The 72,089-nt window shown below is 39.0% G+C and overlaps 3 protein-coding genes and 1 pseudogene across 5 annotated transcripts; all 4 read left to right on the top strand.

Annotated features, from left to right (window-relative positions):
- The first annotated feature begins 5,420 nt into the window (after nucleotides 1-5,420).
- Nucleotides 5,421-7,191, top strand: LOC148714862 (heavy metal-associated isoprenylated plant protein 16-like). Its single transcript, XM_088717238.2, has 3 exons — nucleotides 5,421-5,571; nucleotides 5,674-5,752; nucleotides 6,852-7,191. The coding sequence occupies exons 1-3, from the start codon at nucleotides 5,515-5,517 to the stop codon at nucleotides 7,109-7,111; spliced, it is 396 nt and encodes a 131-aa protein (XP_088573364.1). The 5' UTR covers nucleotides 5,421-5,514; the 3' UTR covers nucleotides 7,112-7,191.
- A 10,286-nt stretch (nucleotides 7,192-17,477) lies between these two features.
- On the top strand, nucleotides 17,478-24,873 carry LOC103707801 (glutamate receptor 2.8-like). The gene is made up of 5 exons (XM_088716672.2): nucleotides 17,478-17,865; nucleotides 17,968-19,316; nucleotides 22,793-23,105; nucleotides 23,640-24,046; nucleotides 24,172-24,873. The coding sequence occupies exons 1-5, from the start codon at nucleotides 17,565-17,567 to the stop codon at nucleotides 24,727-24,729; spliced, it is 2,928 nt and encodes a 975-aa protein (XP_088572798.2). The 5' UTR covers nucleotides 17,478-17,564; the 3' UTR covers nucleotides 24,730-24,873.
- Nucleotides 24,874-42,814: 17,941 nt separating this feature from the next.
- Nucleotides 42,815-71,175, top strand: LOC103696922 (glutamate receptor 2.7-like). Of its 3 annotated transcripts, none has more exons than XM_089929103.1 (4): nucleotides 42,815-43,149; nucleotides 64,229-65,535; nucleotides 68,443-69,150; nucleotides 70,405-71,175. In XM_089929103.1, the coding sequence occupies exons 1-4, from the start codon at nucleotides 42,840-42,842 to the stop codon at nucleotides 70,975-70,977; spliced, it is 2,898 nt and encodes a 965-aa protein (XP_089785229.1). In that variant the 5' UTR covers nucleotides 42,815-42,839; the 3' UTR covers nucleotides 70,978-71,175. The 3 variants fall into 3 exon arrangements, with proteins under 3 accessions (XP_089785229.1, XP_089785230.1, XP_089785231.1); XM_089929104.1 differs by lacking the exon at nucleotides 42,815-43,149 and adding an exon at nucleotides 60,422-60,584; XM_089929105.1 differs by lacking the exon at nucleotides 42,815-43,149 and adding an exon at nucleotides 60,470-60,654.
- Nucleotides 44,702-45,089, top strand: LOC149768366 (histone H3.2-like; annotated as a pseudogene).
- Nucleotides 71,176-72,089: the final 914 nt, after the last annotated feature.

The raw sequence follows: 72,089 nt of genomic DNA, 5'->3' as shown, positions 1-72,089 counted from the left end.
CTGGCAAGGCTGGCTCAGTTGCATTCGATCAGTAGCTCTTAAGAGTCCGTAAACAATACTTCTTGTAGGTAGTACCCCATGGATGCTATGGCGAATTCATTATCGGTCACTGGCGGGGCCTGCTCAGTTATTAATCAGCCACTGGCGGGGCCGGCTCAGTCATTATCGGCCACTGGCAAGGCCGGCTCAGCTGCATTCGGCCCGTAGCAATAAGAACCCTTAGGTACCCCTTGCAAACAGTATGCATAGCTAGATGCAATTCATTATCTTATTTCATATTGATATCACAATTATATTAACTATGATCATAGCAATGTAACCCAATTCATCTTGCATGCATAATAAAATCTGCATAAGCTTAATTCATGCATAATCATACATTATATGGCTAAAACATGCCACTCATATACATGATGCATAATTCATAACTCAAGAGACATAATTCACAATAAAATTGTGACAGGTTAATTACATGCATGATCCATAGAAGATTAGGACAGATTACTTACCGTGATTCGTTTTTTCCTAGGTCTCTCACGTCCTGGTGACGAATCCTAAGTCACCTAAAATCATATCATAACAAGCATGTTATTTCTTTTTACTTGTTTGGATCCTACCCGAAATTTAGCCCAAGTCTAATGCATTCATATTGGAGCCTTGATTGGGTCCATATGGGTTAATTGGCTTTCTAATTGGTCAATAGGCTTAATCCCAAGTTTAATTGGGTTAAATTTTGGGTTTAGGGTCAATGTGGCCCATTTGGGCCTGAACCAGGGTCAGCCCGAGATCAATTTGGCCTCTGGTCTATTGAATTGGGCTTGGATTGGGTCTCATTTTAATTAATTTGGTCTGTTAGGACTAACCCAGCTTAATTGGGTCGGACCCAATTCAAATTGGGCTTAATTTGGTTTAATTTATAATTTGGGCTCGTTCAGGTTCAGCCCAATTTGATTGGGCTCGGGTTTAGTCAAATTTGGCTAAACCCGTTTCCTTTTTCTTTTTCTTTTTCTTTTTCCTTTTTCTTTGGGCTTAACGGGTTGCGGGTTCGGATTCGGATCCGACCCATGAACCTGTTATTAGGTTTTTCTTCCCCCTTCCAGAGGCTTCCGCCTCTTCATCTTCCTTGCCTCCCTCTCTCCTCCGGCTCTTCCTCTCCCTCATTCTCTCCTTCACTCCCACCGAAGCCCACGCCTCCGGCCGGTCCTCCGGCCCTCTTCTTCTCCTCCTGCCAGATCTATGGCCTCCCCTCTCTCGGTCACTCCCTCTCCTTTTCTCTCTCTCTCTCTTTCTTTCTTTCTTCGTTGTCTCCGCCGAAACCCTAATCGCCTTCTCCCCCTCCTTTTTGCCGGCGACCGGGGTGAGATTTCCCCAGCCCTCCGGCCGAGTCGGGGTTCCCACCTCGGAGCAGTAGCAGTGGAAGGCTAGCCCTTCCTCTTCTCCGAAGTGATGCCGGTGAGGGGAAGGGGGCTCGGAGACGGGTCGGGATCCGGGCTATACCCGAGAGCCTCCTTCTGCTTCGTCCACGGCGAGGTATGGCCGGAGAGGATGAAACCTCAGGGTCCGGTGAGTTCATTTCATCATCATTTTTTTCTTTCTTCTTTCCTTCTTCCTTTTCTTTTCTTTGGTCCTTCCTTCCGGCACCACCTCCTTCGGCCAGAGAAGAGGCGGTGGTCCGGCCGGGGCTGGCGGCCTTGTGGCCGCGTCTATTGCTGGCTCGGCCAGATCCGGCGGCCCGGGGCTGCTCCCCGAGCCCTAGGGTAGCCGCAGCCGATGCTGCGGTACCCTGTTCATCCGCAGGCTGAGCCCGGTTGGGCTCGGCCCGGGTGATCGTCGGGCCCGGGCCTGGGCTGCGGCCGTTCTCAGGCCGGCCCGCGGCCTGTGAGTCCGGCCCGGCCCGGCCTGCGGCCTGTGGGCCCGGCCCATGGCCTTCTCCCTTCTGCCGGTCTCCTCCTCTCTGTTTCATTGTTGAAACAGAGGGGAGAATCCTCCACAGAGGGTTTCTCCACTCTTTAAAATTTTATTAACAGGGGTCCATATCTGGTTTTGGCTGGCTGCAGTCGGGTAGTACCACCCCTTGGTAGTCCATCCTTCCTCTCCTAGAGCTTCAAGGCTTCTTCCACCTCTAGCTCCAGGGTTCCGGCTCTCTGTTTTTTTTTTTTTTTTTTTGTGTTCTAAGGGGTCAGGAGATAGAGGGTACAGTACTGGACTTAAATAATTTTGTTTAAGGGATGAGACCCCTTCTGAGAGGTCCCATCCCCCCTTCCCCTTTGCTCCGGGGGCTTCCAGCTGCCCCCCTTGTCTCAGGCCCGCCGGAATCGGCTGCCAGCAAGGGGTGTGAGGTGGCAGCCCCCGGTTTTGCATGGCTGAGGGTCCCCCAGTGAGGTCCCATCTTCCCCTGTTCTCTGGTTCTAGGAGCTTCCAGCTGCCCCCTTCCTCTGCCACTGCGCGTGGTTTGCCCCGGGGCGCGCGGTGGCCCTCCCTCTGCCGGCCAGCTATGGCCCTATCACTTCCCTTCTCAGCATGAGGTGGCAATCCCTTCATGGTTGCCACCCTATCAGTATTGCCCATACAGTAAAATCGGGCCCACCCCCCCTAACTGGGCCTTAAAATATTGGGCCCAATTGGTAGTGGGCCCGGACGTTACAGCCAGGGGAGGACTAGCTGAAGACTTTCTATTGGCTTCCCAACAGGTGATTGGTTGAAGCTTGTGCGTTTTTCTCTCCCTCTAGTTCTAGCTTCGTGCCATTTTTCGCCGCCTTATAATGAGGACTGGATCGTTTGGTAGTCATTAAATACCAAGCAACTGATTTTCTGTAGCTACAAACTATACTAAAGAATATTTACAACTCTGTAATCACCTAACTTGACCGGTCTTCGATAATATCTAAAAAAAGCTTACATAATATAAGACGAGGTATCAAGCAAACGATCATCATTAGATGATGTTTAACGCTGGGTTAGGCCTTGCTCAAGGCGTTCCATTGGAATTCATTTTCTTTTGGAGATTTGGGATAAATCTGCAACCAGATGAGTGGTGCTGGAAGCACCTTCTTCATGGCTTCTTCAATGCCTTTTAATTTCCCTCTCTTTACTTTCCCTCTGCGGCGCAAAACACGAGCCACGGAGGATCCGAATTCATTTCTATAGTATATGCAGCTTTACTATAAGAAGTGCAAGTGGGTTAGGTTAGGTAGCTTAAATTTTTTAGATCAGCTAGTTTAATATAGCATCAAAGTTTAGATTTGTGGGAGGTCATAAGTCTAAATCTCTTCATAGCAATTATTTTTTTAATTAACTTATTATTTTTTTGACTCATTTCAAACATTGTGCCCTTATCTTGACTCATCTTAGTCATTGTAATCCCTTCACAAGCACGAACAAGGACAGGCAAAAGTCAAGTCTCTGTATATGATTGACCCTTCTCTATCAGTGTAAGCTTTTAAATTAAATTGGTTGATTAGCATTAGATATCACCACTCTTGCTAGACCTAAGCACATATCATATGCATGTCAGGAAGCAAGATGGAATGTTTCAATTTATTCAATGTCAAGAAATACGATCCTCTTCTATTCTTGAGGGGGGAGAGAGAGATGAACCAAGGTAGAAAAGTAGGGTAGATTTAGCTTATGAGATCTCGCTTTACAGTGCTGTGTAAATCTATTTTGAATCTTAAGTCGAACTTGTTGTTCTTTTCAAATTTAGCTCAATTTTTACTGGTGTTTAAAGCAAGCATGAATGATGAAGATCCCTTATGTGATTTATATCTTGTTAAATACTCTTCCACTTTTGGGCTAGTGTGGTTTTCTTTATAATAAGAACTGAATCAAGAGAGACCATCTCTAGATGTAAATGTAGAAAATCTGCATGGGTGGGATTCAAGTCACAATATGTAAATGTAGAGCCTAAACAAAAAATAAATATAAAAATATTAGAAAAATATCCTTGCATGAGTGGGATTCAAGTCTTTCACATTCATGCTAATTATCCTTGGAAAATGATTAACAAAATTCAATTTGGACCAATTCAAACTTGACCTTTTGCCATCTCTGGATGTTTGTATCTTATATATTCTATTAATTAATCCACCACAATAACATTAATAATCAAGAAGTAATAAATTAAGGCCTACCATCATCAATTTATCAGATGGTTATGATAACCCAATTTCTTTAACAACCACTTTGTATATCGCACCCTCTTAAAACCAGGCTAATGGCATCATCATAACTTTTTTTTCTTTTTTCCTCAGTGCAAGAGTCCACAACATATATTAAACAAAAGTGTCATTTAAAGGGTTTCAGTGATTTTTTTTTCTTCTAATGCTCTCAACCTCTGACCGACTTCCAAGTCTGGCTCAGCAAAAAATATACTGGTGTTGACTCAAAAGGACATAGCTTAGCTCTGATACGCGTGACACTATACGCATTAAGGGAGCGGGGGGGTCATAATTCAAATCCATCTGCGCCCATTTGGCCGGCAATGTGGAATTCGATTCACGACCTCAGCCCTAATAACCTCATTGTTTTCAAAGCTAGACCTCGGTACTCATTCATAGTCTTTTTTTTTTTTTTTTGATCAATCGGACGGATCAAACCACATGTATGGAAATCAAAAACTAACATATTTAACAATTGAACAAAAATATTTGTCAAAGAAATTCATAATATAGAGTCAGTATGGTTGACTACATAAGATGCCATCCGATTGACTCGGCTATTAGCTTATATGCTATCTAATAGAGACTAACATGCTCATCATCCGCTAACAATCTCATAGAAAAAGATGGAGTTTGGATCTATAGCCTGTTTTGAGAACAAAATTCTGAGTAGGGTCCAGTATGCCCTTGTTCATAGTAGGTACATGCAATTCAATATTAATCTCAAAGCGTGAATTGGCATTATTCACCTACTAATATGGTGTAGGACATACTGTATGCTCTGCATGGGCCACCAAACTGGATGATTCATTTCCTCATGTTGATATAGATTGATACAGTGCATGGTATGAGATCAATGTGGTCGACCATAACCAAGATTTGGAACCAGTTACGTGTTTAAAAATGGACAATTCAAATCAGATGACTTTGACGACTGGCCAAGTAGAGTCATGTCGATGGAAGCTGACTATCGTGGAGTAGAGAGGAGAAAGAGTTCATACATCAATTTTCCACCATGCACTATAATTAGACCACGTCCAAGCCATACCCACCATTAGTCGTTTCTTTCACCACACAGCGGAGTCCAAGCTTATGGAAGACCCAAGCCATCTAAGATCACAAGCAAGCAGAACTAATAAAAGAAGACCAATGACCTTCTACGGCCGACCGAAGTCTTTGGTCTAATTAGCTAAAAAAACCAGCTCCAGTTTCTTCCCGTGTTCCTAGTTCTCCCTCTCTCTCTCTCTCTATATATATGTGTGTGTTTGTGTGTGTGTGTGTGTGTGTGTGTAGAAGACATTACAGGTCTTTACAACCCAAGTCATTGCCTCAACAGAACACAGCACGAAACAATATAATGTTTCTCATGTGTTTTAAGTCCAGGGAGATTAATTACTCCACTTTGATGGGAAAGGTGGGAAATTGGTGCAAGGATTAGTTCTCTCAACTGCAATAGACTTGGGCAAGTGCCATGGGAATTCTGATGATTTGATTTCATAAATTGTTTTCCTTGCAGCAAAAGGTGGTGATTAGGGTCTACATGGCTGATGCAAAGAAGCGCTCCCAAGCCCTCGAAACTGCTGTTAAATTGCATGGTAGACCACGTACACTTACACCTTATGTTCAAAAAGATTTATCTTTGTTCTTCCTTTTATCTTAGGATAATATATGGTGCCTTAGGGGGGCACCCCCAGTTATTTGAAAGAATGATGAAAGATCTATCCAGCTCGGACTTGGAACCTCAGTTGATGTTTGCTGGCCTATAGACATATTCGCTAGATGAACCATTGATAAGGCACATGATTTTATGATGTTCCACTTCATACGTTTTCAACTACAACTTTTATAGCACAATTCACGTTTCATGATCATTTTATATTCTTTGTACTCCTCAGTCCTCACTGACCTATTGTTTTTGGTCATGAAAATCTGATAATTTTTTTCTGGATAGCCTTTTTGAATAAGAGTTCTGCGCATAACAAACCACACTTGGGTGAGATAAGGTATGGAGGATGAAAACTTCTCTCTCAGTACTTCAACGCCTTACTTTCTCAGGCTACTCATTTTCTCTCATCTTTAAAATTTTCCATCTAACTTGCTATTTGATTTGGTTTCTTATCTAACTTTGGTAGATCTTGCCAAGTTGCTAGCATTGTTTCTTATACAATATTAGTAAATCTTAATATATAGGATTTTTTACATGAATATCCTTCTAAAAATTTAAATTTGCATAAATATTCTCTTAAATTTATATTTATTTTTGTATCATCATAAAATACTGTTTTTGCACAAATGCCCATAATAAAACGATTTTTTCTAACATCGTTAAAAAAAACTATATTTATTTTAATTAAAAATAAAATAAAATTTTGAAGTTACTTTTTTTTTCTTCATTGTGATCATCTTATAGTTTTTTTTGCACATCTACCCATTAAGAGTATTTTAGTCATTTTAATTTGAAACTGTTAATTTTTTAACGATATTAGATAGTGTGGATACGTATGCAAAAATAAGGATAAAAAAAGAGTAGAATAGCAAAACAAGTGTTTTACGAGGGTGTATATGCAAATATCAATTTAGGAGGGTATTCATACAAAATTCAATATTTAGGAGGATATTCATGAAAAAATCGTAATATATATAATTGTTGTTATCCTTTTAAAGTTGCGACTTTTAAGCTTGGCTTACTGGTAGGTGTCATATCTGCATCCCTAGAAGGAGATGAGAATGATCGGATCGTCGTTGTCGGTGATGGAATTGATGCGGTTATGCTAATGATGAAAGTTAAGAAGAAAATGAAATTTGCAGAGCTGATTAGTGTGTCACCCTTTGAAGAGAAAGAGGAGGAGGAAACAAATATAACCAAGCCTGCAGTCATTTGCGACCATGGAGTTAGCATGATGCAACCATACATATATGTTCGTGAGCGTGACCCTTTCTGTGGCATCTTTTAGCAACTCTCTCGGCATTTATGTTGGTGGCATTTGGATTCTTTGAATGAATAACAGACTGGTTTGCAGTACCAGTGATTAAAGTTCTTTTTGGCCTTCCTTGTTAATTTATGCTTACAATATAACTTATATGATGCAATGGTTAAGGTGATTGCTTGCGTTCTTCCAAAGTCAGGCCACCTCGTCTGCTTCCGAGTAGCCCATGATCCATGTTGCTTAAAATGAGAAAAAAATAAGGGTGCTAGACAAGATAAATGATGTAGAAATAGCTTTGTAGTGGGTTGGTCCAAATCTTATAAAAAGAAAAAAAAACTTATTGAGATTTTTTTTCCTCCGAAGTAATTCGGGCTGGTTCCACGCTAAAGCTATTTTTTTGATATTTTAAGAATTCAGGTCGAGCCAAACATGTAGTCTGTTATATGTCTTGCTGGTTGCACTGGACCAATCCAAGAATCCTATATATTCAAATAGGCTCTGATATCTTTCTTTAAAAAGAGACATCAGTTAGGCTTCAAGGTGGATGCCTAGTTTAGTAAAGGGAGTATGTCACCAATATTTATATCAAGTGGTAGCAGAGGATTGACTGATGTTTCCAACCTACGCAGCTTGACTTTGGTTTGAAGTTAAGTTTGGAAAGAAAAAAAGACCCTTGCAACCCAATTTATTTAGTCAAACAACCCCTGTGCTCAAGCAATGACACTTCTCTCAAGAGCAAAACGTGTATCATGAAAAAATCATTATGAGATAAACTTCCCACCTTTTCTAAAGAAAGGTAAAAGGAAGAAAAAGATTTGTAGTTGGCAGCATGGAATAAAAAGGAAGAATCTAAAATCATATAAAAAAGATTTAAGTCAAGGGAACAAGACCAAAATGATAAGTAATCACATAAATGCGTGGATTACCTTTATAGAAAAGGTCCTTGAAGCATCTTATTAGTCAAAAGCTCCCCGAAATTCTCCACAACCTTGACCTTGTTTCCTAGGACATCAAGGAAGGTAAGAAAGTAATCCATTTCCGAAGGAAAGCCTGGTCTTAACCATGATACCACCTTCAAATCTTGTGAAATAGTTAAAAGCTTCTAAAATCTTTTATGGAAACATTTTCACCTGGCAGTAAGATGCATGGAAGCTTGCAGAGCCTGAATGGAAGGAAGATAGAAGGTAGAGCATGCAATGCAAGAAGAAAACAGAGATTTGTGGTCTGATTTATTTCATGTATAGAGTTTTAGACAGCATCACAAAAACAGAAATAAAGTACAAGAGTTTTAAAAACAATTTTTCCATGAATTTTTTAGAGGAGATTTTTCTATGATTTTGCTGAATTTTGGAGGGACACTATCACGCCCATCCCGACGGCCGAGCTGAGTACGTGACTGTCGGCCGCACATCTCTAGGGTTAACCTCGTAGGACATGCAAGGCCTGTCTTTTTTATTCATACACATGTTATTCCAAACTCAAGCAATGACAGAAATAAATAATCTAATATATTTATTTAAGAGAAATAATTCCTAGTAATAAAGGCAGGTACAAATAAAATTTATTCAAAGGAAAGCTAATCAGAAATCTTCTAAACCTTAAACTTCTCAAAGCTCGACCCCATGCTCCATCTACTCTACTACATTTGTAAAAAAAATAGAAAAGGGGCAATGAGCTTACAGCTTAGTAGTGGGATCAAGCATAAAATAATTTTTTTTTCAAAATATAAACAATTTAACAATTCTAAGATCAGTAAGATGCATTTACCAACATAATTTTTTTTTCAAAATATGCTATGCATAACTATAAATCAAAAACTTTCTCTCAATTTTTGATGACTATGTCCACGATCAGCCCCATGACAAGGACCGAAAGAGACTAGCCCCGGAATATATAACATGCGATCCATCAATATTTGTCAATAATCAACCCCAACTGGCTAGGCCCGAAAGAAAAAGCTACCTCTAAATCACACAGCCACGTTTAACCTTGTGACAAGGCAAAGAGACTAGTTCTAAAAATAAAACATGCGATCCATCATCATTTGCCAATAATCAGCCCTAACTAGTTAGGCCCGAAAGAAAAAACTAGCTCTAAATCACACAGCTAATGTTTAACCTCGTGACAAGACAAAAAGACTAATTTTGAAAATAAAACAAGAGATCCATCAGCGTGTGCCAGCGATCAGCCTCGCATGGCTAGGCTCGAAAGGACTAGCTCTGCCAGCGATCAGCCCCGATTGGCTAAGCCCCGTTGGCTAGACCCGAATCATAGTCGAACCAGAGAGATTTTCATAATGCTCATAACAACCAATTTTTCATATATAACATAAATGTACTTATTTCAACAACATAAGCTGTACCAACCAGAATTTTCACATATTATTTTCAAAAATAGAAAATTTATTTTCTTTTAGAAATTCATGCAAAGTTAAAACACGAGTAATCATCCCTTTCCAAACATTATGCAGTATCAAAATAGGGATATCATCTCATTTCAAGTTTTGCAATTATGCAAATAATTCATTATTTTCATAGTCATCCATAATTTATGCTTGATCCATAATTTTGAATCATCCTTTTAATGTACACATAATACTCATAATGATGCATAATTTCCAAAATTTTCAATTTTCAATTATTTAAACATTTTTTTCATTCAAAATTATTAAATATGAATTTCAAATAAATACGTAGCACGAATTAGAAAATCACCAGAGGTGGAGGAAATTTACCATCCTAAGTAGATCAAATCCAAAATTCTTTATAGCAAGACTAACCACAACCTTTGGCATGAGGCCAGACCTCCTCTAAAATTGATGGCTTGATCAAAATAAATAACCATGTTAGCCTTCAATTAGGAAAGAGTAAGAGTGAGAAGAGAGAGATACTCGGTCTAAGACTCGGTTTGAGTCTGGTTTCCTAGGCCCGGTTTGTGTGGTCCGAGTCGACCATCAGGAAGAGGTTGAAATCTAGGCAGATTACGGAGCCAATCAAAAAATGGGTGCCTTCCTTTTTTTTGAAAAATAATAAATAAGAAGAATATGGGAAGAAAAGGGAAGAATTTAAAAGAAGAAGAAAACGAAGAAGGAAGAAGAAGAGAGGAAAGAACGAAAAGAGAAAGGAGGGACCATAAGGTGGGTGCTAGGGATCCGGAGGTTAAGCATGGTGGAGCCGATGGTGGAGGCGGCCTCGGCAACAACGGTGACAACTAGGGATGAAAGTAGCAGCCCGGGACGACCACGGTCTGAAAATAGGCCGATTGAAGATCCAATTGAGTCAAAACTAGACGGATAGGAGCTCGGTTGAGGGAAAATGGAGGAGGAGGAAAGGGGAGCTCATCGGTGAGCGGCGATGATGATGAACCTCTGCCAACGGTGGCGATATCCGGTGAAGCACGAGCAGCAACGCTCAGTCCATGAAAATAGGGGAACAAAGTTTGAAGAAGAGGAAGAGATGATTTCGGACGGCGGCGCTCAGCTAATGTGGCACGCTGGCCACCAGAGAAGAAGGAAGAAGGAAGAGAAAGCTTGGTGGTGGATCGAGTGGAAGGGAATCGAGATATTTATAGAGAGTTATGAGGAGAGGAGATAACCTCAGATCAGGACGGCCGTTCATCGGTTGCATTTGCCCCCAATGGCCATCAGCCATTCGTACCGACCTCGGGAAGCTTCCGCCGACATCCTTATCCCCCAATGATGGACACTCGAGTGGAGGATTGTGATCCCTTATTCCAGCAATTTATTTTTTAAATTTTATTGAAATTTGGTCGGGTCTGCTGATTTTGATCGACAACAGGCTCAATCTATACCGATTTTTACAGACTGAGCTTTCTCTCTCTTATCCATTTAATAAATATAGCGATACTAGTCCATTAATCATCATATACCCATGTACTTTGTTCCGATATCAAGAGTATTCCACGTGTATGAGACCTCTCTTTCCTTGGTCACTACTACTCTTCTGCCTTCCCTGTTTCAAGTGGTCGCGCCATCCTCCCTCATCCCAAAAAGTGACCACGCCATTGAGGTGCATACTCTCCTCCTCTTCCTTCACTCTTCCTATCATTCTCTCTCGTCCCTAACCCATTTGAGGTCCCTCTATTTCTTATTTCTTTTGTTTAATTGCTTTCACAAAAATACTGAAAAATATATCAGGGAAGCTTTGGGAAAAGCTAGATATATTTTTTAATGTTACACCTTCATGAGATGAGCCCCATCTCTTGATCTCACCCTGGTTGCATCTCATGTCCATCTACCTTTCGACATGGGTTCGTGTGAAAGAAGGGCTCTCTTCATACATGCAAATCCACCATTGGATTGTGCAATAATAACTTTGAGATCTGCGCAGGCGGCTGAATGATGGAGTTCGGAGTGCTTTGAATTTGTGTAAGGTGCAATCTAACGGTCATTCTTTCACGCGAAAGATATCCCTGCTTTTTCAACTAGTTGGAGGTTGCTTGAAATTGGTGGCAATGTCAGGTATGACTAGGGCTGGAAATGGGCTCGGGCCAACTTGAAGCCCATCTGGTCGAGCTGACTTTGGGTTGAGCTACGGATTAGGCCCGAAAGATTTCAGGCCTAGTTTGGGCTTAAATATAGAACCTATTTATTTTTCGGGTTGGGTTCGGGCATATCATTAACCCGACTCAAGACTCGAGCCCAAATAAGGTTTGACATGAAGCCCAAATTTAGGCCCAAACCTAGCCTAATTTAGTTCCAAAATGGCTCAGTCCAACCTATTAGGCATTTTAGGCTTAATCCGAATTCCAAAATGGGTCCGTCAAAGTTCCAAAATTAGTTCGCTAGGCTTTTCTTATCTTGAAGAGCTCCAATCAATCCCAAATCAAAACTCCATCAGGACCTAGGGCTCTCCACTTCTCGACTTCTCATCTCTCCACCTCCACCCCCACTCCAAAGTCCAATCTGGCAGTCCCTCATCACTATTCGCCAATCATCGGTCTTCCTTAAACCTCATCCCTCATCCTAGTATTCGTCGGTCGCCATTCGCCGGTCGCTCATCCCCGTATTCGCCGATCTTTCATCTTCGTTTTCATCATGATTGACCCAGCCTAGCTACCGCCCCATTAAGCCCCTCGCTGCTGGCGTTGAAGCCCACCTCCACCGTCAGCATTGCCTTTGTGACTACCTCCTTGAGCAGTGTTGCCGTGCGAACTTCCTAGCCTACCATTGCTTCGCCTTTATCTCAATGCCGCTTAGGTACTTGAGCTGGAGCCGGGCCAGCCGGTTCTTGAGGCTGGGGTCAACGATGGCAGATGCCGGAGGTTCATCCAAGGTGGTGGAGGAGGAGTGCTCAGGTTTAGGCCAGCCCAGTTTTTGGCCCAAACGTATAATTCGGGCTAAGCTCAATCGGGTTCGAACTAGGCCTGGACTTGGGTTTTCCAAAAATTTTCGGGCCTAAGCTCGGCTAGAAGCCTCCAAAAAATTTCAAGCTAGGCTCAAGTAGGGGTGTGGCCCGGCCTAGCTTGGCCTATTCAAGCCTTAGGTGTGATGCTTAGAATTTGCGGCTTAGGTTTGACAAATGGGACCCTCTCTTACCAAAATGGGGTCCATTTCCTTCCTGTGGAAGTTGCATGTTAGCAATAAGGAATAAAACAAGACCGACCGGTTGGTTTTGTGGTAATATTTTAAGACCACTCAGCTGATGTTAGTTTCCGGTCCAAGGGAGATGGGGTTCGCACGTGACGCACTAGAAGAAATTAATTAAGACTGCGTCCCTTTCATACGATTTCGACTGCTCAAATTGGATTCATGTATGCGTTTGACCGTGGACCCGGTCAGTCTGCTGAAGTCAAGTGATGGTTCATACCCCTTTTTATTCAATTTCTCCTCTCGTTCAAGGGCTTAGCAGTGAAGCATACGATGCTGGTTGGCTCTCTCGGGAAGACACTTAAGTCCACCCTGGGCCTATAAATTTCATTGGTAAGTCTTTTCAAATGCGAGGCCCACTTTTGACCCATGTTAAATCTAGATCTCTTTACATTCCAACCATGGTGTAATTTCAGCGAAATTCATGAAGGAGTTCAAAGGTTGCTTTCTGCATGAAAAGGAATTTATGTGTTTGCTTTCAACAGACACTGGAGTCAGTGCCAAGGTATAATTTCAGTGAAATTATGATCAATCCTCTTCAAAGGTTGCTTTCTGCATAAATAAAAACCAAAGTTATAGAGAAACACACTTTCAACTTTGGGCCTGTTCCCAGGACACTCCCTCGATTTTAAAATTGTATTACGATCGAAATACCCTTCATATCAGTTTGTTTGTGAGATAAAGTCTTAGCATATATCTGAAAGACCTCTTAGTATATGGCCCATACTTAAGGACCACTCAACGTACAAATCTCAAAGCACTCCAAATAGCTTTATTCATCTATCTGCACGGATATTAAAGTATCCTTAATATATGACCTATAGTTAAGGATCACCTACCGTATAGATTTTAGAGTACTCTGAACACCTTTATTCATCCGACTGCACAAATCTGAAAACATCCATAATATATGGTCCATAGTTAAGGATCACCCACCATGTAGATCTCAAAATACTCCGAACCCTTTCACTCATGTACCTGTATAGACCTTAAAGCATTATGGCATATAGTGAACAATGACACACTGTCTATATCACAAGCACTTCGAACCTCTTCATTCATCCTTCTGCATATATCTTAAAGCATCATTAGTATATGACTCATTAGTTAAGAATTACCTGCTACACATATCTCAAAGCACACCGAACATTTTTATTCACCTGTCTAAACATCTCACAAAGCATCCTAAGTATATGATCCACAGTGAAGGATCACCCACCACACAAATCTCAAAGCATCCTTAGTATATGGCTCATTGTTAAGGATCACCCACAGTACTAATCTCAAAGCACTCCGAACACCTTCATCTATCTATCTACTCAGATCTCAAAGCACCTTTTGTATATGGTATATAGCATAGGATCACCCACCATACAAATCTCAAAGCACTCCAAATCTCATCATTTATCCGCCTACACATATCTCGAAGCAACCTTAACATATGACCTTTAGTTAAGAATCACTTACCACACAAATCTCAAAGCACACAAAAGCCCTTCATTTATCTGCCTCCATAGAACTCAAAGCATCCTTACTAGATGGCCTATAGTAAGGATCACTCCTCACACATATTTCAAAGCATTCTGAGCTCTTTTATTCATCCACCTGCACTGATCTCAAACCATCATTAATATATAACTTATAATTAAGAATTACATATCTCGAAGTACTCCAAATTTTTTCATACACCCCATTTGGAATAGGACGATGGAATTTGGTCATATTCAACAGCAAGCCAATTCCGTCTGTCCCTCCAGGATAGTTTGGAACAGTTTATAAATTTGAAGAATCGGCGGAACTTTTCAAAATGGATAAGGCATGTTTGGAACATATCCTAAGTCTGTTTGTTTTCAATTTCAAAGTTGCAGGATTCGTCGAAATGGAGAGGCTGACTAAAGGAAGCAAATATGGAGTAGATTACCGCTCCTTTCTTTCTAATCATCTACTGAAAATATTGCCGTATTGACGCCGTTTATGGGGAAAGAATTCGCAGCCCTTGGCTAATCTAAAATTTCCTCCATCTGTCTCTCTCGATTTGGACTTTTACTTTAATTTCATAACATTTTTTATTCAATCATCCCGCGTAATCTTGTAACAACACCTGTAATATTTATAAAATAATTTCCGTGTTCTTTCCGGAATCTTATTTGTTCCTATAGAATAGGAAGAAGATTTTAGATGAACATCTATTATATGCAACTTGAAATCCCAACGTCTCCGAAACGTCTGTGTGTGCTGACTAGTTTTATAACAACTGGTCTAGCATTATGACGATATTTAACTAGCTTTATTCTTGAGATGAAAATACCCCTTCATCTTCTGTTCTTCTGCTCTTCCCTTATTTCCAACCCTAAGTCCGGTTGTGTGCTGATTGGTTTTATAACAACTGGTCTAGCATTATGCCGGTATTTAACTAGCTTTATTCTTGAGACGAAAATACCCCTTCATCTTCGGTTCTTCCGCTCTTCTCCTATTTCCAACCCTATGTCCGGCTGTGTGCTGACTGGCTTTATAATAACTGATCTAGCATTATGCCGATATTTAACCATCTTTATTCTTGAGATGAAAATACCCCTTCATCTTCTGTTCTTCTGCTTTTCTCCTATTTCCAACCCTAAGTCTGGCTCTCTAACACACCGATAATCCGTTCTCTATTTTCCCGCCATTAATCCATTCCCCTCATCGGAAGAGATAACCCTTCCGCTCTTTCGCTCATCCGCTCTTTCGGTAATCCCTAGTTTTCCTAGTTTACCTGAGGTACTTGAAGCGTCGATACTAGAAAACTTTTTTTCTTGACTCTGGTTTCGCATACAGAGATTATTTTTTTACTACAAAATTGTCACCCATATTGTAGCTTCTCGTCATAGATGATGGTTAATATTTTAGTATCACATCAGGTTATTTCATCAAGGGTGATTTAATTTCTTATATGGGCAAGCAGGGCTAAGATATCTTCATAGGAAACGCTTTAGTTAGCTTCACTATCCGGGATTTGAAACTAATCAGCCATGAGCTCTACAGGCTCTTTGATCGCCCATCACCCATAGGCGCTTTTCAAAATTTTTCCCGTTCTCAATCTAATCCTACCTGATGCCATTTCTTAGGATAAATACTGCTCCCTGAAAAAGGCCAAGTAAATCATTATAATCGCCATCAAATTTAGAAGCCTCCAATGGCCAAATAGCTATAGCAAGTTTCTTTTGACATTTTGGCAGTCCACCTACTAGATTATAAATATTTTTAAATTTAAATTTCTGTCAAATTAATAAAAATATTCTATGAAGGGGGATATGGTCAAACGATGCTACTATTAACCCTTCCAAACAAAATTAAAGAACCATAGCCGATGCCATGGTTAACTAATTAGTGTTAGGACAAAACCTAATTGTTGCCATAAAAAGTTTCAAAGCTCTTTAAAGAAGTGGAAAAGAAAGCTGATTGCCTGATGAGCACCATAATAGGATGAGGTAACCGTATTTGGAAGGTTTCTCCATTTTATTGTATACTAAAATAGGGCCTCAGCTTATAGAATTCTTCATTCATAATACGGACGCCAGTACTAATAATGTTATTATTAATTTGCTCAACCATTATTTAAGAAACGATAGATATTAATAATATTAGTACTAGCATGCTCGACCATCCTTAAACCTTATTACTTAATATGTATTGAAGCCTTGTATTTAGTATAATGAGCTACAATTTTATTAAATTGTCATATTATATTTTAAAAATAGTTTAAAAAATATACCCCGTGCATGTATGAGACCATATTAATGATGTTGGTATTAATAATAAAAATTTTTATTAGAGATTTTGGTGTAGAATCCTTCATTTGCTACATGAATACTAGTTTAATGATAAAAGTTTCTGCTTAATTAGTACTAAAATTCATTGCTCAATAGGCAATATAAATTTGGCTACGAAAATATTTTATTTATTATATTTATTGTATTATTATATTATATTTAAAAAATAAAAAATAGAGAAAAAAGTCATGCTATGCTGACATTTCTGATGGCGACGTTAATGACTAGAGTGCATGGACTCCAATATTATTGGTGCTAGTATTAGTAATTAAATTTTTTAATAATTATTAAAAATTATTTTTTATATATAAAAAATTAGACTGTAATTTTTATTATTCATTATAATTTATTATATTATTAAAAAATTGTACCAACTGCATCCTATCGGATATGCGAGTTCCATTTAGGTTTCATTTGGCAGAGCTGTTTGCAGTAAAGATTTTTAAAGTAAAATTTTTATAAAAAGGTACGTGTTATTTGGTAACTACATTTCTAAAATATCGTAAAATTTTAATATATATTTAATAAATAAATAGAGATAGTATTTTTATATAATAAAATAACTATAAAGTATATTGCATAGGATTATTCCCCAGAAACTCTTGGTGAAAAATTCCCCGCCATGCGTTCTGCCGTGTTCCACTTTTTGTTGTTAAACGGCGAAATTCCGCAGACCACGTGGGGCCGACAGTGACATCTCTCGCAGAGTCGCGAGGATTGCGCGTGTAAACTCCCTCTTTTCATGCTAGGTTAAAAAACGAATCTAATAAATTGCCAGTAAGTTAATAGATGTCATTCGATCTCGAGATTCACGCCAACAAACCAAAAACAGAAAAAAAACAAAGGCCGCCACAAGTTGCTAGAGAGCGCTGCACCCGAGATCAGCTTCTCTTTTAACCGCAGAGATTCTCTTACTCCTCGCACCACCGGTCTCCTGACTTCCTTCCTTTGAGGTAAAAAATTAGACACCTGTCGCGACCGAGCCCCCGATATATCTCCGCCCCGCAGCCCCTCTCTACCCCCTCCTGCCCATTTCCGTATACCATCACGCTGGCTAACCCCAATGAGAGACTCTACTCTACTTCATCTCCTCTTTACCCTCTTACCTCTCTTCTCGTCCGTCTTCTCCGCCCCACCACCACCACCACCTATTCTGCATGCTCCTCCACCGCCGCTGCCAGCAGTGCCCGCGGCGTTTAAAGTCGGCCTGGTCCTTGACATGAACTCTCCGGTGGGGATGGTGTCGCGCACATCCATCAACATGGCCCTCTCGGACTTCTACGCCGCCCGCCCCAACTCCACCACCCGCATCATCCTCCTCCCCCGCGACTCTGCCGGCGACGTCGTCTCCTGCGCCGCCGCCGGTACTCCCCGATCTCTCCCTCCACTTGCCACCCACTTACATACCCTTCCTTGCTTTTTCCGTCATTGACCGTTGGCTAACGGGCTACTGCTGACTGGTGCAGCTCTGGACCTGATGATCAACCACGAGGTGCACGCTGTCCTCGGTCCCCAGAGGTCCGTGGAGGCGTCCTTCGTGGCGGAGCTCGCCACCAAGGCCCACGTCCCCGTGGTCTCCTCCTCCGCCACCAGCCCCTTGCTCGCGCCTTCGCAAACGCCCTACTTCATCCGCGCCGCCCCTATCGATGCCGCCCAGGTCGGTGCCCTTGCCGCCCTCGTCCAGGCCTTCGGGTGGCGCCGCGTCGTCCCCGTGTACGAGGAGTCCGACTACGGCACACCCCTCATCCCCTTTCTCATCGACGCCCTCGATGCCGTCGGCGTCCAAGTCCCCTACCGCTGCGCCCTCCCCACCTCCGCCTCCGACGAGCGCATCTATGCCGAGCTCTACAAGCTCATGACTCAGCAGACCCGCGTCTTCCTCGTACACATGAACTCCACCTTCGCCCGCCGTCTCCTCCGGTTCGCCGAGAACGCCAGCATGATGGCCGAGGGCTACGTCTGGATTGCCACCGAGGGCTTCACCAGCCTTCTCCCCTCGTTCGATCCGGCGGTCGTGCAGGACACCATGCAGGGGGTCCTGGGCGTTAGGCCTTTCGTCCCGCGATCCGGAGCGCTGCACGAATTCCGGCGCCGGTGGAGGCGGGAGTTCTGGAAGGAGAACCCCAATTGTACCGATGCCGACGCCGCCGAGCTCACCAATTTCGGGCTCTGGGCCTACGACGCGGCCTGGGCCGTCGCGATGGCGGCCGAGAGCCTCGGTCCCGTCGGCCAAGAATTCGTCGCATCGAGAAACGGTTCGACCGATTTTTCCAAGCTGGGGGTCTCCCGGACCGGCCCGAAGCTGCTGCAGGCGATTTCGCAAACCGAATTCGATGGGCTCGGCGGGAAATTTCGGCTGGTAAACGGGGAGCTAAACGTGTCGGCGTATGAAATAGTGAACGTGATCGGGGAGAAGGGGAAGAGGATCGGGTTCTGGACGGCCAGGTACGGGCTGACGCGACGATTGAATTGGAGCAGCGAGAGCCCGTACTCGGCAGCGAGGGACGGGCTGGGACCGGTGATATGGCCGGGGGACTCCACGGCGGTGCCGAAAGGGTGGCAGATGCCGACGAGCGGGCGGAAGCTACGGATCGCGGTGCCGGGGCCGGTGGAGCCGGGATTCCGTTCGTTCTTGAACGTGGAGAGGGATCCGGCGAGCAACGAGACGAAGGCGAGCGGGTACGTGATCGATGTATTCGAGGCGGCGGTGAGGCAGCTCCCCTACGCTCTGCCGTTCGAGTACTTGCCCTACCAGAACCCCGAGGGGAAGAGCGCCGGGGATTACAACACCCTAATCCGAGAAGTCTTTCTCGAGGTTGGTTGATTTCCTTTATTATTACTTTTCTTCTCGGACCAGTATTATTTTGACATCACGTGCGGAAACATCTATAGTTAAAATATAAAACATTACTTCCTCTTCGTCTCGATCTCTACCTAGGTTACATTTTGCTCCACCAAAAACTCTTTTAAGAAAACAAATCAAGAAAATCGCTGATTAGTTCAATTAGTACAGTAGGATACCAGAATGTTATGTTGTTAGAGAAACAACTCTTGCTGCAGTACTTAATTGGGCAAATTATGTTCTGCACCATATGCACCAACGTAGTCGTGGACTACACCAATTAGCTTGTTTCCTTCTCGTGGGCCGATCACTAAGACAAGCGCATGATGAATGAGATCCACAGGAAAGAGATGAGATATGGGGTGCCTGCAATATAAGGTATAATTTCTTGCTTTTTTTAGCACACATCTAACCCTTCTCATGAGTTCACGTGATATGCAGAATTGTTCATCAAGTTCTTTTTGTACTAAAGTTTAGTATAACATTGTTCATCAAGTTCTTTTTGTACTAAAGTTTAGTATAACATAAGAAGGATTGGATCACATATGTGGAAAGCCACTTAAAATAGTTATATTTGTTCGGGCTGGTAGGAACCAATGGTCAAGCTAACAAGTATTGACCTAGCCCACCAACTTGACAACTCTGACCAGTTCTAAACCATAGATTGAATGGTAAACACTGGGTTTGGGTTAGATGCATGGTTGACCAAATTAATTGGCTAGTCTGACTTACTGTATCAAATTGACTTGATCAGGCCTCTGGCCGCAAGAATTGATATTTAGGTCTAATCACCTTGCTGTAACTTTTAGGCAACCATGCAGCAACCATCAAAAGTCGGAGGATATCCATACAGCCTCTAATACCTTGCACACGAGGATTTCCAAGAACTCAGACTCGCATTAGAAATCATGTATAGGACTTCTTCTAAATATTTTCGTAGCATAAGTGTCTGTTGAATAGAAAGTGTACAGAAAAAGAACCCCTCTCCAGTATACGAGATATATATTTCCTCTCCTATTAGGTTGTCTAAGTTCTTATCCATACCACTCCTGCTCATCAAGGTACTAATGCTTGAGAGATTCTTAACCTCGTTACTCATTGACCATGTATTTTTAGTGCATGTCTCTAAATGAAAATAATTATGTTTTATTCTTTTAACTGCAAGTGAATTATTCTTCCGCTGTTTCGCCCATCAAATTTTGATGATACCAAATGAAGATAGGAAAAATAATGCATAAAATTTGTATTGTTTGTTGTAGATACATTTTGTGTTTCTCTCTAGGATAAGTAAGCTGTTCTTCATGGATATACTGACATGAATATACTCAAAAAAGTCTATATTGTTTTTTGACAAAAACACATTATTATTTTGTTTTTCTGAGAATATATTATAAATTTTCATTGACGGTACTTGATGAACAAATAGATGCATACCTTTCAAAAAGAGGGGAAAAAAATTGAGGTTGACTTGCAACTCATTCCGCATACTGAATTCCAAGTCAACTAGCCTCTTGACCAGAAAAATTGCTGTGACACGTTTCAGATTGAATGTCATTCTTATTTCCTTGAAGAAAAAGAAATCAATACACTCCTCATATAAATTCTTAAACAGAAAAAATAATTAAGGTTTGATTAGATTTGAGGTCAACTTAAAATAGCGGAAAAATATGCATATTTACCATGCTTTCTTATGATGGATGCCACCCGCTCCTAGTTTTTAATGTTTAAATTATTAAGATATGCTCAAAGTCCTAGCTACGATTTCTAACCTAATCGGGATGAAGGCACCGGCGGCTTACACTAAAATAAGATTTCAATAACTGCCAACTTGATGACAGCTTTTTCGTCCTTTTGCCTCATTTTTTTTAGAGTCGCTTAATTTGCTGAGGATTAGGATGAGGACACCGCATGCTCATATATAGCACCAATTACGAATCCATCCATTTTTATATACCCCATTCATTAAGCATGCACATTAGTGCACTGCTATAGAAATGAGTGGCTATAATTAATGACATGTACGACCATATAGTATCTGCAGCATAGAGTATAGTTTCTCTACTGTGACCGGAGCATAACGTGACATAAAAAAGAACGAACTATCTGATACCTTTATCCTCACATGGTGCACTTATCCTCGCGGCCTAATGTTTATGAGTATAGGCAGTAAAATAGCATTTTCGAAGTAACAATTAATTGCTGGTTGAAGAGAGGGTCATATGATCCCTTTGGAAAGCTTAAATTTGCCTTCTCTTCTCTTTTTTTCTGTATTTCAAATGATAACCAAGAGATGTTTTCTTTTTAAGATATAAGTTAGGATTTCCGAATTGTTTGCGTTGTATTTTATTTCACCTGTCCCCTCTATTATAGTTATCATTGATTTTTTTTTTTTTGGTGAGAAATTTTTGTTGACTATACTTTTTTCTCTTCTTTCCCTACAAACCAAACGAGTTCTATTTTTTTATTTGGTTGGAGTTTTCTTAGAAGTTGGGAAAGTACCATTTCTATAGGAAAATAGTATTCCTATAGAAATAAGATTTCCATATTCCATGAAAAAAAAAAATTTATAGGGAGCATGAAAAAGATACTTTCCTACTGGTTGGGAATTAGAGTTTTTTTTTCCAAAACTACTCTTAAGCCAGTAAAATCCATAGATAAGATTTTCAGCAAAAAAAAATCCATAAATAAAGTCTTTTTCTTTATTAAGGGTATATAAGTATTTTCATATAATTTTCTTAAAAAAATAAATGCTCAACCAAACATAAGCCACTCTAGAATATGATACCTTCTTATGATCAATCAAATATGCCAAAACTATTTCCCCACGCATCATATTCCCAAGAATCGATTTTTCAAAAAAAATATTTTAATGAGAAAATTTTTTTCCGCGAACCAAATGAGTCGACAGCGTATTTGAAGTGGAGATTCTTTCTTTTTAATTTTTAATATCATTTTATAAGCTTATTGCAGTGAGGTGTGGTTGGGTAGATAAGCCCCATTTACAATATGAGGCTAACTAGATAGAAGCTCGCTGATTAGTTGTGTGTGTTATCACCGATCCACAGCTACATTGGTATAACTAACTTCATCATTCCAGCTATTGACGTAGCTACTATAAAATATAGAAGATAAATGGTCACACAAATCACTTTATACCAAATAAAATGTGACAAGCACTTACCCGATACTAAATATACATAAAAGGCTAGCATCATATTCTAGTTACACTTAACCAGGTAGAAACAATTCATACAACCAATTGAATAGGATCACCAGATATTCCAACCCCTACAGTATTAAAGTCCATAAGACCATAGCGTTAATAACCATATATATATATATATATATATATATATATATATATATATATATATATATATAATAGTGATAATAACATGCATGGTTTATGGCCATTTAATGCAAGTGGTGGTGGTCAATGCCTTTCGCAGACCTATGATGCCGTGGTGGGGGACGTGACGATCACGGCCAATCGATCCCAGTACGTGGACTTCACGCTGCCTTTCACAGACTCGCTCGTCACCATGGTGGTCTCAATCAAGGATGAGCACAGCAAGAATGCCTGGATTTTCCTCAAACCTTTGACTGCGAATCTGTGGTTGGCGAGCGGTGCCTTCTTTGTGTTCACTGGTATCGTTGTATGGGCTTTGGAGCACCGGATCAACGAGGAGTTCAGAGGCCCACGGAACCACCAGATTGGCACCGTCTTCTACTTCTCCTTCTCGACTCTCGTCTTTGCTCACAGTTCGTACTCTTCCTCCTCATCTAAAATTAACATGGATAATTTTGTTTTCGTTTGCTCTGTAGTGTCCTCCTTAAAAATTTAAAATCCATTATTTAGTTTAATATCCAATGAGACATTTGTGATCTATAGTGTTTGAGAACATTAATTATAGGTTGCTCTGTTCTCTGTCTCTCATCGGCCGTGGTAATAATTTTTGAAACAAATGAAAACCTTTTGGTTCTAACAGATTCCAATTTTTTAAGGTAAAGAAAATATATTACATTAATATGTCTTTTCTTAATTATAGCATAGTAATTTCATCTCTACGTCCTATCAACCTCAATTCTTTCTACGTTATAGTTTTGCTTACTAAAAGAAGTGTTTTCGTGCATTACTGAATTATTCTAATGTTGTTTCCCAGCTTCCCTACTGCATATGCTTTCCGTGCACAGCCATTCTCAGTTCTAGCAAGTGACGACTATGACAATTTTAGTAGCACTAACATGTTAACGGTGCGACGCCTAATTTTTGCGTCTTTTTGCATGGGAGTGCAGGGGAGAACGTGGTGAGCAACCTATCAAGGTTTGTGGTGATCATATGGGTCTTTGTGGTGCTCATTTTGCAGTCCAGCTACACTGCTAGCCTGACCTCAATGCTCACAGTGCGACGGTTGACGCCGACTGTGACAGACTACAAAGAACTCAAAGACCGGGGAGAGTATGTGGGCTACCTTCAAGACTCCTTCGTGAAAGGTCAACTGTTGAAGTGGGGCTTTGATCAGTCGAAACTGAGGCCTTACAAATCCCCCCAACAATATGCGGACGCATTGGCAAAAGGAAGCAAAAATGGAGGTGTGACGGCAATAGTTGATGAGATCCCATACCTCAAAGTCTTCCTCAAAGACCACTGCGATAATTACACCATGGCCGGCCAAACCTACCAGACCGGTGGATTTGGCTTTGTGGGTCTCCCTCTCCCTCCCTCCCTCCCTCCCTCTCTCTCTCTCTCTAGCAATGAAGCACGCATGCTTGTAATGCCTTATGATGAAAATATCCTCATTGTTTTTGCTCTCTGATGCTCACGCAGGTCTTCCCAAAAGGCTCACCGTTGGTCCCAGACCTCTCAAGGGCGATCCTGAACATAACAGAGGGTGATGAGATGACCGAGATCGAAGGGAGGTGGTTCGGGGATCAGTCCAACTGCCCAACCCAAGGCAGCACCCTCTCTTCCAACAGTCTCGATTTTAAAAGCTTCTGGGGCCTCTTCCTCATCACTGGATTTGCTTCGACTGTATCCTTCCTCGTTTATTTGGTCTCCTTCTGCTACAAGAACAGACGTGCCTTGAAGACCATTTCCTCGCAGAGCTCTCTTAGATGGAGGCTTCACTCCATTGCCAGGCTCTTCGATGAGAGAGACCTCTCATCACATACATTTAAGAGAGCTGCGCTCGAGGATGGATCGACAAGGGGAAACAAAGATCCTCCCGCCTCTCCTCATCCCAACTATCCACAAAGCCCGATGAGTATTTCTAACCATACCTACGAGGAAGGAGCTACGCCAATGGAGCTTGAGACTGTGTGCCCAACCCCTGTCAGCCAGAGTCCGGAGACACCACCGCGTGAGAGTCCTGAGGCAAGTGGCTGATGGTGCCTTTGTTCGCGTACTCAGACTGGGTGAAAGCTTGAGATTCTTGCATGGCAAACAAACTAGTGGTAGCTATATTGGCAGGATGGACTCAAGTTAGAGCTATATGAATTTGCTTTAAAAAAAAAAAAAAAAAAACTCGTGATTGCTAGACTTTAAGAGTGAAAGCTCCTCTACGTACATCCTGTTGAAATCAGTAAAGTTGGTTCTCCGAAATAGTCCGATTATATAGTTAATCTAGATTCATACAAAGATCATTTATGTACTTATCAATCTTTACATCTTTCTATAATGTATGTGCATTTTTCCATACAATCTTCATTACATGTAATTAATATGAATGTATATACTACAAGTCCCCATAAAGTCTATAAAATACCTTTCTATCGGTTCTATTTAAGAATACAACCAAAAGTTGATTGTTCTCCATTTTTGTATTGAGTTGCACGAATTAATTATTCACTCTGTGTGTAGCTTGCTTTTTTTCTTCACATTGTGGTTGGCGGTCTTGGGCTAGTGTGACTTTAGTTACACTATCATTTCTTACATGATAACAGAGTTACAAGAGTGGTAGCTGGTACGTGACAAGATCCTTTGATGAAGAAAATCAGCTGGTGCTCTAAGATGGATATGAGTTGTCTTATTAGTGGACTTAGTGTGGAATTGCTAAACCAGTCCAATTATAGAGTATGGAGAAAATGTATGGAGTCTTATCTTGTCGATGAAGACTTGTGGAGGGTTATGGATGGAGTTGATACAACAACTCTAGAAAATATTGTATAAAATGCTGAAGCTCTCAAGCGATGGAAGCAGAAAAATGCTGAGGCAGCAAGGTAGAATTCGTTTTGAAGCGATTTATTTCTCATGGGTTGTTTGATCATATTATATGGTGTAACTCTACAAGTGAAATATGGTAGAACCTTGACAGATTATTCAATAAAAAAGTTGGGGCTCAGATGCAAAAGTTAGAGAATAAGTTGGCAAATACAGCATAAGGTGATCTCTTAATTGCCCAATTCTTTCTAAAAATTAAAAATATGTGTTCAAAAATTTCTCTTTTGGATATGAAGGAACCAATTTTTGAGGCACAATTGAAGCGTCATATTGTTTGTGGCTTGATATCAGAATACATTCCTTATGTTACATTAATCCAAGGATGGGCTCAACAACCATCCTTGGAAAAGTTTGAGAACCTCATGTCCTCACAATAATCCTTGGCGTAAGAAATGGCTGGTGTTTTAATAAAGCTTGAAGAAGGAAAAACTTTGCTCACTGGAAAGAAGACTTTTAAAGACAAAGAAAAGAAGAATAATTCAAGCATGAATAGTGATGCTGCTAATCCTTCAAATAAAGGTAACAAGAAGACCTTTAAGTATTATCGATGTGGTAACCATGGGCACATAAGAAGAAACTGTCGTTTCAAGTTGAAAGAAAGCAATGTGGTTGAAACCCAAAAGTATGATAATTCTCAAATGAAGAAGAATAGGAAAAGTGCTTCATGGCTAAGACAACCACTGTTGATTCTATGGCTTCAATCAATTTTGATAATGACCAGATCATGGATTGTGGTTGTGGCCATTATTTTACTGGAGATGACTCAAAGTTCTCAAGTTTTTGTCACTATGAAAGAAAAGATTCTATTGTAACAAAAGACAATACTATCCATCATGTCGAGAAGAAAGGCACTGTTATTATCAATGGCAAAGAAGATGATTCTGTTACACTTAACATCATGTTTCATGTCCCAAGTATGAAGAAAAACCTCTTTTTGGTGGCGAATGCAGTAGATTCCGGTAACTATGTATTGTTTGGTCCAAATGATGTGAAGTTTCTCCAAAATATTAAAGTGTTGAAGGCTGATGTCATCCACACTGGTAAGAGAGTTAATGATTTACTTGTTTTGTCCGCTTCTACATTTGATATTGAGAAGATGAGTAGCAATAATAATGCATTCGTATAGCATGCTAGACTTGGGCATCTTAACATGAATAAGAATCATAGTGCAAAAGAACGTGGTAAAAGGGCTTCCAAATTTAACTAATTTTGGTAATAAAGAAATTTGTGAAGGTTGTCAATATGGAAAGGCACATTGTCTCCAATTTGACAAATCTCTCTTAAGGTGCAAGGCTCTACTAGAACGTGTTCATAGTGACTTAATGGGACCAACTAGAAATCCCCTCTTATTTTGGATTTCATTACATGTTAATTTTTGTTGATGATTTTACAAGATTCATGTGGGTTTATTTTGTAAAGCATAAGTCAGAAGTTTTCACCAAATTTTGGAGTTCAAAGAGACCTTAGAAGGTGAGCTTAGGATGAAAATCAAGTGACTGCAAACAGGTAATAGGGGGCAATTCACTTCCGATGGGTTCTTCTCTTTTTGCCAACAATATGGCATTAAGAGAGAACTTAGTTGTGTTGAAATGCCACAGCAAAATAGAGTCGCTGAGAGAAAAATCAGGCATTTTATGGAGACTTGCAAGAGCTGGTTGTATACTAAAAATTTATCCAAAGCCTTATGGGCAGAGGGTATGAAGTGTGCAGCATATGTGATTAATTGAATGCCCCTTATCCCAACAAACAAGAAGTTTCCATGTGAGTTGATGTTTGGAGAAAAGCCAAGAGTCCAACATCTAAGAATTTTTGGCTCTATTTGTTATGTTCATGTACCGAAATCTCAAAGAAGCAAGTTAGATGCAATAGCATGAAAGTGCTCTTTTATTAGATACGATGAAGGGAAGAAGGGATGGAAGTTTATGGATCCGAGGACTCACAAATTTATTGTTTTTAGAGATGTTGTTTTTGATGAAGTTTTTTCATATTATGGTCTAAATGGAGCTGCACTTGAGCAAGGAAGATCCAACTCTTTGGAGATTAAAATGACAACACCATATGACTCTTCTCCTCAATCATCATTAGGAGAGCAAAGTAAAAATGAGAGATCAAGTTCTCACCGAAGTAATAGACAACAAAAAGGAATTGATGAATTGGTGGCTAGTAATCCATGGCCAAGGAGAATAATTGTCAAGCTTGCTCATTATCAGGATGAAAATTTTGTGAGTGCTTATTCTTGTTTCTTTGCCAATCCAATTGATGATGAGGAACCCTCTTGCTATGATGAAGCTAAAGGTATCAAGGAGTGGAAGCATGCCATGGATGAGGAGATGAATGCTCTTATGAAAAATGAAACTTGGGACCTTGTACCTAAACCCAGAAATGTGCAACCTGTTTCATGTAATGGGCGTACAAGATAAAAAGAAAGGCTGACGGAAGTGTGGATAGATTCAAAGCAAGGCCAGTTGCTAGTGGATTTTCTCAAAAATATAGAGAAGATTATGAAGAGACTTTTGGTTCTATGGCTAAGATGATTTCAGTCCGTGTTGTGTTAGCCTTAGCAGCTTGACAAGGATATCTATATGGAGCAGTGGCTTGGTTATGTTTTCTAGCACTCATCCAAATTTTGTGTATAAGCTCAAGAAAGTCCTTTATGGGCTAAAACAATCTCCAAGAGCTTAGTATGGTAAAATATCTCAATATTTGTAATTTTGCGGCTATGTTGCTTCTAATTCAGATCTAAGTTTGTTTATCAAGAAGCATGAAGGATTACATGTGATTATTTTTTTGTATGTAGATGATATGGTAACAACATGCAATGGTGGAGGAGAAGTTGCAAAACTTCAAGAAGAACTCTTTATTCGATTTGATATAAAGAAATTGGGAGACATAAGTCATTTTCTTGGATTAGAGGTGGAGAAGGCCAAAAATAGAATTTTTGAAATTCTGAAAATTTATGTGGAGAAGCTAGTTGACATATTTGGATTCAATCAAGGAAAAAAGTGCTCCACTCCTCTTGATGTGAATGTGAAACTGAAAAGTGACCAAGGTTTCCTTTTGGCTGATCCTCAGCCTTATCATACTGTAGTTGGTAGTCTTTCTATATTTAACCATAATAAAGTCAGATATTGTTTTCTTTGTTGGGCTGACTAGCCAGATTAGGTGAGCACCACAAAAGCCACATTTGGAGGCAACAAAGAAGAAGTATGGTAGTTCTACACCTGATATGGGATTATTCTATAAAAGGGGAGCTAATCTTTCTTTGCTTGGCTACTCGGGTGCTTATTTGGGAGGTGACTTAGATGATCGAAGGTCTACATCTGGCTATATTTTCTTTGTGGTGATACAAATATTTTTTGGTATAGTGAAAAGCAAGATTCAATTTTTTTGTCAACCTCAGAAGCAGAACACAAAGCTAGTGCTCTTGCTGCTTAAGAATGTGTTTGACTTCAATGACTTGTTGAAGATATTCATTCACTTATCCACAAGACAACCATACTTCTTGGTGACAATCAAAGTGCTATAAAGCTTGCAATAAATCCAATATGTCATGCTAGAACAAATCATATTGAGCTAGAGCATCACTTCATTCGTGAAAAGTTCTTGATGGCACTATTCATGCATGCTTTAGACTTGCGAAGTCAAGAGAATGTTGCCGATATTTTCATCAAGTCACTCTCTGAAGGATAGTTTGAGTCACTCTGTACTAAACTCAGACTCGTTTCCAAAAAATCACTTGAAAGAGGAGTGTTGAAATTAGTAAAGTTCATTTTTTGGAATAGTCTAGATAATAAGTAATCTAAATTCATGCAAAGGTCATTAAAATATTTATGTACTTATCCATCTTTACATCTTCTTATAATGTATGCTCATTTTCTGTAGTCTTAATTACAAGTAGTTAATGCGAATGCATGTACTAGAATTCTTCATAAAGTCTATAAAATACCTCCTCATCAATGGTATTTGAGAACACAACCACAAGTTGATTGTTCTCGTATTAAGTTTCTTCAATTAATTATTCACTCTTATTCATCTTTGGAGTCCTCTATGCATAATTTGCTTGTTTTTTTCATATTGTAGTTGGTGGTCTTGGGCTAGTGTGACTTCGGCTGCACTATCATTTCCTACAGATCTTGGCATTATTTCTATAGTAGATGAGGCGTCTCGTAGCTGAAAGAGACAAAAAGACTCTTCAGCTAATAGATAGATGCTAATGTGGATAGTATCTCATACTATCATGCAAGTTCGAAGAGATGGACTATGGTAATATTTTGAAGTACTGGAAGAATGATCCACGAATATCAAACTTTAAAGCCACTATTATGAGCTTCCAATGGTACTGAGAAATAGCTTCTTCATCTAAAAATAGAGAAATTATCCAAATCTTTAAAAGAAAATAGTTGGCAACTTGAGATTTCTTAATGGAATTTAATCTTCTTAGCTACATGATGATAGTCGAATAATGGAATTTTATTAAAATTTTTTTAATAATAATTAACCAGACATATGTGTACCTTGTTTGAGGTCAAGTAATGCCCACCTTTTTTTGAAGGTAAGATATATTCGTCAAGGTGAAATTTTGTACATTTTCTCTAAAGAAATCCTGAGCGCTTAGGTGGAGTTGTTTAAAACAACTGGTATATTGGAAGTTAGGAACTAGACATGTTCATCACCTTTCTCAAGAAGAGTTCAGAGTTCAAAATTGAAGCTTCTAGTATTGACTTATGAAATCACTTCATGATACGCAATAAAAGGTAAGCCTTTTTTTGTGGTGATTAATAAGGATCTGATTGCCACCAAAAATCTGTCACATACCTCAATTTAAGAATTTCCAGAAATTAGGGTTATAGAGGCTTTGCACTCCAACAATAACAATCCTAGTTTGAAACCATTATAGCATTTTTTGAGAGTAACGTAGGGAGATTCACCTGTATTTATAACTACCCAAGTCAAAAAAAAAAAACTTGGGTTATACCATCCTTGCTCAAATCCAAAATCTCTTCTTGTTAAATAAAGAGGTGTGACCAGTGCAATAAGACCCAATTCACAATTCTTGTTAGAATTAGAACTTGGTTGTTTAAATCTAGTGAGTGAGTTGCCTTTTGAAGGCATAATTTGAATTATAGATGTTTCTTTAAATTGTATGGACATGTCTTATATAAGTCGCATCTAGAGGTCATCACAAATCGGCGATAATTCCACCGATTTCGACAACCACAGCATGTCCTAATGCAGCTTGAGACTTCTCGAAGCCATCTTATATGGCCAGTTCCATGGACTGTGAAGCGAATTCCGGCACATTGGCAGGTAGTTGAAACCTTCCGATTTTGGGAGAGGGAATGGTCGACAATGGGGTGAGGAATATCATGGTTCTAGACACCAGCAAGTGCAGATATCCCAGATGCTGAACTCAAAGAATAAAATGGGAGGCCTCAAGCCCATCATCGAGTTTGCCCAGGACATTATGGGTTAATTAAGTACCTTTTTGGTGGATGCATATGAACTTGAAGTAGTATGCATAAATTTATGCATGGATGAAGCAGAATGTAGGCGTCTTGTTCAGTTTTCATTCATCTCTTGACCTGGCCAAAATCATGCATATCCATCACAAGTTGACATGTGGCAGAGAAGGAAATTAGTTTTAGTTGGACTCAAGTTTCTAGACTAATCTAGATAAAGAAGGCTAAGTAATAGTTCTCTACTTGATTCAAAACTCTATAGTCCAACCCTAGTGGGACAAGGAGTCTCCATCTATAAAAAAAAGGGCTCAGGGTACCAGATGTTCATCTCAAATTATTATACACTACTCTTCTCTTTTATCTTTTCTCCTCTTTTCTAAAGCCCTGTGTAACTTAAGCATCGGAGCCCCCCCGGCCTAATTAGCTCTGATGACCTCCATTGTTCTTCTTCTTTCTTTGTGTGTAGGTTGGCTGGTGCTCTCCAAGCCTTCACCATCATCGGCCTGGGTTTTGCTGTCAATAGATTAGCTTACAACTAATCATCTTCTTTTACTAGATCTAAGCATCTTTAGCAACAATCTCACCATGAGGGCATTCACAAACATCTTTGTGGTTGACATCTCATTCACGGCCATCCTCGAGCGTCGCCTTCTCTCTGCATGGTATGCATGCCTTGAAAGATTGTAATGCAAGCTCCTACCTCGTGGGTTGCCCTCCATGCCGTCTGTGAGTGAGCATCTTGTGCACAGGATGCACGATTATGCCAGCCCATTTGCAATGCTCCTTGGTACTTCAAAACCCAATCTACAACCAACTCCTCTTCTGCAACATCTCTTATGGTGTCTCTATTCCGACAAGCCCCTTCATTGTTGTCGCATCGTCCTTAGCCAACACCTTGCCACTATCACCAAGGTTGAGCGCGCGATCGCCACAATAGGGAGACTATCACTAACATTGCTGTTGCATTGCCATCCCTCTCCGTTAAGAGATCATGCGCCACCATCCCTCCTTACTGAGAGATTATGTGCCACTATCCATTCCTCTCCACCAAGAGGTCCTATCATCACGACGGTGGCCGAGCGAGAAAGGCTAATCGAAAGGATTCCTCCATGGTTGATTTCTCTTCCACGACCGTCCCCAAGCATTGCCTTCTCCTTGAGCACCACTTCTCATCGTCCAAGCCATTGAATTGGCTAATGGAAACATCTTCGTCGATTTCTCCCTCCTCACCAATGTGACATCTTCATCAATTTCTCCCTCTTTGCCATCACCGTGGATAGGCTTAGATCCAAGCCCTCGCGAGGAAGGAGAGAGAGAGTAGATTGGACTCAGCTCCAGTGGATCCAAAAGAAAAATGCGACCCATAGATCTTGATCCGATCTATGTAACTTAAGTTGCCATGGGTTCGAATCTAAATCTAATCCGGATTAGACCCGTGGACTCAAACCTAATCCATTTAGGTAAAAATAGCTCGACATATCATCACAACGTCATCAAGTCATATCATCAACCATGCAAGTTGCCACATGAGCAACAGCATGGAATAATGCCACATCATTTTGCCAGGTTAGCAAACACATCATCTTTCATGTTAGCATCAAAACAGCTTAGTCTACATCATCAACTAGATTATCATTGACGGTCATCATCCAACCTTATCTATTATATTAGCTGCCACATCAGCGTAGGTGTTGCATCAGCATCTTAGGTTGACCAGCTTGGTACATTGCCCAGATTGGTCTGAATTAGTCTAATTCCTTTGACCGCACTATTCACCCATTTTTGAAGAGATTTTGGACCATTTCAAGCCGGTTCCTGACATTTTCAAGTGTGATCTTTCCATTTTTGGCCTCTATTTGCCCTAATTCTACCTCTACAATTGGTTTTATGCATCTATTTCCTCGGTTCACCATCATGTACTTGCAATTATGGATATATTTGATGTCTCTCTGCTTATTTCTTAATGACTCAGTTTGAAACCTAAGAGGAGGCAACAAGATGATCGCAATTAGACTAGGCTACAATATACCTCATGGGGCTCAAATAGGTATGCACACATATGCCATGTGTAAATTGAATATTTATTAAACTAACCACTTGTGAATGGTTTAAAATATGTGAGACCTAGCTTTGATAACCCACAGCTCCTCCAAAATTCAAGCCCTAGATCCATCGGGGCATAAAGGCAGCTTTGGCCATGCAAAAAAAAATCTAGATCTATCTAGACTTTTTAAAGGCTCCTCATCTAGACTTTCTAATGACTCCTTGAGACCGACCTCCTCATGCCTTCTTAAGACCATCCTACAACAACTCCTAAAGATCGGCCTTCTAATGGCTCCTTGAGAATAATCTGTAACAATTTTTAGAGACCAATCTATAACAACTCCTTGAGACCGACCTATAACCACTTTTGGAGATGGACCTCCTAAGGAGCTTTTTGAGACCGACCCATAGCGGCTCCTAGATACTGACCTTCTAATGACTCCTGGAGACCAACCTTCTAACGGATTCTAGAGACTGACCTCACTCGATAATGGCTTTGGTTGTCCATTGGACTAAGGCAAAGATGAGCTAACCTTGCACAACAATAGCTCTTAGAGCAGACCTAAAGAATAAAGATCCAATAAGCCAATCTCCAAGACTTCATGAACTCCAAAAATGGCCGCGCTTTGGGGCAAGGGTCTAGAAGCTGACTTCATACACAGACAACGTTCTGAAGCCTACCTCAAAAGAGTTTGCAATCTCTATGAGCCGACCTCAAGTAATAATGGCTTGCAAAAATATGACCTCTAAGCCTATGGCCTTCAAAAGCTAGAGCAGGGGACAAAGGTCGAAGAGCCAACTTCAACAGCTCTCAGGATAAAGAGCCGACTTCAACCGTTCTCAAATCAAGAAGCTGACCTCAATAACTCTCAATACAAAGAGCCGATCGCAATAGGTCTCAAAATAAGAAGATCTTGACGGCTTAGATTAACCAAAGACCTATACAACTGATCAAATTCCTACCATGACGAGATGCTACATATATCATCATACAAGTTGCCAGCCTTTTTGTATTCCAAATAAATCTGCGCAAAATAGCATGCCAAATTTTTTTTATTACCACTTAAGGTCACCATGATCTAAATTTGTGAGCTACAACCTGAAAAATGGACAAAATATGGTGGATCATACTTGACAATATATCAACCCACCTCTCTACTTCATTAGCTCGTGCCAGAAAAATGGTTCGGGCACGAAAATAGAGGCATGTAATGTGCCCAATTAGGTCTGCCTATAATAAGCTGACATGTGGCATAGTAGGGACTAATTTCAGTTGGATTCAAATTTCTAGGCTAATCTAGATAAAGAAAGCTAAGTGATAATTCTTCATTTAATTCAGGACTCTAAAGAGTGCAACCCTAATATGACAAGGACTCCCCATTAGAGGTGGGCATTGGGCCAGGCCGCCCATGGCCCGGCACGGCTCAGCACGAAGCGGGCCGTGCCAGGCACGGCCCGCTTGCTACAGTAACGGGCTGTGCTAGGCACGGCTCATAAAAGGGGGCCGGGCTGGGTGAAGGATTTATGGCCCGCGGGCCAAGCTCGGCATGGTCCATAAGGGCCTGTGCTGGCACGATTCGTGGGCCAAGCACGGCACGGCCTGCGGGCCAGCCCAGAACGGCCCATAAGGGCCTGAACCGGGCCGTGCCAGGCACGGTAGAGCGGGCCGTGTCGAAAGCCTTAACCCTAGCCCTAATTCATCTCCTGCTTCTCCATACAACAATGTCAAAAACCCTAATCCTCCTCCTGTCTCTTCTCTCCCTTTCCTCCCTCCCGATCCCCTCGTCCTCATTCCCGGCTCTTGGACTCAACACCTTCCTCGCCGACCAGGCCCGCCGGGATCCTCGCGCCGCTAATAACTCCTTCCACGCCCTCCCCACCATCCTCCGCAAGGGCCTCGCCGCCTCCCTCCCCTCCCCGGACCACGCCGCCCTTGTCTCCTACCTCCTCTCATTCCAGATCTCCGTCCCCGTCTACGTCAAGCTCGTCGGCTCTTTCTCCGCTGCCGCTCCCTCCCTCCTCCACTCGTTCACCTCCGCCGCCCTCTCCTCCGCCCACTTCCACGCCATCGGCGCTCGCCACCTTGCCGTCGGCCACGCCTTCCACCTCGACCCCTCCCCCTCCCCCCTTGCCCCCCATATCTCCACCGCCATCCGATCCCACCTCGACTTTGCCCCCGTCCCGCTCTACCGCTCCGCCCTCGTCTCGGTCCCCCACTTCATTGTCGATCGGATCATCCAGGAGGATTTTTGGACAGACGGGCCCTGCCAGGCACGGCCCGTCTCGTGCCTGGCACGGCCCGTGCCGGGCCCGGCATGGCCCGCCACCCCACGGGCCTAGGGCCGTGCTGGGCTTAGCCTTTAGGTTAAGCAGGCCGTGCCGCTTAGTAACAGGCTGGGCCAGGCACGGCCCGTTTGGTCTGTGGCCCGGGGGGCCTGGGCCGGGCCGGGCCTGGCACGACCCGATGCCCATCTCTGCTCCCCATGTATAAAAGGAGGACTCAGGATACCTTGTAGATTATTCTGCACTGCTCTTCTCTTTTCTCTTTTCTGTTGTTCCTTAAAGTCCTATCTAACTTAAGCATTGAAGGCACCTTGGCCGAAGCAGCTCCAGCAACCTCCATTATTCTTCTTCTTTCTCTATGTGCAGGTCGATCGACATTCTCCGGGCCTCATTCTCCAGGCTTTTACCATCACCAACTGGCTTTTGCTGTCAACATCTCTCAAGGCCGTCGGTAGCTCACAAGACCTATGTGAGGATAGCAGCACAGAGTTTTTTAGCAAGTCCCATGGCGCTCACACATGGTACATGGCTCATGCCCTTGTGGGAAAATTTTCATAGGCAATGCAATCTAGAACTCATCCAATTTAATGATCTTAATGCAATAGTGTTGGGCAGTCTCAGAATGGAAAAGGAATACCTCTCAGGTTCTTTAGCCTTTCAAAACCTGTCATATATCCAATATGCCAACATGCGGAAACAATTTGGGCGCGGAGAATCCGAATGCAACCAAATACCTCAAATCTGAAGCATCTAATTTTAGTCATAATCTGAAGAAAATTTCCACCAGACCTCGCTGCGTGCCAGACCTCGCTCACGACTCTTTCCTCGTCCACATTTTTTTTCTCGCCATTCGGTTGCCTGGCGCCGAAGCAACCGCATTGGGTTGACGCACCGCCCCCAATCCGGGCTTCGTCAGCTAAAGCAATGGATGAATTTGGACCGTTCAACATATTGGAAAAATTCAAAGAGCCTCTTGCGCACTCCTCTGAAGCCAGGATGCAGACACAACGTCCTTTGCCAAAGCCCGGTGCAAGAAAGAGCCATCCCAGAACTTTCGCGAGGAGTCTCCAAGCAGCCTTTTCCACGACACGTCACACGGCTAAGGGTGAGGTCGTTGGAGGAAATAGTGCCCTCGTACGATGTTGTATGAATTTAATCAGAATCATCTCGAGATTTATGCTAATGAACGATTTATCGGATTGACCAAGGCACAGAGTAAGCAATTGGTGCATGCTCTATTTGGAAGAGGCGCCTTTCAGTACAGGAATAGTATCTTTTACCCATGTTTTTTTTGAACTTTTACCGATGCTAATAAGCGTCGGTAAATATCCGGCCGACGCTAGAAAAAGCGTCGCAAAAGCACCAGCAATATCTGAGTAGAAAAAGATTTTACAGACGCTACATAAAAATGTCGGCAAAACCAAAAATTTTCCGACACTTACTAAAGCGTCGACATATGATCGTTTCGCCAACGCAAAAACGCGTCGGCATAAACTATCACTTGGGCGTGTCGGAAAACCGTCGGGTCTTTTTTTGATCTTTCATCAAAAAAAAAGAGAAGATTTTGATCTAGATAATGTTAAGGTGCTGAGAGTTTTTTAATTATTATTACTATAGTTGCAATGATGTTGGAGGTATTTGTTGTGTTATGATTTTAGTTTGGATCGTGTTTTACCTTGAACTGCATACATTATCCCTAGGATATGCGAGAGAAAGGGGTTATCTAGTGGGATTCATACCTAAGTCGTTGGATGCCCCAGTCTAATAACTTTACCAACTAAATCAGTTGGCATCTGCATGTAAAAGAAGAAGGGTATGTAAGAGAAACCGCATATCTAATTTTTAGAGGCTCATTTAGCAAAGGAAAAAAAAAATCATAAGCAGAAAGAGCAAAAGGAGTGACGTAGTTATCTATTTATCTTAATTATGTCGAGCAAGAGAACTTTAGTAATGAGATTTTCTTGCCTTCCTTTTATAAACAATGAATAACTAACTGAGACACAAATTTAAGCACATCACTATTGTCATGTGGACCGCATGTTTTGGGGATTCCACTTGATAGGCCAGTTCCTGAATGGCAAATTTGTGAGTAATAATCCTGTTTTATGCAACATAGAGAAAAAAAATATTTCAATTATTCATTGTAAAATGGTCTAAGAAGGCGAAGAATTTTGAAGAGTTAATAATTAGAGCATTACGAGCAACTATATACTGATTAGTGTAGTTTGGTACATGCCAAAATGTGAGAAGTCTCAAAAATGGGACAAGGAAAGTATACAGGTACAAGCATAAATACATGATGCATAAATATTTTCCGAATAAGTTGCACATAATTTGCAAATCTTATAAATTAATTTTTTGCAGTTAATATGCAAATATACAAGTTAATAATATTTTTCCTCAGAAAATAAAATCTACAAATTATTTAAATATGGCGAACAATTATGAAGTCCTCACTGCCCATGGCTCTCCGTGATATATTGTTTTCTGACTTTATTGGGTGTCTCCGTACTCGTATACTGTGAGACGCCCGCAGGAGCGGCCCAAGCGTTAGGCGACCGAGGCGGTCGCCTAAGGCCTCCGGCCCTCGACTCTCCAGTGCATCGCTATTATGGGAATTGGGAATTTGGGATCGCCATTCGCCGTCGAAGAAGAGGTCAGAAGGAAGCCTACTACCTACGAGCTGCTCCAAGCCTTCAGCTGCCCATCATTGGTAGGATTCATAGTTGGCTGCTGCGGTGCTGCCCTGCCTGCCTATGAAGTACGATCCAGGGCCTCCAGGCATGGCCAACGCCCAACGGGCAACGGACAACGGGGTATGGGCGTATGGCTGCCTACGAAGTACGATCCAGGGCCTCCATAGCCCGTCTTCTCCATCCGCCAGTCGTTGTCACCAGAATGGTAGAATCTTAGTCTCCCAGATAAGTAGATAACCAGAGAGAGTCGGAGTCCTTCCCAGTTCCTTCCCTAATCGCTAATCCCTAGCCCTAGTTCAATCTTCGATTCTTCTAATCTTCCGAGTTCCGTCCTTCGCGGCTTCGCGTTCGCCGTCCTCTGCTCGGTTCTTCCGAGTTCCATCCTTCGCCCATCTCTTCTCCTTCTCGGCCTAGCCCTCCGTCCTCACCGCCGTCGCCGGAGCCCAGAGGTGACTCAGGTGAGCTTCCGCCTTCCGAGAACGGGTTTAGGCCCTTTAGGGTGTTATCTCTGTTGGGTTACTTGGGTAATGGGTTATTACTTATTTATTTTTGTTATTATATACTCATAAATCATAATCAGGTTCTCTTTGCTCTGTTTTGCTCCGATTATTTTTTCATAATCAGGTTTCTGAATAGTGAATACTGAATAATACTGATTAGGTTCTCTTCCTCTGTTTTTATTTTTATTTTTTATTGGTAGTGTTGATGGAAAGCGATGCAATGACTCTGATTTGGTTCTCTTCCTTTATTTTTTTACGCAACACACACCCTTGGAGCTCTTTAGTAGCCTGTAATTTGATGTACCTCAGCCTTTTTAGAGACAAATAACACCCTAAAGGGCCTCTCTGTTAAAGAGCTTAATGTCATGATGTACTCTCCGTTACAGAGCTCCATTTTGCACCCATTTCCATAGTTCCACTTTACTATTTTCATTTCAATGCCATCAAAATTTTTATTGTCGGATACTTGTTCAAGCTATTATTTTAAGAAAATAATTTTTTATGTTTATTCTTAAAAATTGACAATAGCTTTTCATGTCTAGGGTCTCCATTAAAATTGACAGTAGCTTCGGCACCCCTTCTCGCCGTTGAGTTCGGCACCGCTTGTTGGAATCTGAGTTCATCGTCGAGTCTGGCACCGCTTGTTGGAACTTGAGTTCGTCGTCGAGTCCGGCACCGCTTCTATTGATATTTCGGGTTTTATCGTTTTCAACTCTATTCTATTTTGATTTGTTTGTAGTGATTGCTTTAATTGTTTTGTTTGATAATATTATTTTTAGATTCAAATGTCTAATAGAAAATTTGAATGTGGGTATGAAAAACTCAAAAAAAAAAAGAAAAATTGAAAAACTCATTCAATTTCAAAAAAGGTGCTTTAGATAGATTTATTGTCACAAATAAACAAAATACTACATCAAGTTCAACTCAGAATGAAATAGAGTTGGAAGATGACTTAAAAAGAATGAACCAAAATGAGATTGACAACCAGATTTATAGTGGTATTCAAATATCTACTGAAACAATATCTAGTGAAGAACACAATAAGAAATTAGATGGAGATAGGATAAACAAGGATAGTGTAGAGTTTAATGAAACTAGTTCTATTTCTATAAATATATATGATCCTGGTCAATGAAAAAATATTGATACAAAGTTGAGAGATCTATTAGTGGAAAGAGGTCCAATTAGAGATTATGAGCTTTATTTTCCTAGAGATGAAAATAATAGACACTTTTCTACTATACATTACATTCGTAAGTTACCTAATGGTGAAAAATATGATAGAAGATAGTTAGTGTATTCGAAGGATTTGGATAGGGTATATTGTTTTTGTTGTAAATTATTTGATTCAAAGCCTAGCATGGGTCAATTAGTTAATGAAGGAAGTAGGGATTGAAAAAATCTAGGTATCAAGCTTAAAAGTCATGAAACAACTAATGAACATATCATTAGTATGAATAGGTGGATTAATTTAGAAGTGAGATTGCTAAAAAATAAGACAATTGATAAAAGTCTCCAAGAATAAATAAACCAAGAGAAAGATCATTGGAAAAAAGTTCTATTAAGAATCATTGCTGTCGTAAAAAATTTTGCAAAAAATAATTTAGCATTTCGAGGAAAGAATGAAAAGATCTATCAAAACAATAACGAAAATTTTCTAAGTTTTATTGAAACGATTGCAGAATTTGATCCAGTAATGCAAGAACATATTCGACGCATTCAACATGGTGAAATTCACAATCATTATTTAGGTCATAATATTCAAAATGAATTGATTCAAATATTAGCATCTGAAATTAAAGCTATAATAATCAAAATGATTAAAGAAGCAAAATACTTTTCTGTAATACTTAATTGCACTTCTGATGTAAGCCATCAGGAACAAATGATCCTAGTTCTAAGATATGTAGATACTTCAACAAGTTCAGTAAAAGTAGAATAATTTTTTTTAGAATTTTTAGAAGTAGATGATACCTCTGGAAAGGGCCTTTTTAATGAACTTATAAATATAATAGAAAAATATAAACTTGAGGTTAATGATATAAGAGGACAAGGGTATGACAACAGATCTAATATGAAAGAAAAACATCAAGGTGTACAAAGGAGATTATTAGATATAAATCCTAGAGCATTTTACACACCATGTGGATGTCATAACTTGAATTTAGTATTATGTAATACTGCTAACTCCTGTCCTAAGGCTATATCTTTTTTTGGAGTGATACAACGAATTTATACCTTATTTTCTGCTTCTACAAAACAATGGAAAATTTTACAAGATAATGTATCTACATTAACTCTTAAACCTTTGTCACAGACACGTTGGGAAAGTCGTATTGAAAGTGTCAAAGCAATTAAACATCAAGCTCCTAAAATAAGAGATGCCTTAGTTCAATTAGCGGAAACTAGTGAAGATCTTAAAATAAAGAGTGAAGCCATATGCTTAGCTACATATGAGATTGAAAATTTTGAATTCTTATTAGGCATGAATATTTGGTACGATATATTGTTTGCTGTTAACTCAGTTAGTAAGAACTTACAATCTGAAGACATGCATATTGATGTTGCTATAGATCAATTAAAAGGTCTTCTTTCTTATTTGAAAAGTTATAGAGAAAATAGATTTTTGAATACTTGGAATTCATCTAAAAAAATTGCAAATGAAATGGAAATAGAACCTACATTTCATGAAAAACATGAAACCGTAGAAAAAAATAATTTGATAAAAATACTGATGATGAAACAATAAGATTAGCTGAAGAATCTTTTAGAATTGATTACTTTTTATATATAGTAGATCAAGCTATTTTTTCAATTCAAAATAGGTTTGAACAATTCACCATATATGAAGATGTTTTTGGTTTTTTGTTTAATTTTAGAAAGTTAAAATCTTTGAATGAAGAGAATTTGAAAATGTGTTGTCTTAATCTTGAAAACTTTTTAAAGCACGGTGAATATTCTGATATTAATGGTCTTGATTTGTTTTCGGAGTTAAACGTTTTAAAAGAAGTTTTACAAATAGAAACTAGTATCCCTATTGATACTTTAAGTTTTATTAAAAAACAGATTCTTTTCCAAATGCATGCATTGCTTACTGGATATTATTAACAATACCTGTAACAGTTGCTTCTGCGGAAAGAAGTTTTTCAAAATTAAAGTTGATAAAATCTTATTTGCGGTCAACTATGTCACAAGAAAGATTAAATGGATTAGCTATATTATCGATTGAAAATAGTATTTTAATGAATCTTGAGTACAAAAGTTTGATTAGCAATTTTGCATATCAAAAAGCTAGACGGATTATTTTTAAATAAAATTTTAAAGTATTTTGCACTTATTAAAAATTTATTATTATTATTATTATTATTTTAAAAAAGGCCTCTCTTAGTAAGTTCGCCTTAAGCCTCCAAATGTATTGGGCCGCCCCTGGACGCTCGCCTAAGAAAAAAAAAATGAAGTCCTCGCACGATTATTAATCATAGCTCATCTCTTGGTGACTTCGATATGAATCCATATTTGTACAGAGAAGACTAGCTGTGTGTTGTTCCATAGGTCGCTTACTCTTCAGATTCCAGACGGTCCTGCCTAAGCCCATGAATTTATGAACTATTGCTATTGGAAACTAGCCCAACCAAGATTTCAAGCTAGCTAATTTGCTGGAGGGCTCAGACGATTAGCTGTCGAAGGTTGCTATGTACCTTCGAGGTGGCAAGGTGGTGGTTGTTGTGCTTGGATGGTAATGGCTCCAATGCTGGTCTCTCCTGAGGTGGTGTTGGGAAGAAAAGCCATGCTCGGACCTTTGCTACGATGCCGGATCTAACCTAAAACAGCAAAGACGAAGAAATCCTCTTATCGGAGAGTATCTAATATGGAACTCTTCGATACCTAAGTCAGACGGATTGTCAAAGAATAGCGGAGGTGTTGTGAGAGCTGCATAACGACAACATGAAAGCGTAAGAGAGCTCGAGAGTATTTATCTTGAGGATTCTCTAGAAGTACTGTATATAGGCTAGAGTCGGCACCCATTGTCGAAAAATTCGAGCATGTAGATCAGTCGTTTTTGGTAGTCTATCACAAACCTCAAAAGTCATGCGCGGGCTTTTCGCCCGCACATCATGCTCCGTGCATATTATCCACGCGGTTATTGAATCCACTTGCAATTATAGACCAGGTGTCGCCAGCTGGAGCTTCGTGGAACTTGGCCCTGAACCTAATAAAGATGGGAAGAGACCTTGACTTGGACCGGCTGCACCTCCTCCTCGTCGCATGCACCTACACAAAATGAACGGGTTCTCATGCCCTTTAGCGTCCCAAGCTTTCACATGAGGAGTTCAACCCATCTCCTTCTTCCTCTCCCCATTCTTCTCTTTCAACTCCTCGTATCTTCTTCTCTGGGCATCGGGCCTCAAAGGGCCTTCGCAGAATCCACCGTGCCATTTGATGTGGGCGTGATCCTGGACACAAGGTCATGGATCGGGAACATAAGCTGGACTTGTATGTCCTTGGCCGTCGAGGATTTCTATGTGGCTCGTCCCAACTACACCACGAGACTCAGGATCCACTTGAGGGACACGGATGAAGATGCCTTTAGTGCGGCATCCGCCGGTACTCTCTCTCTCTCTCTCTCTCTCTCTCTCTCTCTCTCTGCGAGTGTGTGTGCGTGTGTGTATTGGGGTATGGCTTTGGTTAACTCGGAGCCTTGAAATATGACTGTGATCTGTTTTAATAACACCGTCGTTGTAGGGAGCTTCAAAGTAAATATCATAATAGTTGACACATGTTAGAGTGGTTGGTTCTATCTACAATTTGCTGTTTGATGCTAGGTGACGATATTTATGAACAATTGAAAATTGTTAGACTTATTTGAGTGGAATTGTGATATGCAGAAAAGAAGGGTGAGATTTATGTATGCATGTACGTACGTGCGCACAGACTTTGATGAAGAAGAGGGTAACCACTCTTCTTGAGTTCATAATCAAAAATGAGGCATTCAAATTAAAAAATCTCCACCAAGTCAATATTTATACCAATGAAACTACTTTGAAACCACAAATCACTTGTTTTGATATTCTATAACCTAAAGTGAATAGATAAAATGATGTGAGATCATATTTTCTATGGTCTAAGCATTAAAATCTATTGATTTCAATCTATATATATTGTAGCATGCATGTATAAATCATGATTAATAAGGTGAATTTTCAAGTTAAATGTTGTACCATGTATTTTAGCATGCTAGCACAATGAAAATTGTTCATTTTCATATTCATATGATCCATCGGTTAGAGAACACCAAAATATACTATTTTTATTTTTTTTGGTATTTTAGTAATATAGATTATAATTAATGATATGAATTTTCAATTTGAATACTTTATTGTTGATTTCAAACTCGAAGGAACTAGATACTCTCGCCTCTCAAAAGGAGCATAATCTATCTTTATCTCTCTCTCTCTCTTTCTCTCTCTCTCTCTCACACACACACATATATATATATATAGAGAGAGAGAGAGTTGGACTTGGCTATACTCGAGTGCGTCTCCCCTTAGATCCGGTCATAACAAGATTGGATGATAGGAATTTCAAATAGATAATCTGAGCCATTAGATATGATCTGTTATCTCTAAACTGCCTACATACTAGAAAGCATATGATTTGAAGATCCATAGCCTATCCATCAAGTGGCCAAAAAATAGACAGTTTAAACAACATGAAATAGTACATATTTTTTTGACCACTTGATGCACAGGCTAAAAGTCTTCAAATTGCATAACTTGATTTGTAAGTATTATAAAGATATTAAATCATATGCAATGGCTTGGATCATCGATATGAGACCTCCATCATCCAATCTAGACATGATTGAATCTGAGTTGAGATCCATTTGAGTGTAGCCTAGTCTATCTCTCACTCCACACACACACACACACATATATAGTTGGACTTGACTACAATCACTACAGAAAAATAGAGGAATGCCGACATATATATACCGATGCCAGGTAGAAGTATCGGTAATTTTGGCTCCGACGCCAAAATTTGCCGACGCTTCTAAGTAGCGTTGGCAGGGATGAAACTAAGACGACACATTCCTTCTCCAAGCCCTAATCCCCAATCTTCTAATTCGAAACCCTAATTGTAGCTTTCGTTTTTTGAAATGGCGAGAACCAAGTAGATGGCATGAAAGTCCACCAGCAGCAAGGCCCCCCACAAGCAGCTGGCGACGAAATCGACTCGAAATCGGCCCCGGCCACCACTTCTGCTCGAGGATGGTGGCATTGTAGGAAATCTGCAAGTACCAGAAGAGCATGGAGCTTCTCATCCGCAAGCTCCCCTTCCAGTGCCTCGTCCGTGAGATAGTCCAGGACTTCAAGACAGACCTCCACTTCCAAAGCTCCGTTGTCGCCACCCTCGAGGAGGCCACCGAGGTATATCTCATTGGTCTCTTCGAGGATACTAGCCTCTGCGCCATCCATGCCAAGAGCATTACCATCATGCCCAAAGACATTCAGCTCACCCGTCAGATCCATGGAAAGAGGGCCTAATCTTATTTCTTAAAAGCGTCGTCAGAATCCTACGCATTAACACACTCTTAACCCTAACTTTCACTAAACTCCGCCTAATCACTAACCTAAGACGATGCTTGTTGCCCAGTAGATACAACCCAAGAGGGGGGGTGAATTGGGTCTTTTAAAACTTTTATGCTACTTCTAAAACTTTTTGATTAACTATGCTAAGTTGTATAGATGCACAGTGAAAGTTAAACTTAGCAAGGGTTTGATGTATAGACTTCGACTTGATTAAATATGCTTGCAACTAAAGGATGTGCGGATAAGAATTAAGCAAGCAATTTATCTAAGTAAGTAAGTGTGTTAGTTAGACAATAACTAGAGGCATTACAAACACAAAGGACATATAGTGGTTCGGTGCACCCCAGCACCTACATCCACTCCCCAAGACCTCTTGGGAATTTCACTATAATCCTACCGATTACAGCCGATTGTTTTACAAGCTCACAATCCAACTTGTTGTTTTACGAGCGCACAACGAACTCGGTCGGTTTTCCCAGGCTCACCGACTAGAACCTCCCCGATTGTTTTTCCGGGATCACAATCAAACCCTTACACGTTGGTTTTACCCTCGGCTCACCAACAAACCTATCACCGTTGGTTTTTCCCTTTGGCTCACCAACAAACCTTAACACCGTTGGTTTTTCTTTGGCTCACCAACAAACCTTAACACCGTTGGTTTTTCTTTGGCTCACCAACAAACCTTAACCCCTTGATTCAATCCCTTGATTGAATCAAGTTACAAGATATTAAAACAAAGTATAAAACAAAACAAAGCTTCTTAAACAAGCAAATATGACAATATAAACAAATAGAGTAAAGAGAAGCCCTCAAACGAGTTTTGAAGATGGAGGAGCTCGGCTTCTTCTTTACTTGATCCTCCTCTGATTTGGCATGAAGTAGAGGATCCCCGAGGCAGCACACGGATGGAGAGGAAGCTTTCGGATTCACTTGGATGCTCTTCTTCTCTCTATTTCGTTTTGGATGGCCCTTTTGTGCTTATGGGAGATTTCCTTTGTAATCTCTTTGAGATCTCTTTCCTAGATGATCTCTCCCACTTCCATGAGTTCTCCCCTAGCTCTCTTCTTGTTTTTATAGCTTTAGATGGCGTGGAAACAAGAATATAGCCGTTAGAGACAAGAAAAAGAGCCGTTGGACACAGTCTGCATTTCCTGACAATGTTACCGTTGGGATCGGAGTCGACTCGCGCGATCAGGAGTTGGCTCGCCTGTTGCAGGGGTCGGCTCGTGTTTTACCGGAGACGACTCGGCCACTGTTCCAAATTTGAATTAATGTGCTTGCCTCGACTGGGAGTCGACTCGTCTTAACCTGGAGTCGACTCGCTAACTTCTGGAGCTGACTTGGCAATTTCGGAGTCGGCTCATCCACTGAAGTCCGTGGATCCAATTTTGAATTTTGTCCTCTCGAGTCGACTCGACTGTCCTGGGAGTCGACTCGAATCTCAGAGCCCGAACTCCCGATCCTCTGTCTTTTGGCTCGTCCAGTCTTGGAGTCGACTCGAACTTCCTTGGAGTCGACTCGGCTCTCAGTTTGCGAAACACAGCCTTCTGCCATCTTGGTGTAGCGCTGCCTTGGAGTCGACTCGAGCTGTCTGGGAGTCGACTCGAATCTCAGAGGCAGTAACTTGGTTTTCTGTCTGTTGATGGTCGCGGAGTCTCGGAGTCGACTCGTGCAATGCGGGAGTCGACTCGAATCTCAGAGTCCCAAAAATGCTCTCTGACTTTTTCTTTGTGTTCCGCTGAGAGTCGACTCTTGCTTTCTTTGGAGTCGACCTACCAACCATCGGAGTCGACTCGCGTTCCACTGGAGTCGACTCGAATCTCAGACCCGAAAACTGCTCTCTGACTTTTCTGCCTGTGACTCCTAGGAGTCGACTCATACTTCTCCGGAGTCGACTCATACTTCTCCGGAGTCGACTCGAATTCCACTGGAGTCGACTCGAAGACTGTTCTTTTGAATTTTTCTTTTGATTTTACTCCTCCAATTTGAATCCTTTAAACTTTAAACTTGGGCCAATAAATTGTAGCTTTCTTCCAACTTGAGAGCTTTGGAGGCCTTCTTGTGTTCTTCCAACTTGCTATGTTCCTTGCAAAATAAATATCTTTCTCCTTGCAACATAAACATTAGTATCTATACTTCAAGGTTTTGTGATCATCAAAATCAATCTATGAATCAATCTTTGGGTCATCAATCTTCCCCTTTTTGATGATGACAAAACTTGGAGTATATGCAATATAAAAGATATTGATTTCTAGAAGTAATACATAGCTAAGTTGCATGAAGTGGAAAACATATATATTTAAAAACATACTTCATGATAATGCTTTAGATTTAATCAGCTTAACACAATCAACATATTTAAATTTTAAGCTGATTTGTATTTAATTCAAAGTAATAAAGCATTCTGAGTATATAGCATATACTTAGATATTTCTCCCCCTTTTTGACAACATCAAAAAGATAGTGAAACATTAAGTACAAAGATCAGAGCAGAACACATCGAGTGTGAATTCAAGAGATTTTTTAATTTGATACCACAGATAGTTTTCTAATCAAGTGTAGGTGGAATCTTGCTTAGGTTAATTCAAGAAGTACCACAAATGATATTCAAGGAAAAATATGAGTGGAAATCTAACCTCTCTTCACTAAGTATGAAAGCTTGTTCATTTAAGACCTTTTGCCCAATCTATTAAGTATTTTATCAACATGAGAGCAATTTAATTGATTTTCAGAGTAAAAGATCAAAACTTATATACTTGAAAAACATATCATCATGTTGGATCATGACTTCAAAGTTCTTTTTATGATAATAAGAGCATTGGGGCACAAATACCAAAATATGAATTCATGCAATTTATGATATATCTTAGAGCTCTTTTAAGGACTTTCTTTTATTCCTTTAGAAAATAAGCACGATTTGATATATATATAAAAATATGAATTGGCACAATATTGAAGTTCTAAAGAGCAAGCCAATTAGGACTCATTAGTGAATTCCAAAATAGATTTTCTACGAGATACTCAAGAAAATTTAACACGTTATTCTCCCCTTTTTTCATTAAATTAGAGGCTCTTAAGATCAACTATTTGAATTGCAATTTGGTTCATGATTTGTGCAGAAGATATATTAACCAAATAACATGCCTCAAGGTGTATCATAAAGATTTTCAGATTTAAATTTCAGATGATACATATTGGAGAGTATTAGGATCACTTTTCATTTAGTATTCTTTCCCTCTCCTATAGATTTATGTAATTAAGTTCCATAAGACCTCTCCTTCTGAAATTTTCTTTCTCCCCCTCAATTGATCATTCCATTTAAGAGTTTAGAGTCCTAAGATAATGTTCAATAAGATTGTCAATCTCAAAAATATAGTTTGAGATAAGACAACCTTTATAGAACTCATCTCAAGGAAATTAAAGCATGTCTTGCAATATAAGGAGGTTCATCAAAATCAATCCATAAAATTCAAAGTATCCATAAATAAAGTGTCTTTGGGATAGGATACTGAATATCTAAAGCTCCCCCTCAAAAGATGCATTCTTCTTTAATCATTTTAATTGTTGAATTTCAGATTTTAGTGATAAACGTGAATAACACTGAAATTCTGTAATATCAAGAATGTAGAGTGATCTAGAATTATTCAGAATTTATAGTAATCACTCTTTCTAATCCTTTAAGAACAAGTTATGCTTTCTCCTAATCTTAGAAAAAATGTATAAAAGTATTAATCAGAAAATGATTCAATTGAAGCTCAGTTTCTTTCAAAAGCATTTACATTTTCTTTCTTTTAGAGTCATTTGAGTGAGGTGAAATGTTTCTAGCTTTAAGATCATTCACTCTATTGATGGAAGTCTTTAATAATGTAGGAGAGAAAAATATATAGATGATCATTGAGGTATATATATTTATAGAACTCAATTTCTTAATCATAGTTTTTCAGCAATGTATACATGAAGCACAATAAATAATTTTTTTTATATCAAAATAGAATCATATAAAAAAAAATTGCTTGTAATCAAGATCATTGAAAGACACATCATTTAGACCAATATTAGTACATTTTAACGATAAGAAAAGATATGTTTCGGATGCGTACCGGAGCAACCAACCAAGGCATCAAAATTAATTCTGTTTTTCTTAAATTAAGATTTTATTTAGAAATCATATTGAGTTTAAGCTTTTATACAAAATCAGATTCTGAATTTCATAAAGATTTTCAATAGAGGCTTTCAAAGTCATAATTTGAGATATGGATCCTCCACATTGTAGCTCATCTTAAATCATTATAATTGAAGACACATATTTCACACATATAAGAGGATATTCAGAATATTTGTATTTATGTTTAGCACATTATATACCAAAGTTAAGAAAGTTGAAGGATAGAACAAACTCAATTCATTTTGCCTAAATAGAAATATCCTTCTCTTCTCCTTTTTACAAATTTATTCACCTTTCAGATTTTAACGATGATTGTGAATGACAAATCTGAAATTTCTTTTTAATAATAAAAAAAAATTTTATATAGTATTCCAAATATTCAATCAAATTATCCAAGCATGAAGCATTGTAAAACATTGAGAACCCATAATTTAAAACATCATACCACATGCAAAATATATTATGTGTTAAGTCATGCATTAAAATATTAAGAACAAGCATGTCAAGGATCAAAATCAATTCTTTTCAAATAAACTCTCCTTATTTAAATATTATCTTGCACTGATTTCATCCTTAAAGTGTGTTTTCAAGTGATTAAAAATTTGACTTGATTATTCTTATATATTTTCATTTACTTTGTCTTTCATTTTTATTTTCTTATGCTCTATACTCTATTTGCTCCCTATCCGGTGGAGTTGGGAAGGGGCACGAGGTACTACCACTAGCCTCCCTCTTGTGCCGTCCCTAATATGCCCTACACCGAATAGTTGGGTCAAATAGTGCCGGGTACTACCACTAGCCTCCCCATTGGCACCATCCCTATGATGAGCAATATAGAAAGGTTAAAATGTTCACTTCTAACTTTCCCTGTTTGAGTGTAATTAGTTACAGATTTTATCTCTTCCAAACGTCTCACAAATGTTCCGAGTATACTATGTTTGTTTTGCTTTTCCTTAAGATTGGAGTATTTGCCTTTACTCAGATTTTTCATCTCTTGAACAATGTCCATTTTCTTTTCTTTATCTCTCTCCCTTTTTGTCATTCTCAAGTAATTTACATGAAAGAGTAGAATAAAGAGATAATCTTATGTATCATATAGATGTATATTATGCAAACAACATTTTCATTGTGCTCAAGGATTCATAACTTCTCACAAGTTATTTTACATCAAAATTTTAAGCATATACTTGTGTATTTCATGGTTATGACATAGGCAAAGATATATTTTAGTTTGGGCAAACCATGAAATAATTTCTAAAAGTATAAGTCAGTCAATACACATATAGACATGATATCAAAAATTAATAATTAAAGAATTTAATCATGCCATAATAGGATTTAAGTTATTGACTTTGCTCAATTAATTTGTGAGAAAGGTATCTAAAATTACCTATTCATTATATGTTCTTCAAGCCAAACTAGATTTCTTATGTGTGAACTTTTGGCTGAAGAAGATCCTCTCTCTTGTTTGCATGTGAATGTTTAGTGTATCTTACATGAAGATATCCTTCCAGTTGAAATTTCTCATTTTTCTTTCTTGAAGGAAGGTCATTAGTTTCTTTAAGATACAAAGCATTCATCCAACATATATATATTTTTTAATTAGATGACTCAATATGAGATATGACAATAGTTGCATGTTGAGTCACTTTACTCAAGAGATTGCCTAAATATAAGCAAGCACATATCATTTGAACTAAAGAGATAGATTCATTAACCAAGATAGTTCAAGTCAATTTAGTTTAGATTCTATTTGCTTAAGATAATTATCAATAAGATATGTTAACTATGTTTTAATCAATTTATCTTAAACATTTGTTTCTATCAAAATTCAGATTATGATTTATTTGTTATCAATAAAATATGATTAATTAAAGTTAGATTGAAGTCTTGCACACGGTCACATAATGAGCATACAATCTGGTCTACTAGCTGTATGATAAAATAATTATTCTATCATGCTTCAATACAGCTTTAACACAATAGATCTACTTTGCTCATCCTTTTCAAACTCTACAAGATGGGGTCATAGATATACCTTCTTCATGCCAATCTTCTATAAGAGTTTTCTTGTGGACTAATGTTGGTCAATGAAGATCCCCTTTCCTGTTTGTCTTAATTTAGAGTTTGAGAGAAGATGTTAATTCATTCATCATACATATTTCAAACTCACCTTGTATGAGCTTAGTAAAAATATAAATCTTCATTAGTAGAACCAAAAATAATGTCACAAATTCTTCCTTTTGATACATAGATTTATCATTATTACTTTCTATCAAAAAGGTTGCTTAAGCTTTTATATCATGCTTTTGATGCTTGTTTCAAATCATATAATGCTTTATCATATTTGTAATGAGTGTTTTCAAATATGGTGGTTATCTAACATATATAAAGTAAGCACATAGGAGTCCATTCTACACACTCATTTGATAGGATATAACGTTTATAAAGCAAACAAATGATAAAGGTGATTTTTACTTCTAATCATGCAAGAATCATCTATTTCATCTTTTCTTGATTTAATCTTTTAGTAGTCATCATTAAGTGTATATCTGAAAAATCCAATTTGGTTCTAATTAACAAGTTTTTCAGATTGTTATATGTAAAAGATTTAACCATATAATTTGATTTTAGTATTTTGATAATAGATCATTAGTCTCATAAAGAATAAAATGAATTGATACTTCTACATCTAGAATTTTTCATGAATGTTCTATATGCATTGCTTGATGAATGATATCCAAGGATAGAAATATCTTTATTAGATTTGGCATTATTTTTCAAGAGAACATATCAAGCATAACATGTACGACTGAAAAATATGAGAGATACGCAATAGTTCGTTTTCTATTTTTCAGAAGATCAAAAGAAGTTTTCATCAAAGATAGATCTAATAGAAGTCATATGTATGACAAGCAGTGATGATAGCTTTTAAAAATCATTTTAAGTAAATGACTATCATACAACATTGCCTTTTTCAATTCTTCAAGGATTCTATTAATCCTATTTTACCTATAGTGTTCTTGGTGCAGAAAGAATTGTATTCAATATTATTTTCTGTGCACAACTTAACACAAAAATTGGTTTTCAAAACTATGCCGTGATTCATAGTTTGCAAACCTTTATCATTTGATCGCTTTTTGTGAGTTTGTGCCAATGCAGAAAATATTTCAATTTGAGTGCCAAGAACAAGGCTAATGTAAGCTTTTGAAAAATTAGTGTTGGAAACAACATCTCTAGATTTAGAAATTATTTTTGTTTGTTTCCTTAGTTAGCATGCATAGTAAAACTTTGACCTTTAAGAGGATAATCTAAGTAAGCCTATGGCAAGGTCTTTTGAGATTAAGTACATACTAGCATGAGCTGATTTCATATGCCAAATATGGTTTCTTTAATCTTGGTATTCATAGTGCATATATTCAAAAGCATACCAAGTACATATTATCATATCTATGATCAATAAACAATAATGCCATAGATAAAAACTCTCAATCAAGCATATAGAGAATTCATAGAGTTATTCTTAATAAGTTGATTAATCATTTAGCACCTTATCCAATAGTGAGTAAAATGAAATGATTTGATTATATTTCCAAAAGTATTTTCTATATCACAAAATTGATCACTACTAGCAAATCATATCAAATACTAAAGCACAAATAATAATGAAATGCAAGAATTACTGATTTCCTTATTATTATTATTATTATTATTTTTATTTAAAATTACTTTTCATAAGTATGTTTTAAGTTTCAGTGTGTCTAGAACACCCACTTGTATGAGTTTATTTGTTCCATGGGTATCTTGGCACATCTATGTCTACATCCTCATATTTTCATTTTGGGTACCCAAGCTTGCTTGGGTCCTTGAGAGTTAGGACATATGGTTCCTTTTGGAACCCAAATCTGTTTAATAGTAATAATTTTACCATTTGATTTAATTGTGTTAGAATGATGGAAAAAGTTGTTATGCCCATTCTTTTCATGTTTGAGATAAGTTATCTTATTTAATGGTTTGCATGGTGAATTGATAACCTTTTTCTCTAGAGGTTTATTGTTAAGTAAAGGAGTCAAGCCAAGTTTTGATTTATCATAAGCAACATATTGGCTTTCAAACATCATTTTCAATCGTTCTGAGCTTACGGTGAATTTGTTAATAAAAGATTTTAATTGATTAATTTCTTTACTTAAGTTTTGATTTTCTCTAATTAAGCTATGATTTTTCTGAATTAATTCTTCTGAAAATGACCTTAAGCTTTCATTTTCAGAATTTAGTTTCTCTTGTATTTCATCATTAGAATTTCTTTCTTTTGAAATTTTCAGATTTAGTTTCTTAAGATTTTTATTCTTTACAGCTAATTTTCTACATTCACTATACAAATCGTGAAAAGCATTTAATAATTCATCATAAGAGAATTCGTCTTGAAAATCATTTGAGGTAAAAGTAGATTCAGATTTTACCTTGTCTTCCTGTGCCATAAAGCACAAGTCCGTTACCTCTTGTAGTTTCTTGGAGCTAATATCATCATTGTTGCTCCTAACTTTTATTTTCTGGCTTGACTCTTTCTTGGTCAAGGCTTTCTTCCTTTTTATCTCTTTCTTCCTTTCTTCTTGCTTCCTCTTTTTCTTTGTCTTTAGGAAGCTGATTTGCCTCGGAGTCGACTCGGACCTTATTGAAGTCGACTCGGTTATCTTGAGGGTCGACTCTGAAATACTTGGAGTCGACTCGACTGAGGTGGGAGATTCAACACCTTTTTCTGCAGTCTCATTGTTAGAATGTAATTGAAGCACATGAGAGCTAATCTGAGATTTATCATAAATATTTTCTAAAGTATCCCAGATCTCCTTAGCAGATAAGCATGCAGAAATTTCATTAAACTTTGTTTCTTGAATAGCACAATATAATATGTTCATAACATCAGCATTCAATTGTGCTAAGTCCTTTTCGTTAAAAGTTTGAGAGAGTATGTGAAGATCATTTATTATGATTTTCCATAAGTAATAGTTTTGTGATTGAATAAAGATGCGCATGCGTATTTTCCAATGTGTATAGTTTATGCCATTAAATAGTGGAGGTGTATTAATTGATTGTCCTTCTCCTAGAAAACTATCTATTTGAGTTGTCATGATCTTTGGCTCTTGATCGTGAGATCAATGATTAAACTTAGAGCACCTGCTCTGATACCACTTGTTGCCCAGTAGATACAACCCAAGAGGGGGGGTGAATTGGGTCTTTTAAAACTTTTATGCTACTTCTAAAACTTTTTGATTAACTATGCTAAGTTGTATAGATGCACAGTGAAAGTTAAACTTAGCAAGGGTTTGATGTATAGACTTCGACTTGATTAAATATGCTTGCAACTAAAGGATGTGCGGATAAGAATTAAGCAAGCAATTTATCTAAGTAAGTGTGTTAGTTAGACAATAACTAGAGGCATTACAAACACAAAGGACATATAGTGGTTCGGTGCACCCCAGCACCTACATCCACTCTCCAAGACCTCTTGGGAATTTCACTATAATCCTACCGATTACAGCCGATTGTTTTACAAGCTCACAATCCAACTTGTTGTTTTACGAGCGCACAACGAACTCGGTCGGTTTTCCCAGGCTCACCGACTAGAACCTCCCCGATTGTTTTTCCGGGATCACAATCAAACCCTTACACGTTGGTTTTACCCTCGGCTCACCAACAAACCTATCACCGTTGGTTTTTCCCTTTGGCTCACCAACAAACCTTAACACCGTTGGTTTTTCTTTGGCTCACCAACAAACCTTAACACCGTTGGTTTTTCTTTGGCTCACCAACAAACCTTAACCCCTTGATTCAATCCCTTGATTGAATCAAGTTACAAGATATTAAAACAAAGTATAAAACAAAACAAAGCTTCTTAAACAAGCAAATATGACAATATAAACAAATAGAGTAAAGAGAAGCCCTCAAACGAGTTTTGAAGATGGAGGAGCTCGGCTTCTTCTTTACTTGATCCTCCTCTGATTTGGCATGAAGTAGAGGATCCCCGAGGCAGCACACGGATGGAGAGGAAGCTTTCGGATTCACTTGGATGCTCTTCTTCTCTCTATTTCGTTTTGGATGGCCCTTTTGTGCTTATGGGAGATTTTCTTTGTAATCTCTTTGAGATCTCTTTCCTAGATGATCTCTCCCACTTCCATGAGTTCTCCCCTAGCTCTCTTCTTGTTTTTATAGCTTTAGATGGCGTGGAAACAAGAATATAGCCGTTAGAGACAAGAAAAAGAGCCGTTGGACACAGTCTGCATTTCCTGACAATGTTACCGTTGTGATCGGAGTCGACTCGCGCGATCAGGAGTTGGCTCGCCTGTTGCAGGAGTCGGCTCGTGTTTTACCGAAGACGACTCGGCCACTGTTCCAAATTTGAATTAATGTGCTTGCCTCGACTGGGAGTCGACTCGTCTTAACCTGGAGTCGACTCACCAACTTCTGGAGCTGACTTGGCAATTTCGGAGTCGGCTCATCCACTGAAGTCCGTGGATCCAATTTTAAATTTTGTCCTCTCGAGTCGACTCGACTGTCCTGGGAGTCGACTCGAATCTCAGAGCCCGAACTTCCGATCCTCTGTCTTTTGGCTCGTCCAGTCTTGGAGTCGACTCGAACTTCCTTGGAGTCGACTCGGCTCTCAGTTTGCGAAACACAGCCTTCTGCCATCTTGGTGTAGCGCTGCCTTGGAGTCGACTCGAGCTGTCTGGGAGTCGACTCGAATCTCAGAGGCAGTAACTTGGTTTTCTGTCTGTTGATGGTCGCGGAGTCTCGGAGTCGACTCGTGCAATGCGGGAGTCGACTCGAATCTCAGAGTCCCAAAAATGCTCTCTGACTTTTTCTTTGTGTTCCGCTGAGAGTCGACTCTTGCTTTCTTTGGAATCGACCTACCAACCATCGGAGTCGACTCGCGTTCCACTGGAGTCGACTCGAATCTCAGACCCGAAAACTGCTCTCTGACTTTTCTGCCTGTGACTCCTAGGAGTCGACTCATACTTCTCCGGAGTCGACTCATACTTCTCCGGAGTCGACTCGAATTCCACTGGAGTCGACTCGAAGACTGTTCTTTTGAATTTTTCTTTTGATTTTACTCCTCCAATTTGAATCCTTTGAACTTTAAACTTGGGCCAATAAATTGTAGCTTTCTTCCAACTTGAGAGCTTTGGAGGCCTTCTTGTGTTCTTCCAACTTGCTATGTTCCTTGCAAAATAAATATCTTTCTCCTTGCAACATAAACATTAGTATCTATACTTCAAGGTTTTGTGATCATCAAAATCAATCTATGAATCAATCTTTGGGTCATCAATGCTTATAAGCGTCGTCGGAAGCTTAGGACTTTAGACAACGTTTATAAGCATTGTCGGAAGCCTAGGACCTAAGACGACGCTTATAAGCATTGTCGGAAGCTTAGGACATAAGACGACGCTTATAAGGTCGTCGGAAGCCTAGAACCTAAAACGATATTTATAAGCATCGTCGGAGGCTAAGTCCCACCACGTTGCTATTAGCCGATGCATACAAGTGTCGGCAAAGGGCAACGCTAATAAGTGTCGCCAATTAGCGACGCTTATAAGCATCGGTAGTTAGCAACACTTTCTTCATGTGTCAGCAAATTTTTTTTCAACACATTGTTGATGCTTGCAACACTTTATAAAGCGTTGCTAATAAAACTAACGATGCTTATAAACATCGGTATAGGCAACAAAAAGCGTCAGCAATGCTCTTTTTTTTGTAGTGAATCAAGTAGATTTCTACTTAGATCCGGTCAGTTCTACATTAGACAATGAAGATCATATATCGATATATGATTTGGAGATTCCTAACCTATGCATCAAGTGATAATATATATATATATATATATATATATATATATATATATATATATATATATATATTATTTAGACTATTCAATTTTTTGACCACTTGTTGTATAGACTAGAAGTCTCCAAATCATATAATTTTTTATGTGTAAGTAGTTCAGAGATAGTATATTATATCCAACAGCTCAGATCATCGATGTAAAAACTATCTTCCAATCTAGATGTTTGCTCTCTTTCCATCTCATCGAATGTACCACGAGATCCATTGGCAGAGTCCCATCTAGATGTGTTGGAAGAGAGTGGTAACATGTCAAATGATGAGGGTATATAGGCGCGGACATGCCACAAGTGTTGGAAAGATTATGATAATTGAAGGGGGGATAGAGAGTAGCATAGGTCTAAATGCCTTCACCTTCAACGATTTTCTTCACCGTCACACCATCGTTCGAAGGAGATAGATGTGGATAAGGATAAGGAGTATAGCACTCGGCTATGGTGGAGATATAGTGCTAGGCTAGAATAATAGAAATCTAAGTAACTCCTCCTCCTAAAATAAAAACTATGATAGACTAAATAAGATAAAATATATTGATTTGATTATCCAAGGGAGCTTTATGCAAAGTATAAATCAGTTATTTATACTAAAATACAATAAATATTCACTTGGATAGTTAGTACCTGCATCTGGCCTCCACTCTTGATAGTTCTGATAATTGATGCTAGTCGTCTTCCTGCTATGTTCGTCTATTAGCATGATCCCTTTGCAATACTCGTCAGTCCGATATTCAAACTCTATTAACCCTGGCCTATCATTAACCTTTCTTTGGCTTGTTCCGACATGATTTTTGTTGGCTGTCTCTCCATAATTGTACTGCAACATAGTTTTCTCAGTCTATTCCTATTATTAGCCATCTAGGCGATCACATTGGCACTAGACCTTGGCTCTTTGCTTGAAAGTCTTGTTTGATTCTACTTTAAAGCTTCCATGTGCGTGGTGTTAAGATATGGTGTAATTGTTTAAATACTAGGCCTGACCAAATTTGATTGGAGATCCACTAATATGTAGCCAATTCTAGCTCCCTCTCTCTCTCTCTCTCTCTCTATATATATATATATATATATATATATATATAGGAAAGAAATTAGTAGTTGGTAATAATTTGGATATTATGAAAATGTGATTTGTCCGTAAATCGATGTGGGCTGTCAACACATGTTGCTTATCATCTAGAAAGATATTCGTAGTTGGCAATGGTTTGGATATTAGAGAAGCATGTCGACAACTTGCACTCATATAAGGATAGCTGGCTATAATCACGATAGCTCGATATAACTTGAGATGGACCCCATATTACACATTGTAGTTACTAAAATTCTTTCAAGGACTTTATTGCCGCCCAACCATCCTTTGTTTTATTAAAGGAAAATTTGATGAACCCAAATAATTATTAAGATGTCCAACCGTCCTTTCTAGATGCTCCTTATTTTAGCAAGTATGATCCTTTAGATTTTGTTCTAAAGGGGAAGAACTAAGATAAATCCATAAAGTGAAAATGAGAGTGCATTTATCAATTTGTCTTCCTTTACATCTAATTAAATTTCTTTGTATTCTATATGTAACTTTGTAAATATATTGCTACCTTTCAGTAGAGAAGTGAAATGCACTTCTTCATGCACAATATAGCCAAATACATGCAATGCACTTGAGAGAAATCATGGACGGATCTGATCTAATTTTTTTTTCCATATCTCATGAATATGAACCCAATGAACTTCTACTTCTTTGTAAAGAGAGCAGAACCTTCTATTAATATAATTTTATTTGCTAAGGACTTGCAGAGTTAGAGTTCCTAGAAGAAAGGGGCCAAGTTGAGATGCCATGCATGAGAAAATCATGCAATTTGATAGGTAAAATAGTTAATGGCAGGTTCAAAGTAATGACAATAAACATTTTGCTAACATTAATTAAGTTAAACACTTCTGAACCTTATAAAATATTAATTCTCTTCTTGCTTAGCTTCATCTTAGGTCTCAAGTCTCTAGTGTCTGATCAAATTTTGATATGATCTCGGAGTATGAGTAATTTAACATCTACTCAGTGACACTAATGTTGGAAATTTACATATAAACAATTATTCAAGTAGGGACTTGTAAATAAAAATAAATTTCTTTGTATACTTGTACCTCAGGAATGTGCATATAACTTAATGTTAAAAAAAAGGGATCTACAAGTATTTTTTTCATCCATATAATCCTAAATCGGCAGAGAATTGTCGAATTCAGTTAAGCTTGTAATTCTTACCCATATACGTAATTTGTAGTTGAACCAGGGATATGGAAATAATTTTCCTCAGCTTGGTCCTTACAAAGTAGGTCGGTAGGGATTGGGTAGTTCTATATACACCCCCCCTATTGCTCAGGACACCCCCCAAAAACCAAAAAAAAAAACCCAAACTAACCTTTAGTGTAATTACCATATTGCCCTTGAAATTTTCTCATACACCCCTCCTTCCTCCTCCTCCGTTTCGTTTTGAAAAGAAAAAAAAAAAACACCCCTCAAACCCCCCTTAAACCCCTCGATCCATTTACATCGTTTAGGCGATCTTTGAAGGAGATTTAAGCCCCATTCGAAGCATGGACAAGCAACTAGTGATTTGGGACGAAGAATCGGCAGCAAAGGTACGTGTTCCACCTTGTTTCGAAATTTTATTTTTTCACGGTTCGTGCTCCGTTCGGCACTGGATCGCCGAACAAAAGGCTTCTGTTCGGCTGAACAGTGCCGAACAGAAGCCTTCTGTTCGGCAACCCTCAACCGAACAGATCTGTTCGGCTGCACAGTGCCGAACAGAAGGCTTCTGTCCGGCACTGTTCAGCCGAACAGAAGCCTTTTGTTCGGCGATCCAGTGCCGAACGGAGCACGAACCGTGAAAAAAAAAAATTTCGGGAGAAGCCGGCGAGGTGGTTCCGGGAGAAGCCGGCGAGGTGGTCGGAGATCGGGAGAATGCCGGTGACGAGAGGGAGAAGGGGGAACGGGGGGGTTTTGGGCGTTGGCGAGGTGTTTTGGAGGGGAAGAGCGGGGTGGGGGGGGGGTTTGGGGGGTGTAGAGAGTAATTTAGGTGAGGGGGTGGGGAGGGTGGGGGGTAATTTAGGAATTTTTAATTTTTTAGGGGTGTCCTTAGCAAATGGGGGGGTGTAGAGAGTATTTAATTTTTTTTTAATTTTTGGGGGGTGTCCTGAGCAATAGGGGGGGGGTATATAGAACCACCCGTAGGGATTCCGCCGACTTCATCTAAAGCTTTATAATTTATATCGCCCAAGTCCGGGCGGCTTTTCGCGCGAACAAAACATCGTCAAAAAGGAGAGATTCCGGCGGGTCGCGATGCTTTCCGTTGCCCGACCTCCCCCTCTCCTCCTTCCCTCCTCCTCCTACTCGCCTCCTCGAGTCGTAAGGTACGGGCCGGTCCCAAACCCTAGTTTTCCCGAATTCAAGAAATCATTTTCTTGAACTGTGCCAAGAACGGTTCTTTCTTTCTCCTGCGCTTTGCCTTTATCTTTTACCGAAGAATTTTTGGGCGTTTCTTCTTCGTATCTTGCTTCGTTTCGTGTATTATTTGATTATGTGTCCTGATTCTGTGGTATCTTGATCTTGCTGCCGTATTTGCAATGGCGTATAGTTGAATGCGTTCGGTTCTTTGTGCAATATATGTTGAACCTAAACCATTTGTGCCTAAAGATAAACTTCTTATGTTCCAAATGTTCAGAAGGCTTGATTAAGGGATTGAATCAAATAAAATACAGTATATTGAAAGCTTAAATACATCTCTAGGAAAATGAGAAGTTTTAGCATGCTGAAAATATAAATCTTAAAATAGAATTTTGGTTGATTATATGGTAAGAATAGGTTGGGTTTTTTTCAATCGAACTGTGGTCCATCGAGTTTTAGAACTTCCTGTGACTGGCAATTAACCTGATGACATGCCAGCCCAGTTTGTCAACCCGCAAAAGATTCAATGCTGAAATCATGACCAAGAAAGGGATCAGCGGTAACATCTGGAAGGCTTTGATAAAGGTGTTTTCTGTGAATCAGTATTTTTATTTTTTTTTTCTTTTTATTTATTTCATTAGTTTTTTGACATTACCCAGAAATTTCTTCCATGGGTTAGGTTTTACAAGATTCTTTAATTCACCCAAAAATTTAGTTCCCATTAGATCGATGGAGTGTTTGAAATTATTCTTTGATCCTGGAATCCTATCTGAAAAAGTGAGATGAGTGTAATTGTAATGAGTAGGACTAGTGTTGTTTTGACTGGGGACTAGAGTTTAAGATTAAGGATAGGTTGGATTCAATCCATGACATTGGAAAGATCTGTTTTGTACATGTTAATAATAAAATCTATGAATTTCTTTTTGATTTTTGTAACCATGAGTGCTTAAACTTGGTTCTAGAAACCCCACAATAAGATGCAATGATTTTGACCATGAAAAAAAAAATAAAATCTGACAATCAGTGGTTTAACTTTGCAATAGAGGCACAATTAGAAATAGTAAAGTGACCATAAAGGATTAAACAAACAAAGAAATGCCCTAATATGTTAAGGAAAAATGAGGCGGAAGTAGTAATGTGAACTTGATTAAAATGGGTTCCTGCATGATAGTGAAGCATTTGCTTTGTTCATTTGACGGAAAACTCTAGTGGTAGAACCCCTGTTCAAGGTTATTTTGTAGTTCAGAAAGGGGGAAACTGACACACAAGCACCTAAACTAAATATGTCGATCTTTTTTGATGATTACCTGGACCTTAGGTTTATCCCAAAGTACCTGCACTCGATGCTTAAACATGGACATTGATATGACTTGGACTCTATAAGAAGAAATTTTTATATATTGAGAATCATGCCTTCATCCGATGCACAGCCTTGTCCGTATAATGTAGATCAACATATAGTTTCCTTTAATGTATCTTCTTTTAGCAAAGAACCCATAGACAATTACCAATGTACAATTGATTTGATTTTAGAAACATTTTAATAAAACTTGTTGGCACAAACGTTGGAACATATTGTCAGAATTGAATCTTGCGAAGGAAATCCTGAATGGGTTGATACTTGATAATTTCTTACCATTGTTTCTAAAGTTTTCATGAAAGCTATATGATCGTGATTGACTTTGTTTACCATGAAATATGAGAAGCAAGCATTAGTGGGTGCATGCCAACCCCTATGTACCGGCCATCATGTAAGATCGGACACATAGGTGGATTCCCCAGTGAACTTGCATATAATAATGTGCATTAACTATAAAAAAGGGCTGCTATACTTACCTTATCTTACACCTAGAAATCTATGTTTGAACTGAGTGGCCTCCCAATAGGTTCTTGTTTTCTTTTCTCTTCCATTCATCTTTTACTTCTTTCTTAGGTCAGTCTATTGCTCCTCCTGAAATTAGTCTGTATTAGTTTAGGTACTTTCATACTTTTTAACTAATTCAAATATAAAATCTTGTTGTTGCACATGTAAGAGGTAAATTTATAAATTTAGTTCACACTTTAAAAACTTATATGATAACTCTTTTGAAATGTGTGATGCATTTGTGGTGTCATTGTTACTAGATTGCAATTATTGTAGATTAATGCCAACATGTGTGCACATCTATCATCAAGCAATGGAGTGTTTCTCCTCCTTCCCTTGATAGGTATTGATTACAAAGATGATATCATCTCACCCAAGGTTGGCGGAACCGTCCCGAACCGGGCGGTTTCAGCCGTTCCGGCCGTTCCGAGCCGTACTGGTGGCTCGGTTCCAACAACGGAAATAAGACCCGTTGCCAGAGCCGAAAAAGGAGAAGAAGAGAAAGAACGAGCGGGAGAGGGAGGGAGAGGGAGAGGTCGGGATGCTGGCGGAGGCCGCAGCCGGTTTTATTTTGAACGAAACTAGGGCTCGGCTACAACTTAAAAAATTTTGCGATTTTTAAGTAAAAATTTTTGCGATTTAAGTAAAGTTGGCAAGCGATTTGCAGACTTTACTTAAAAATCGCAAAATTTTTTAAGCTGCGGCAGGTTTTTCTGTTTCAAACGGGCTCCGCCGGCCCTCTGCCGGCGTCCGCCAGCCTCCTTCCCTCTCTTCCCTTTCTCTCTCTCTCTCTCTTTTTCTCTCTCCCACGATGCCGTGCCTCTGTCGGTACAGGCCCGATACGGTCCGTACCGACTTGTGCCATCGGAGAACCGGTATGGTACCCGGTACCGGTTTCTCCGACCCTGATCTCTCCCAAGATAGGTCTAAAGAACAACTAAAACATGATGTTACGATTTTTGTGGTTCACCAACATGGTGTCATAAGGCATGAACTTGTAGAAAAGAATGAGGTTTAAACTAAGCGGCCTTGTAAGAGGTATTGTGATGTCCTGAATTTTTTATGGGTAAGCTGGGCTTGATTAAGTGATTGTAAAGTCACTATATCTCTATATTCTTGTGAGCACTACAATTTGATTAAGATTTGAAGACTGGTGTCTTTCCAAACAGACCTGCTTTATTATGTGCTTTGTTTCTTTTCTCTACCTAATAAATATGTGCCCATAATTGCTTATTTACATAATACAACATGATGAAAACTATGTATAATTAAGCAGAGATTCTGATAGTAAAACTTTTCTAGTTTTATGGGTGAAGAAGTATAAGATAAGCATAAAAATAAAATTGTTTTGTGTTTGTTTATGTGTGTGCATTATGTGTGTTGCATGTTGCATGGTCATTGATTGAAAACATGAAAGTGCCTAATGTTGGTGACAAGTGAGTGCTTTGGAATTAGGTACTTTTAGAAATGGATCTATGCTATTATCTCCAAAATAGATGATGCAGTTTAAGGAGAAGCACCCGCTGGCTGAATAAGCTATAGGATTCTGGATTGACTTGATTGAGTGGTTCGAGGAATCAGGTTCTTTGAAAATGCACATGGTTTATATCAGGGTGACTATTTATGAATTTACTGACTGCAGTTTGAATAAACTTTCTACTAGCCTCATATATTGCTATATCAAATTGTTATGGCATATATTATTTGTGGAGCATCATCATTGCTAACATTTCTATGGGAATGCAGCTATCGATCTTCTGAAGAATGTTCAAGTGCAAGCAATTATCGGGCCACAAACATCAACCCAGGCTAAGTTTGTAATAGAACTTGGAGACAAAACTCAGGTCCCAATCATTTCTTTCTCAGCAAAGAGCCCATCTCTTTCTTCCCAAAATTCATACTTTATTCACACTGCATGGAGTGACTCCTCTCAAGCAAAAGTTATTGCTTCTATTGTTCAAGCCTTCAAATGGAGGGAAGTTGTTCCTATCTTTGAAGATAGTGACTATGGTAGTGGAATTGTACCTTATCTTGTCGATGCCTTCCAAGAAATTGGTGCCCGTGTCCCATATAGGAGCAAAATCCCTGTTTCAGCTACCAAGGATATAATTTTAAATGAGCTCTGCAAGTTGAAAAACAAACAGACAAGGGTCTTTGTTGTGCACATGACATATTCTTTAGGCCTTCAGCTATTTTCAAGTGCAAACAAAGCTGGAATGATGAAAGAAGGGTATGTCTGGATCACAACGTATGGCTTCACGGATCTTCTGGATCTACATGGTTCATCAGCCCTCAGTGTAATGAAAGGTGTCTTGGGTGTAAAGCCTTATATTAGAGAAACCAACAAGCTCCGTGATTTCAAGGTGAGGTGGAGAAAGAAATATTATCAAGAAGATCCAAATGCTGAAGTAAGGGAGCCCACCACTTTTGGTTTATGGGCTTATGACACGGTGTGGTCACTTGCTGCTGCAGCAGAGGGTCTCAAAAGTACAAACTATACATCTCAAGAGTCTGATGTCTATAACAGCTCAACTGACTTGGCAACACTTGGATTATCTCTTACTGGCCCAAATCTGCGCAGTCAGATAATAAACAGCTATTTTGATGGCATGAGTGGGAAATTTCATTTCATTGATGGCCAGTTAGAGTCCAGTGCCTTTGAGATAATTAATGTGGTACAACATGGTAAGAGAAGGGTTGGGTTTTGGACTCCAGCATACAACCTTTCTCAGCATATGAACATGAAGGCTGATCTTAAATTCATTATATGGCCTGGTGACACTAAGACTGTACCTAAGGGATGGGAGTGGCCAACAAGTGGGAAAAAGCTCAGAATTGGGGTTCCAGTAAAACCTGGGTTTTCCCAATTTGTTAAAGTCGAAAAAGATAATAAAAATAATAGCCGGATTGGAAAAGCATACTGCACGGATGTGTTTAATGCTGTAATGGCTGCACTACCTTTTCATGTCCCTTATGAATATGTGCCCTATGAATATGCCAAGGGAGAGAGCAATGTGACGTACGATGATCTTGTTTACCAGGTCTATCTTAAGGTGAGTGACAATTATTTGCATTTACTTATTCTCTTAACTTGGGAAAAAAGTAGGTATTCTTCCCAACAATCATGTACTTCTATGACCACTATGGATCTGTAGTTCTTGCTGCATATAGAACAGCTTTTCTGCTATATAATTGTTAAGCCTAGCTTTCATTCTCTGAAGTTTCAAATTCTTTTTTGTTCCTCTTCTTTTTTTTCATTCTCTTTCTTTTTTTTTTATACTTTCAAGAACCAAGCCCAGACAAAAATCAGGGTGAGGGTTGGATTGATTCCAGGTCTCCACACAAGAGACTTTGCCAATACATCCAGTTGGCAACCTCATTTTCAAAGACATGTAGGTTCAATGATTTGTATTCTGTGCCTTGTTATGAAGTTGTGAAAAGATAAGGGGAACTGAAATCTCATAATAAAATGTCATTAGTTGATTCGACAGCAATGACCTTTAAGACTTCCTTACTGATTGTAGCATAAGTATGATTAGCATTCCAATAGGTGGCAAATGAATTGATGGGTAACAAAGGGGTCATGAACTCCCACATTACATTATCTGTTGGGGCTTGCCTACATGAATTGTTGTGAATCAATTGATCTTCCTACTAATTCAAATCATTATTTAGATTGGTTTAATAGAAATCCAATATTTCTGTTTACAATGCCTGTTTAAATATTATTCAAAATGTGATTTGTATTGACCAATTTGATTAGTTTGTAATTATTTGCATATTAAATTGACATCCTTGATCCTAATCATTTTTTCTCATTTCATTGTGATTTGGAGATTATCTGTGTCACTATTGGTTGAAATTTAAGCCATTACTATAAAACACCTCATAACTTAAGATAAAAAATATATTGTTCACAGTTTGTAATTTCAGATTCATATATTCTTGTTAATAGTATTTTAGCATATATCCTATTGAAAATTTCTCCTTGCAGTTGGGCCTCAAAAACTGAATAGGCTATGTGTGCTATTCGAAGTTTTAGATTCTTATAGGTGTATATTTGCAGCTACCTTGTCTTCAGCGCTGTTCAAGTTGCTACTTCTATAGTGAGATACAAACACCAAATTGAGCTTTTCTATAGCACTTCCCTCACCTGCTTTGCCTATTGGTTTGCGTTACCTACTCCTATCCTTTTTATCTTCTCCTACCTCTCTTCCTTCATTGCCCTAGCCCTTCCCTCCAATTGCTCTTTTCCTCCATGAGCCCAATAAACCCTCCATTTTCAATCCCATCTAGAAGGGCCTTCTGGCCTTGAGCTCCTCAGGGGTCTTCTTTTTTAACCCTGTAGCTGGCTTGTCTGCTGTGGGCTTTGTCAGGGCCAGTTTAGGGATGAGATCGTTGACTGTGGTGGTAATAATCTCATTGGGAACCACTACTAGGGTTTCAGTAGCAAAAAATTGGGCATTTGGTATTCTAGGCCATATCAGAGGGAAATTACAAGTCACTGGAACTTGTGCCTCTTCATTGACATCACCACGACTTGGCATTGGAGGATGAGTCCTTGCCACTACATCTATCCACATCAAAGTGGCCTTCAACCAGGGCCTTTGGTCCTCAGTGTTTTACGTGGATGATGTCCCCCTTGAACCCCTCACTCAGCTTTTAACCTTGAAGATGTGGGAAAGTATCACATCAAAGTGATTGATGCGGCAAGCTAGTGTTACTCCCAACTATTGCTTATTACTAAATGAAAAGAGTACCACTGGCCACCATGGACAAGATACAGAGCACCAAAGACCTCATCTGATTAGTTTGTCAAACACTGATGACCATGTCATTCTTGTAGATTTCAAAGAATGTCTTGGGATTGGGTGGTTGTTGGGTCCTTGATAATAGAGAATCTCATTGGCTTAAGAAAAGTGGCATAAAGAGGAAGGCAAGAGGAGACGGATTTTTCGCTCTTTCTATTAAGTTTTAATGGGTAAATACCAAAGATTCTTATGGTTTTCTGATAATCCAATGCCTAATATTTAACTAACAACCAATTCTAGGAAACTAGATCAGTATGGCTGCTAGAATATACAAATCTGCAGGTAAATATGGCCTTTTAAATGGTAAATGGACTATGATGAGGGTATATATGGACAAGTATCCGAGAGAAAAACTGAAAAGTACGTATCCATGAATGATATGCTTTATGCTTTTCTTATAACATCATCTCATTTCAAAGGATCATATGCTGTAAGGTTTGGATTAGATTTCTAAATTTCATAATTCTTTTCTCTGTTGGAAGTGGTTATGGTTGCTCTTAGCGATAGTCCTTTTTTGTGATTTTATGCAGGTTTGAAATTATTTATTACATTCTACTTTTTGTTTTAATTAAAGATCTGAGTTGATGAGTTAGATTTTAAACATCTTTTTTTTTAGGTAGCATTTTCCTTTTGACCAACTAAGCAGTAGTAAGTCTTTATGATGTAAGATGTCATTCTGATCTCTTTGTAGTCAGATTTTCAATCTGAAATATGTGAGAACCCCGATAATTGATGCAAATATCTAGGACATGAGGAAATGTTATTTTTGAAAAAAATGTTAGAATATTATCTTTTGAGCATTTTATTGAAGTTTTCTTTGAGTAACATGCACAACTTAATGGCCAAGAATCCGCTATGCTTTTAAACAAAAGCAAATGGACATCTAAGGCTTTATGATCCATGTTTGCATAAAAATATATGCTTCCTCTGCTTGCAACAATATCTGCCTTATAACAATTGAGACCTGCAGTCAGATTATTAAATTCTCCATGTTCGCATAAAAATATATGCTTCCTCCGTGTGCAACAATATCTGCCTTATAACAATTGAGACCCGCAGTCAGATTATTAAATTCAAAATATTGGCACATCTTGTTACTACAGAGGGCCTCTATTTAATTTTGTTTTTCTCATTTGGAGCCAAATGCAGAACCTTGATGCTGTGGTGGGTGATGTGACAATCAGAGCCAATCGATCTTTATATGTGGATTTCACATTGCCATACACTGAATCAGGGGTGTCCATGCTGGTACCTATTAAGGACGAGCGCCATAAAAGTGCATGGACCTTCTTGGAACCATTGACTCCTGATCTTTGGTTGGCGAGTGGTGCTTTCTTTGTCTTCACGGGGTTTGTGGTGTGGTTTCTTGAACACCGTATCAACAATGAGTTTAGAGGTTCACCTGCACGTCAACTTGGTACTGTCTTCTATTTCTCCTTTTCCACACTTGTCTTTGCACATAGGGAGAAGGTGACAAGCAACTTGTCAAGGGTTGTGGTGATCATATGGGCGTTTGTTGTTCTCATACTTCAGTCTAGTTATACTGCCAGCTTATCCTCAATGCTCACACTGCAACAACTTCAGCCAACTGTCACTGATATAGATGAGCTCATTCGAAGTGGGAACTATGTTGGATACTTGAATGGCTCTTTCATGCCTGGGCTTTTGAAGCGGTTGAATTTCAATGAGTCAAGGATTATAGCTTACAACTCTCCTGAGGAGTATCATGAGGCCTTGTCCAATGGAACTGTTGCAGCCATTGTTGATGAGATACCTTACATCAAAGTATTCCTCTCCATGTACTGTAACAAGTATGCCATGGTTGGACGTACCTACAAGACTGATGGATTTGGATTTGTAAGTAACATTTTCAAAATTGATGCATACGTACAATAGAAACACAAGCATGCACATAAGTCATAGTCTCAAGCATTGAACTTAACCTGGAAAATACCTAACTTTAACATGTACACGTAATTATTAACTTTATCAATTACTAACTTGCTTGTAAGGAGTCCTGAAATCTATTAAGTAGAAGATAAAGAAAGAGAGCTAGTTCAACCTATGGTGTGAGATGTTTGCTATATATGGGTATGCTTCAAATGCAGAACTAGCTGTTATGTTTGTAGGGCAAAGTGCATTAGGGGAAAACACCCATGATATGGGTATGCTTCAAATGCAGAAATGAATCTATCCTTCATATTATAACCATGACGAGCATCATCTCATCTATTTTGTGTCTGCATTATGAATGAATATAACGAGAAAGGGATGTTCTTAGCAACTTTATCATATTCTGACAATTTTCATCCAGCTTTGGCAATCGTTAGTGCCTAGGTTCTTTCCTGCACATTTGAGCCCCTATCTTAACATACTTTCCTTCTATGTTGTTTCAACGCAACCATGACATAGTTTATTGGCTTTCATAAACTTCATTCTAGTAGAGCATATTCTATGCTCCACCCAGCATGTTTATTTTTAACTATTCAATTACCAGTCTAACTAGAGATCCTATTTCGCATTCTCCTCATTGCTACACTAATATGTCCTCACCAAGGAATGTTGAACCGGCCCGTACCGGCCGGTTCAGCCCATACCAAATCGGTCCGGTCTCTGACCAGTCTGATTCGGCGTTAAAAAACGGTACCGGCCCGTACCGGCTATGCCAAATTTTTTTGGACTTTTGGATGCATGAACCAGGCCGAACCAGTGGTGCCAGTTCGGTACCGGTACCGAGCCGGTTCAGTGGCCGACCGGTACCCCTATTAGTACCGGTTTGGCTACCATTGGTCCTCACCTCTTCAAGTCTAAAATGCTCAAACTGCATTTTATACGGCATTGTTTGTTTCGTAATATCTCTTTACATCCAACTGGTTTGATATGCAAATGCAGGACTTTAGTGACATTCTTCCATACTATGCATGGTTTTTTTGTGGGCTAGCTGCCTCCGTTATCTTTCGCAACATACAAGTTTCTAGAAATCCCAGCAAACATTATGATTTACTGATCCATCAAATTTAAGCTTAGGAGTAAATGAAGAGGAACCTTGAAGCAACAATTCTAGAACCATCTTTCCTGACATTGTATCTTTGTTTGTTTCCTCTATTGCAGGTCTTCCCAAAGGGTTCGCCTTTGGTTCCTGATGTATCGAGGGCAATTCTAAATGTAACAGAGAGTGCAAAAATGAACGAGATTGAGAGAGAATTATATATGAATGGAAGCTGTCCTGACCAAAGGGATACAACCATCACTTCAGATAGTCTTACATTTAATAGCTTTTGGGGTCTATTCCTCATAACTGGGGTTGCTACTCTTTGTGCCTTTGTTCTTCATTTGGGTAGCTTTCTTTATGAACATCGAAATATATTGAGAACTTGTGATTCAGAGAACTCTGTACGTCAGAAGCTTGCTCTGCTGGCCAAACTCTATGATCAAGCAGATCCATCCCTGCATGGACCAAAGAAGACAGGAACCGGGGATGAACAGTTAATAAGTGATGTTGTGCCTTCACTTCATAACAGCGAACTGCAAAGGCCATCAAGCATCTCCAATTATGAACATGGATACTTTGGGCCTGAGGATGATACAGGAACCCCACCAGAGGAACCAGGAACTCCAGGTAGAGAGGTTGCTAGTCGTAATCCAGACCCTCCATCATTTGCAGAGATGCTTAATGAGAGGTAATGTCATTTCCATATCTAAATACTGATTTTCACTATTTTAAATGGCCATGTGGCTGTCCCACAGTTAACACCGGAAGGTCATTTGTCTAATATTTCTTTATTAAGCATGAAAAGAATCATGTCAAAAAGAGAGAGAAAATCTAAACATTAACACAATTATATTTTGGTAATGGACAGCAGATGTGATCCTATTATAGAATCTTTTTCTTGATGATATGAGGTACTTTGTACGATTACTGGTTGTTTTTGTTTCAGAAATGTGATTTATGATAGTTCTGTAGTTATCTCGTTGTTCCTAAATCTCTCAAGTTGGATGCTGTCGCACTGGTGTTTTATTTAATTTAGAGGAATAAATGACTCACAAATCATAAACACCATTTCAAGTAACTTAAGGCCTCATTTGGTATTCCAGTAGGAGAGCCAAAAAGCATTTCATGAAGGGTCATAATCTCTTTTGGATGATGTTAAGGTGCTTAATAAAAAATTTTAATAAAAATTCTGCACAAATGAGGATACCCATGCTAAATCTTCATAATTCTTCCTAATAATATAATATAATATAGTATAGTATCATATAATATAATATAATATGATACTATTATTATGTAATAACATTATTAAATTATAATAATACTATAAAATATTATAATATGTTTAGAATAAATACAAAATTATCATTTGTCATAATTTCCATGCTAATTCTTCATAACGTATTATATATTATTATTATAATAAAAGTATAATATTATTACATTATAACATTATTATATAATAATTTTATAAAAATAATTTTACACTTTAATAAATATAAAATTTATATTTTTTATTATAGTATTTATGTTAAAATAACATAATAAATAATTTATGAATTAAGAATATTTTATAGTAATAGTTTTTGATAGTATAAATAGTTAGATTGTTGAAAGCATTGTGCAGTGTTTGTTATTATCATTTTGGATACTAAAAGTATTTTCTCGACTTAATTATCAAATAGATATTAAAGTTTGCTGAGCAGTAAATAATTTTTTATTTAAAGCTCTATTAGTAAAAGCTATGCTATCCTGCTTCAATACCAAACTAGGTCCATGCCAAATTTATTCTGTCGGCTTAGAA

The sequence above is a fragment of the Phoenix dactylifera genome, chromosome 2, assembly GCF_051530095.1.
Source record: "Phoenix dactylifera cultivar Ajwa chromosome 2, Ajwa_hap1_PhDact_Kaust_v1.1, whole genome shotgun sequence".
Taxonomy (NCBI): Eukaryota; Viridiplantae; Streptophyta; class Magnoliopsida; order Arecales; family Arecaceae; genus Phoenix; species Phoenix dactylifera.
Note: the sequence above shows the minus strand (reverse complement) of the source record. Positions and strands in the feature narration are given on the sequence as shown.

Bases quoted from the DNA above. Each gene is read 5' to 3' on its own strand.
- LOC103707801 (XM_088716672.2), top strand. From the start codon at position 17,565: ATGAGAGACTCTACTCTACTTCATCTCCTCTTTACCCTCTTACCTCTC. The intron at 23,106-23,639 runs GTTCGTACTCTT...ATGGGAGTGCAG, and splicing joins GACTCTCGTCTTTGCTCACA to GGGAGAACGTGGTGAGCAAC. The intron at 24,047-24,171 runs GTGGGTCTCCCT...ATGCTCACGCAG, and splicing joins AGACCGGTGGATTTGGCTTT to GTCTTCCCAAAAGGCTCACC.
- LOC103696922 (XM_089929103.1), top strand. From the start codon at position 42,840: ATGCCCTTTAGCGTCCCAAGCTTTCACATGAGGAGTTCAACCCATCTC. The intron at 65,536-68,442 runs GTGAGTGACAAT...AGCCAAATGCAG, and splicing joins TTTACCAGGTCTATCTTAAG to AACCTTGATGCTGTGGTGGG. The intron at 69,151-70,404 runs GTAAGTAACATT...CCTCTATTGCAG, and splicing joins AGACTGATGGATTTGGATTT to GTCTTCCCAAAGGGTTCGCC.
- LOC148714862 (XM_088717238.2), top strand. From the start codon at position 5,515: ATGTTTCTCATGTGTTTTAAGTCCAGGGAGATTAATTACTCCACTTTG. The intron at 5,572-5,673 runs GTGGGAAATTGG...TTTTCCTTGCAG, and splicing joins ACTCCACTTTGATGGGAAAG to CAAAAGGTGGTGATTAGGGT. The intron at 5,753-6,851 runs GTAGACCACGTA...GCTTACTGGTAG, and splicing joins AACTGCTGTTAAATTGCATG to GTGTCATATCTGCATCCCTA.